The 72,089-nt window shown below is 47.8% G+C and overlaps 1 protein-coding gene across 1 annotated transcript; it reads left to right on the top strand.

Annotated features, from left to right (window-relative positions):
* Positions 1–37,035: 37,035 nt before the first annotated feature.
* LOC123165906 (uncharacterized) lies at positions 37,036–38,472 on the top strand. The gene has a single exon (XM_044583656.1). It carries the CDS (start codon positions 37,206–37,208, stop codon positions 38,277–38,279), a length of 1,074 nt encoding a protein of 357 aa, XP_044439591.1. The 5' UTR covers positions 37,036–37,205; the 3' UTR covers positions 38,280–38,472.
* The last annotated feature ends 33,617 nt before the right edge of the window (positions 38,473–72,089 follow it).

The following is a 72,089-nucleotide window of genomic DNA, read 5'->3' as shown; positions in this document are numbered from 1 at the left end:
GTCGGCATAACTTACAAAAGGGGTCATGCATAGAGTTCAGTACACAGAGTTCAGTACATAGACTAAAACAACATAGGCGGCACACAGGCTCGCGGCGAATGCATCTAACACTACAAGCAAGCCTACATCAGTCCCAAGAGGTACTGTGGAGGTAATCGTAGCCCGACAGCTGGTAGTGAGGCAACGGATAGCCCTCCACGTCAGCAGACTGGGGGCCGCGGATACTCAGGTGTAGAGCCCGACGCTCAGGTGGCAGAAGAGGACCAAGTGCGGGAGAGTAGCCTCCCACCTCTGGCCAACCGACACCGTGGGGCATCACGGTCCTGGCTGGGTAGATCGCAGTACGCGGTAGCTGTCCAGATCGGACAAAGGGGTGCAGCAGCGTCAGAGCACGGTAAAGGTGCTGACGGGTGGTGTACATCTCGTGGCGAAGAGCTCGGTTAGCTCGATCCAGCCCATCAGCATGCAGAACCAGGTTCTGATGGTAGAAGGGCTCTCGGGTGACAGTGGAGTAGGCAGCAGTATAGTATCCCTCCGCACCAACATCAGATGCGATAGCAATGTGCCTGAAAGGGGAGGTGTCCAACTCCCGATACTCTCCACGAAGACGTGTCAGAGCAGCATAGGCAGCATCGTGGACAGCCATATCGATGGTCACACCAACACCATGTGAGGTGTGCAGCACAGTAGTGGAGTCATACTCCCGCGAGTAGAGGTGGACGATGGCACGGTACTGCTCCTGGTTAAATCCTGGTACTCCTCGTAGACGGTGTACTCAGGGTGCCAGCGATAACCCAGATAGGTCATCATCTCAGCTAGCACCGCAGGTGATCCCGAGGCACCAATGGCCGTCGTGTGGCGCACGACCTGCCTCGTGGGTTCCATCTGAAAGCAAAGACGTTTCAAAGGAGTCAAATGACAGTGTGTGAATTGTTCAAAATACTATTCTAAGAAACAACTATGGCTTATCCAACTTTGGGGTGAATGCGGTCACGGGATCCTAGTGTTAGAGTTAGTAAGTTCGTTTAACCCGAGTAGAAGAGAGTTCAGAGTCCCAGGGTAAAGGTCGAGGAGTAAAAGATCCTAGTACCACCCAATGGCGACGTGGGCCCATAACCCACAGGTCCCAGGATCGAAACCTGGCTCTGATACCAACTTGTGACGCCCCCGATTTGACCGTACACTAATCATGCACGCAAATGTGTACGATCAAGATCAGGGACTCACGGGAAGATATCACAACACAACTCTACAACATAAATAAGTCATACAAGCATCATAATACAAGCCAGGGGCCTCGAGGGCTCGAATACAAGTGCTCGATCATAGACGAGTCAGCGGAAGCAACAATATCTGAGTACAGACATAAGTTAAACAAGTTTGCCTTAAGAAGGCTAGCACAAACTGGGATACAGATCGAACGAGGCGCAGGCCTCCTGCCTGGGATCCTCCTAACTACTCCTCGAAGCCGAACTCCATGTAGAATCATCCTCGGGATCTCTAGCTCCTGTACTCCAGTATCTGGTTGCGACAATCAGGTATAGAAAAGGGAAAAGAGGGAGAAAAGCAACCGTGAGTACTCATCCAAAGTACTCGCAAGCAAGGAGCTACACTACATATGCATGGGTATATGTGTAAAGGGCCATATCAGTGGACTGAACTGCAGAATGCTAGAATAAGAGGGGGATAGCTAATCCTGTCGAAGACTACGCTTCTGGCAGCCTCCATCTTGCAGCATGTAGAAGAGAGTAGATTGAAGTCCTCCAAGTAGCATCGCATAGCATAATCCTACCCGGCGATCCCCTCCTCGTCGCCCTGTTAGAGAGCGATCACCGGGTTATATCTGGCACTTGGAAGGGTGTGTTTTATTAAGTATCCGGTTCTAGTTGTCATATGGTCAAGGTACAACTCCGGGTCGTCCTTTTACCGAGGGACACGGCTATTCGAATAGATAAACTTCCCTGCAGGGGTGCACCACATAACCCAACACGCTCGATCCCATTTGGCCGGACACACTTTTCTGGGTCATGCCCGGCCTCGTAAGATCAACACGTCGCAGCCCCACCTAGGCTCAACAGAGAGGTCAGCACACCGGTCTAAACCTATGCGCGCAGGGGTCTGGGCCCATCGCCCTATGCACACCTGCACGTTGCGTACGCGGCCGGAAGCAGACCTAGCCACCCACACGATCACGACGGTTACGTCAAAGCGGTCCAACACGGCGCGCGCCACTCAGTCGCTGACGTCACGAAGGCTTCGGCTGATACCACGACGCCGGGATACCCATAACTACTCCCGCGTAGATGGTTAGTGCGTATAGACCAAATGGCCAGACTCAGATCAAATACCAAGATCTCGTTAAGCGTGTTAAGTATCCGCGAACGCCGACCAGGGCCAGGCCCACCTCTCACCTAGGCGGTCTCAACCTGCCCTGCCGCTCCGCCACAAAGATCCACTTGCGGGTACTCCTACGAGCCGACCCGACTTTAGTCATCACATGTGTCATGTGTATAGTATATAAGTATATACCCGTGATCACCGCCCAGGTGATCACGGCCCGATAGTATAGCACAGCAGACGGACAAGAATGTAGGGCCACTGATGGAAAACTAGCATCCTATACTAAGCATGTAGGATTGCAGGTAAAGGTACAACAGTAGTAGCAAGGATAGGCTATGCATCAGGATAGGATATCGGAAAGCAGTAACATGCTACACTACTCTAATGCAAGCAGTATAGAGAAGAATAGGCGATATCTGGTGATCAAGGGGGGGGGCTTGCCTGGTTGCTCTGGCAAGTAGGAGGGGTCGTCAACTCCGTAGTCGAACTGGGCAGCAGCAGTGTCGGTCTCGTAGTCTACCGGAGAGAAGAGGGGGAAGAAACAGTAAATACAATGCAAACATAAACATGACGATGCGTGACATGACAATGAGCAGTGCGAGGTGTGTCCTAACGCGACAGTAGATGGTACCGGCGAAGGGGGGGAACATCCGGGAAAGTATTCCCGCTGTTTCGCGTTTTCGGACAGACGGACCGGAGGGGGAAAGTTGCGAGTTCGATAGGTTAGGGAGGTGTGGTGGACGAACGGACTGCGTATCCGGATTTGTCTCGTCGTTCTGAGCAACTTTCATGTTGAAAATATTTTAATCCGAGTTACGGATTAAAAGATATGATTTTCTAAAGATTTTATTAATTTCTGGAATTTAACTAATTACTTAAATTAATTCAAAAATGGATTTATGACATCAGCATGATGTCATGCTGACGTCAGCAGTCAACAGGGGTTGACTAGGTCAAACTGCCGCGTGGGTCCAGTGGGACCCACGTGTCATGCTCTGTTAGGTTAATTAGGGTTTAATTAAACTAATTCTGTTTAATTAAACTAACAGGTTAATTAGATTAATTCATTAGGATTAATTAACTTTAATTAATTAATATTAACATGATTAAATAAGTTAATTAATTATCTTAATTAATCAATTGATTAATTAATTAATTTTATTATTTTTTATTTTTATTTTTATTTTTTTAAATCTTTTTTTTAATTCGTTCTGGGGCGTGGGCCCCGTTCGGCAGTGGCCCAGAGGGGTCCGGGCCCAGGGGTCTGTGGCACCTGGGGCCTAGGCGGGCACATGGGCGTGCGGGCGCCCGAATGGGCGCTGCGGGCGTGGCCGGCAGGGGCGCACCCGACTGGGCGCCGGCGGCCACAGCAGGGCGCCGGAGCAAGGGGAGGGGGGTGCCAGTGGCCAGGGGCGGCCGGAGTCAGGCGCGGCGAAGGCCAGCGGGCGCAGGACGCGGCCGGTGCGGCGCATCCGCGCTGGCGCGGGCGGCACCGGAGCGGGGCACGGGGGCGCGGCCATGGGCGCGTTCAGGGGCGCCGGGGCACGGGTGAGGACGGCGCCGGGGCACGGGTGAGGACGGCGTCGTGGCGTCCGCGAGCGGCAGGCGGTCGCCACGGCGGGCGGCAAGTGCGTGCGACTACGGCGCGGCGCGGGAGCAGAGAGGGAGGAGGGGAGGCGGCGGCTCACAGGGGGCGTAGGGGATGGACAGCGGGGGTTGAGGGGGTCGACGGGGACGACGCACGCAGGGGAGGAAGGGGAAGCAGGCCGGCGAGGAGGCGAAGGCAGGCCGGCGGGGCAGCGCTCCGGCGAGGGCGAGCTCCGGGCGGCGACGGGGTTCGGCGGTGGTCTCCTCCCGATCCAGATCGGGGGAGAGGGGGGATATTTCGGGGGGAGTGGGGGGCTGTCGGTGGGGAGTGGGGGGAGGAGTGGATAAGGGAGAGGAGTGGGGACCGACCTGGGCCGGCCTGGTTGGCCCGATGGCCAGCTGGGCCGCGGTCCAGCAGGGGGGCTTCTCCTCCTTTTGTTTTTTTGTTTGTTCTGTTTTCTTTTTTATTTTCTTTTCTGTTTTAATTCATTTAAACGTATTTAGGCATTTTATAAAAATGTGTTTACTTCACCATAATTACCGATGCAATAATTGACATAGCCCGAACATTTTTATTTTAATATTTGAAAACTTTTGTCGTTCGACTTATCTAGGGTTTAAATTTGAAACGGTTTTGATTTAACCCGAGATTAATTACAGTGACAGAGGTGACGTGCCATCATTAACGTGAGATTACTGTAGCATGATTATCCGGGCGTTACAGCGCACGCAAGGGAGAGTGGGGGCAAGCGAGCAACGGCGAGGCCTTGCGCGGGTGTGGGACTGCGCGAGCGCAGTGCGCCGGTGTGGCGCGAGGCCAGGGCGCCCAGCGAGTGAGGCGGGGCGCGCGTGACGCGGGCGCGGTGGCCGCGGTAGTGAACACGGCGGCGGCGAGCTTCAGCAACGATGGAGCTAGCAGCAACAACAACAATTCGAGGGGGAGGACGGAGGGGGAACAAGGTGCTGCTCACAGCATTGAAGGGGAGACTCGATGAGGGCGGGGACGAACGGAGTCGGGCGGATCGACGCGGAGGAGCTGCGTTGACGGAGAAGACGAGGTCGATGCGCTGCTCTCCGAGACGATGCAGGGCGCTAGCTCGGCGGAGGCGAGCGAGGTAGAGCTCGTGGACACAAGCTGTGGTCGAGGAAACGACGGTAGCCGCGAGATCTCGGACTGCACAGCGACGGCAGCGTCCGAGGAGGAGCGAGCGCGCGAGCGAGAGGGGAACGAGCGGCGGGGAGGGAAAAGATCTGGGGGTGCTAACGAGGCTGAGAGATGGGGGGGGGCTTAGTCTTATCCACACAACTGCGTGGGTTGGCTCGGGTGGGCCGAGGCCCACAGGAACAGGGAAAGGGGGGTCTTTCTTTTGTTTTTTTGTTTTGCTTTGTTCTTTTTTTTATTTAATATTTGTGTCTGTTTTCTTTTAGTTACACGTTAATTTTAGTTTAGTAAAATATGACAATAGCCCCTAAAATAATGTTCCAGAATAACCCACTGTCATAAAAAGTTTTACCCTCGAATTAAAATAGTTGAGCAATTTATAAAATAACAAAGGCATTTACATAATTATTTTTGCTACCGTTTAAATCATTTTAGAGTATTTAAACATTTTATAAAAGTGTGGTTTCTCTGCCGCAATTACCTATGCATTATTTGGCTCACTCTGAACATTTTAGTTTTAATATTTGGAAACTTTTATTGTTTGCCTTTAATTAAAATTTGAATTTGAATCGTTTTGAACTAACGCGAGTTTATTAACCGAAATCGAGGTGACGTGGCATCATTAGTAGAGGGTTACTGTAGCTTAATTATCCGGGCGTCACAAGCCTTTTGACATAAGTGTCGCATCCCCAAACTTTAAGAAACGACAGCTTACGTTTCTTGCCAAACCATAGTTCATACGATGTCGTCTCAACGGATTTAGACGGTGCCCTATTTAATATGAATGCAGCTATCTCTAATGCATAACCCCAAAACGATAGTGGTAAATCGGTAAGAGACATCATAGATCGCACCATATCTAGCAAAGTACGGTTACGACATTCGGACACACCATTACACTGTGGTGTTCCAGGTGGCGTGAGTTGTGAAATAAATCCACATTGTTTTAAATGAAGGCCAAACTCGTAACTCAAATGCGCCTCCGCGATCAGATTGTAGAAACTTTATTTTCTTGTTACGATGATTCTCCACTTGACTCTGAAATTCCTTGAACTTTTCAAATGTTTCAAACTTGTGTTTCATTAAGTAGATATACCCATATCTGCTCAAATCATTTGTGAAGGTCGGAAAATAACGATACCCGCCGTGTGCCTCAATACTCATTGGCCCGCGTGCATCGATATATATTATTTCCAATAAGTCATTGGCTCGCTCCATTGTTCCGGAGAACGGAGTTTTAGTCATCTTGCCCATGAGGCATGGTTCGCAAGTATCAAATGATTTCATAATCAAGTGATTCCAAAAGCCCATCTGCATGGAGTTTCTTCATGCGCTTTACACCAATATGACCTAAACGGCAGTGCCACAAGTATGTTGCACTATCATTATCAAATTTGCATCTTTTGGCATCAATAATATGAATATGTGTATTACTACGATCGAGATTCAATAAACCATTTACATTGGGTGTATGACCATAGAAGGTTTTATTCATGTAAACAGAAAAACAATTATTCTCTGACTTAAATGAATAACCATATTGCAATAAACATGATCCAATCATATTCATGCTCAATGCAAACACCAAATAACATTTATTTAGGTTCAACACTAATCCCGAAGGTAGAGGGAGCATGCGATGGTGATCTTATCAACCTTGGAATCACTTCTAACACACATCGTCGCCTCGCCCTCAACTAGTCTCTGTTCATTTTGTAACTCTTGTTTCGAGTTACTAATCTTAGCAACTGAACCAGTATCAAACACCTAGGGCTACTATGAACACTAGTAAAGTACACATCAATAACATGTATATCAATTATACCTTTGTTCACTTTGCCATCCTTCTTATCCCCTAAGTATTTGGGGCAGTTCCGCTTCCAGTGACCATTTCCTTTGCAGTAAAAGCACTCACTTTCAAGCTTGGGTCTAGCTTTGGGCTTCTTCATGGGAGCGGCAACTTGTTTGATGTTCTTCTTGAAGTTCCCTTTCTGTCCCTTGCCCTTTTTTGAAACTAGGGGTTTTGTTAACCATCAACATTTCATGCTCTTTCTCGATTTCTACCTTCGACGATGTCAGCATCTAGAAAAGCTTGGGAATTGTTTTCGTCATCCCTTGCATGTTATAGTTCATCACGAAGTTCTAGTAGCTTGGTAATAATGACTAGAGAACTCTGTCAATCACTATATTATTTGGAAGATTAACTCCCACTTGATTCAAGCGATTGTAGTACCTAGACATTCTGAGTACATGCTCACTGGCTGAGCTATTCTCCTCCATCTTGTAGGCAAAGTACTTGTCAGAGGTCTCATACCTCTCGACATGGGCATGAGTCTAAAATACTAATTTCAACTCTTGGAACATCTCATATTCTCCGTGGCGTTCAAAACGTCTTTGAAGTCCCAGTTCTAAGCCGTAAAGCATGGCGCACTAAACTATCAAGTAGTCATCATACCGAGCTTGTCAAATGTTCATAACATCTGCATTTGCTCCTGCAATAGGTCTGTCACCTAGCGGTGCGTCAAGGATATAATTCTTCTGTGCAGCAATGAGGATAATCCTCAAATCATGGACCCAGCCCGCATCATTGCTACTATCATCTTTCAACTTTTCTCTAGGAACATATCAAAAATATATAGGAGCTATATCGCGAGCTATTGATCTACAACATAGATATGCAAATACTATCAGGACTAAGTTCATGATAAATTAAGTTCAATTAATCATATTACTTAAGAACTCCCACTTAGATAGACATCCCTCGAGTCATCTAAATGATCACGTGATCCACATCAACTAAACCATGTCTGATCATCACGTGAGATGGAGTAGTATTCAATGGTGAACATTTCTATGTTGATCATATCTACCATATGACTCACGTTCGACCTTTCGGTCTCCAGCATTCCGAGGCCATGTCTGTACATGCTAGGCTCGTCAAGTTTAACCCGAGTATTCTGCACGTGCAAAACTGTCTTGCACCTATTGTATGTGAACATAGAGATTATCACAGCCGATCATCATGTGGTGTCTCAGCACGACGAACTGTCGCAACGGTGCATACTCAGGGAAAACACTTATACCTTGAAATTTTAGTGAGGGGTCATCTTATAATGCTACCGCCGTACTAAGCAAAATAAGATGCATAAAATATAAACATCACATGCAATCAAAATATGTGACAGGATATGACCATCATCATCTTGTGCCTTTGATCTCCATCTCCAAAGCACCGTCATGATTTCCATCATCACTGGCTTGATACCTTGATCTCCATCATAGCGTCATTGTCGTCTCGCCAACTATTGCTTCTACAACTATCGCTAACGCATAGTGATAAAGTAAAGCTATTACATGGCGATTGCATTTCATACAGTAAAGCGACAACCATAAGGCTCCTGCCAGTTGCCGATAACTTTTACAAAACATGATCATCTCATACAACAACGTATATCTCATCATGTCTTGACCATATCACATCACAACATGCCCTGCAAAAACAAGTTAGACGTCCTCTACTTTGTTGTTGCAAGTTTTACGTGGCTGCTACTGGCTTCTAGCAAGAACCGTTCTTACCTACGCATCAAACCACAATGGTGTTTCTTCAAGTTTGTTGTTTTAACCTTCTTCAAGGACTGGCCGCAGTCAAATTCGATTCAAGTAAAGTAGGAGAAACATACACCCGCCAGCCACCTTTATGCAAAACTAGTTGCATGTCAGTCGGTGGAACCGGTCTCATGTGCGTGGACATGTAAGGTTGGTCCGGGCCGCTTCATCCCACAATACCGCCGAATCAAAATAAGACAATGGTGGTAAGCAGTATGACTATCACCACCCACAACTCTTTGTGTTCTACTCATGCATATCATCTACGCATAGACCTGGCTGATGATGCCACTGTTGGGAACCGTTGCATGGAAAACAAAAAAATTTCCAAACACACGCTGTGATCTATCCATGGAGATGCATAGCAACAAGGGGAGAGTGTGTCTATGTACCCTCGTAGACTGTAAGCAAAGAGTTTCACAACGCGGTTGATGTAGTCGAACATTCTTCGCGCTCCAACCGATCTAGTACCGAATGCACGGCACCTCCGCGTTCTGCACACGTTCAGCTCGGTGACGTCTTCTGCCTTCTTGATCCAGCAAGACGATGAGGTAGTAGATGATTTCCGGAAGCACGACGGTCACGGTGATGGTGAAGTGATCTCCGCAGGGCTTCGCCTAAGCACTACGAAAATATGACCGAGGGAGTAAACTGTGGACGGGGGCGCCGCACACGGCTAAGACAATGTTGGGGCGCCACCTACCATTGTATATATAGGTGGGAGGGGAGGAGGCAGCCCCTAGGGCGCCCCAAGAGACCTGGCGGCAGCCCTAGGGCTGCTGCCTTGCCCTGCGCTCCCTTTCCTTGTAAGAAGAAGTGGGAAGGAAAGAGGGGGGGGCAGGGAAGGAAAGGGGAGTCCTACTCCACACTTTCCTTTCCCTCCCCTCTTTCCTTCTCCTCCTCATAGGGACGGCCTGTATAGGGGCGCACCAGCCCCTTGTGGGCTGGTGTGTTCCCTCTCTTGGCCCATAAGGCCCATATCTTTGCCGGGGGTGCCCGAAACTCCTTTCCAGTGACCCGATAAGTACCCGGTACCTTCCGAAACACTTCCGGTGTCCGAATACCATCGTCCTACATATCAATATTTACCTCTCGACCATTTCGAGACTCCTCGTCATGTATGTGATCTCATCTGGAACTCCGAAGAACATTCGGTCACCAAATCACATAACTCATTTAATACTATATCGTCAACTAACGTTAAGCGTGCGGACCCTATGGGTTCGAGAACTATGTAGACATGACCGAGACACCTCTCCGGTCAATAACGAATAGTGGAACCTAGATTCCCATATTGGATCCTACATATTCTACGAAGATCTTTATTGGTCGAACCGTTATGACAACATACATAATTCCTTTTGTCTATCGGTATGTTACTTGCCCGAGATTCGATCGTCGGTATCTTCATACCTAGTTCAATCTCGTTACCAGCAAGTCTCTTTACTCGTTCCGTAATACATCACCTCGTGACCAACTCCTTAGTTGTTTGCTTGCAAGCTTATGATGTGTATTACCGAGAGGGCCCGGAGATACATCTCCGATACTCGGAGTGACAAATCCTAATCTCGATCTATGCCAACTCAACAAACACCTTCGGAGATACCTGTAGAGCATCTTTATAATCACCCAGTTACGTTGTGACGTTTGATATCACACAAGGCATTCCTCCGGTATCCGGGAGTTGCATAATCTCATAGTCGAAGGAATATGTATTTGACATGAAGAAAGCCATAGCAATAAAACTGAACGACCATTATGCTAAGCTACTAGATGGGTCTTGTCCATCACATCATTCTCCTAATTATTTGATCCCATTATCAAATGACAACTCATGTCGATGGTTAAGAAACCTTAATCGTCTTTGATCAACGAGCTAGTCTAGTAGAGGCTCACTAGGGACATGGTGTTTGTTTATGTATTCACACATGTATTAAGGTTTTCGATCAATACAATTCTAGCATGAATAATAAACCTTTATCATGAATAAGGAAATATAAAATAACAACTTTATTATTGCCTCTAGGGCATATTTCCTTCAAGATGCTCTAAACTTGGGAGTTAAAACAGTGCGGAGTTAACTCTCCAAACATACTAAACTTAACATGAAAGTCTCTATCCCTTGTCTTCTTTCTTCTTTCTTCTTTCTTCTTCCTTCTTCCTTCCACGCGGCCACCCATGATTTCTAGACGGTAGATGATGTCCAGAAGTAGTTTGATAGAGGATCACTGAGCGCAACGCATGCATGCAAGAAATGAGTCAAGAAAACCGGTGAAATTCGTTCACAGGCCATGGTTTGGATAATTATTCATCTCACTGGGTTTCTCTACTCTTCATTCTCCGTGTGGTTTGATGGCATGGTCCAAATGCAACAATTCAACGGAATAGGCGATGTCGGCCCACAATCATATAGGAGCTCATATGTGCGTACGTTCATTGGTCTGTACTATGTTGTGATGCTCCGCCCGGTGGCGAAGGATTGATGGGGCATGGGTTGGCAGCTGTCCCACCTTGATTCGTCCCGTGTAGGCAGGGTGGAAGGCAGCGCATCAACGCGCGCGGAGTTGCTGGTGGCGAGTAACCAAAGCCTGCACTACCTCAATTTTTGTCTGTCCTCTGCCACTGGCTCCGCCCATGGTCGGGGATGGAGGGGAGGAGTGCGGCCCTGGTCGGGACGACGGGGAGTAGCGCAACAGTGGGAGGGGATAACATGGAGTAGCGTGGGAGTTGCTTGGGACAATGATAATTCGAAGGAAAGTTCATCGGAATATCGTTAGATTCTCACCGGAATTTGGTGGACGGAGATCAGCCCAGCTATAGGGTGGCCATCGGAGGCAAGGAACGCAACAACAGGCAGCGCAATCATGGACGACCGAGCAGGAGAGAGGCAGACGAGCGAATCTTTTGCTAAGACTTGCATTCGCTCTCTCAAATTTGAGAGGCGTTTAACACATCTCATCAAATATTTGAGGGGTTAAAGATTTTGAGAGATCGATTATGTGTGGCGTAACTCCTAGAAAGGGAATCTTTCAATGAGTTAATATCTTTTAGGACTTGGCTAGAGATGCTCTAAGAGCACTCTCGGCCGCAGCATAATTGCTGATGATATAACGATTTTAGCCGAAAAAGGGTCTAGCATAATCATCATTCTGCATTCCATCTCCATACATTTTGAAGGCTTCTCCAAATCGAGCCTATGAACCTTGATATTTGGAGGTTGGGCGAGGTGATATAGCTCTCCCTTCATCCACCCAAATCTTGGCATCACAGATATTCAGGAAATGCACCCCCTTCCACATCCAACCACATCGTCGCACCGCCGCCGCTAGGTGACATGCCCGATGTCCTCTCCCTCTAGGTCTCATTTTATCTCTTATATGCAAGATCTTGTATCATGAATGAAACACCATGCAGATTTCTCACTTCATTGGTGTATGTACATGCGCAATAAAATGATCTTGGAAGAATTTCTACTCCTATGTGATTTGCTTGATTTGTGTATGGGTGAGCATCATTCCTATTTTAACCCATAATCTGTAATTCCTTTTTGGTCCATGATGGCAGTACTTATGTGAAGGTTTCTTAAGAGACATTAGTTTAGCAAATTCATATTTTCTTTCTCACGTTTTGTACTTTGCATGTAAAACATAGTGTTTCTTCTTTTCGTCAAGATACTTTAGATTAGTTCCCATGTGGAAGGACTTGGTTGGTCATTGCGCTTCAGTTTTTCCCTTCAGCCCTTTTGAATCCGTACAAAATAAATATCTCCCATTGGTTAATCTAGTTATCATGACTATACCAACCTTTTCATGTGCATCAAGGGTGTAACTGGGAGTAGATAAATTGACACGGTAACTAGACGTAAATAAATGAAAATGGTACTCCCTCCGATCCATATTAATTCTTGCTGATTTAGAATGTCTTCAATAGGTGCCCATTAATAGGGCTAGGGCACCAAAAGGTCATTGGAGCAAATTTTGCGACACCCAAAACTGGTTTTAGAACACCAAAGACCTCCAGCTCCAATAGTTTCTCTAAAAACAATTTTTTTTCTTAAATCATATTGCATTGATCAATTCGATCAAACATCCAAGCATTGCATAGATGTAAACCCTAAACATAAAAGTTCATCATACTACTTGATCAAACATAAAGATCATTACTACTCTACCCCGTCCAACACTTGTTGGTGTCGACGGAGTTTCAATACGCCAGGGTCTCCTCCTCATAGGACTTCATGTTCTCCTCCTCCGGCTCAAGGTTGATCACCGTTGATGGGTGACGGTGTCCTGGACTAAGGGGTGCCAACCGAGTCGTCTCGTAGTCCTCGGGATGGGCCTGTGGGCCTCACTCTCCATCGGATGGACTCCGGAAGCTGCACGCCTGGATGTGATCAAGACTGCCTCCGCCAAAGACTTGGCGTATACTCCAAGACATCTCCTACTGCCTCCATGCGATCCCCCTGGATACCGACCATGTAACCCTAGATGCCCTACCTGGCATGTATATAATCCAAAGGGTTCAGCCCATAGAGGGGACCGAATCATAATTACATTCACCTAGCCATAGGGTTAGAACACAACTTACGATCTCGAGGTAGGTCAAGTTTGTGCTCCATACATCTCCATCATATAAACAAGAGAAGGACGTAGGGATTTACCTCCATCAAGAGGGCCTGGACCTGGGTAAACGCCGTCTCCCTTGTTCCTGTTACCACCGATCCGAGATCCACAACTCGGGACCCCCACCCCGAGGTTTGCCGGTTTTGACACCGAGAATGGGCCAACCTCTTCCTCCTCCTTCTTCTTCTTGTGGTCCCTCTACCAAAAAAAATCCGCCTCGTACTAGACGTATTGGGGGTTCTACCTCGCGAATTTCGCCAACGCCTCTGCATTGCTCTCACCGGGAACAATGTAGATGTTATTCTCCTCCTCCTCCTCCTCCTCATTGACCGACACAATGGTCACTGGCAGACCGATGAACTCCGCATCCTCCCAGGTTGCGATGGAAGTTGAGCTCCTCTCCCAGCCAACCGCACCGCCAAGTTGCGATGTCGTCGCATCGCGAGGTCTGTCATCTTGAACTTGTCGAGCCAGCAGCGATAGTTGTCACACTGGAACTCACCGCCGAAGTGGCCAGAGCCACGCCCCCCCTTTAAGCTCATCTTGCTCTTGGACTTGAGCTTCAGCGGCATGGCGACAACGCGGGTATGACAATGGGACGAGACAACGAGCACGAGCACGATACGGTGATGAGGACGAGGCAGCGGCAGCGCGAAGGTGGTGTGGTGTCTGGTTGGGACAGGCGGCGGATGAAACGGCGTGTGGCTATGGCGGCGGCGCTGAGGTGGTGCGGCCAAATGTGAGTCATGCGGTGTCGGATTCTGTTGGCGATAACGAGAGGGGGTGATCCGGTAGCGTGGTGTGGATTCGACCGATTTGGTGGTGGCGGCGTTGACTCGGTGAGGCTATCACGTGGGGGTGCAGCGCGGCTACAAATTTGTTTTACTCTAGCCGCCCAAGTGTTGAATATTTGCAGCACTTGGTGCCCCATTTCGGCGGTGATGACAATTTGGAGTTAATTTTTTGCATGTAGGGCACCTATTGGAGCACTATTTTTGCCCAGAAAGTGGCCCTGTCTTATTATTAGGCACCTATTGGAGATGCTCATAATACAACTTTGTACTAAATCAACGATAATAAATATGGATGGGAGGGAGTATTAGTTTTTAGTGTAATTGTTATCTTTGGGGGCATTCAGTGTAAGCACTATTTACTTACAGTTTCCTGTTCTACCGATCTCCGCGACATCATTCCACATTCCTTATAATGAAGACTTGCCTCTTAAATTTTTCATATTTCTCATGTGTTGGAAGAAAACATGATTGTCCTATTCATAATTTTTGATGAATGTAGGATTGATAAAATTCAGTATGCACGAACCTTTTCGAATGCAGTTTCTATGTTCCATGTTATTTTCTAGGGAAGAAATTATGTGAGATAAACGACAAACCAGATCAAACAGGGGTGTTGCCCGCAAACTCCTATGACCCACTCGTCCTAGATCATCGGCTTGAACCTACTAATGCACATGAAGGTAAGGGACAAAGATTGGGTGCAAAGGGCGCGGGTGGTCCTGCCACCGCCATATGCCCTTACGCCCGCACCACCGCGTGCCTTTGCTGTAGGCTGACATACGTGAGAGTACAAAGGGGAGAAGTCGTCGTCGGAAGGATCTTGCTTGTAGCTGCTGTCAGCGACGACAATGGGCCCACCCTGTCATCCTTCTTCCACTTCTCCGACGCGGCTTCATGGGGCGGCAGCATGTCAAGCCCGGATAATTAAGCTACAGTAATCCTCTGCTAATGATGCCACGTCACCGTAGTTACTATTCTTAAACTCGCGTTGGTTCGAATCCGGTCCAAATTCAAATTTAAATAAAGTCAAAAATAAAAGTTTTCTTATGTCAAACTAAAATGTTCAAACTGTGGCAAATTTTTCCATAACTGATTATGGTGGTGAACCAACTTTTTTGTAAAGTGTTTTAGTGCACAAAAATAAAATAAAATTGTTTAAAGAAAATAATAAAAGGAAAAACCTCCCCCCTCACACTGGGCCGCTTGGCCACCAGACCCACTATGTCGGCCCAGCCGGCCCACCAAGCCCCCAGGTCGCTACCCCCTTCCTTCATGTTCCTTGGACTCGGCCGCTACAGGGCGCTCCCGCCTGCGGTCGGCACCACACCACCTCGCCGACGACGTGGGAGGCGATAAGGCCTCCCCTCGAGATATTTCTCCCACACCCCACGTCGCTCTCCCCCCCCCCCCCGATCCCGATCTGGATCGGGGCTTGACACCGCGCGCCGCCGCCCGGTGCCCGCGCCTCGCCCTGCGCCCCACCGCCGCCCTGGCTCCGCAGGGCGCCGTGCTCGAGCCCCGCGCCGCCCGGCGACCCTGCTGCGATGGACGAGCCGCCCGCCGGCGACGACCCCCCTCCCTCGCGCCCATGCCATGGCCTCCTCCTCACCGGACCCCGCCACCGCCTGTCGCCTCGTCCTCCTCGTCTCCTCCTCGCCGTCGACGCGTCCCCGTCCTCTACCCCAAAGACTCCACCGAGCCTTGCCGCCCCCTGCTCACCAATGCTGGTGAGGACCCTGGTCCTCCTCCTCCTCCCCGTGCCCTCACGCCGGCGCTCGCCCGCGCCACCACACCATCCGCTCCGCATGCCCCAGCACGCGCCCGTCTCTGCGCGTCGCTATGCCCGGCCACGATCGCGCCCCACCACAGCTCTCCGCACGCCCGCGTGCTCCGGCCGCCCCTGCTTCCTCCCGCTCTGCTCCACCTCCGGCCGTGGCCAAGGCCGCGCCCGACGCCCAACCGCGTGCGCCCACTTGCATCTTGATACGTCTCCAATGTATCGATAATTTTTTATTGTTGCATGCTACATTATATTCTGTTCTGGACATTAATGGGCTTTATTATACACTTTTATATTATTTTTGGGACTAACCTATTAACCGGAGGCCCAGCCCAGAATTGTTGTTTTTTCCTATTTTAGAGTTTCATAGAAAAAGAATATTAAACGGAGTCCAAACGGAATGAAACCTTTGGGAACGTGATTTTCGGAACGAACGTGATCCATAGGACTTGGACCCTACATCAAGACATCAACCAGGAGGGCACAAGGTAGGGGGGGCGCCTACCCCCTAGGTGCTCCCTCCACCCTCGTGGGCCACACCTTGCTCCACCGACGTACTTCTTCCTCCTATATATACCTACGCACCCCCAAACTACCAGATACGGAGCCAAAAACCTAATTCCACCGCCGCAACCTTCTGTACCCGTGAGATCCCATCTTGGGGCCTTTTCCGGAGCTCCGCCGGAGGGGGCATCGATCACGGAGGGCTTCTACATCAACACCATAGCCTCTCCGATGATGTGTGAGTAGTTTACCTCAAACCTTCGGGTCCATAGTTATTAGCTAGATGGCTTCTTCTCTCTTTTTGGATCTCAATACAATGTTCTCCCCCTCTCTTGTGGAGATCTATTCTATGTAATCTTCTTTTGCGGTGTGTTTGTTGAGACCGATGAATTGTGGGTTTATGATCAAGTTTATCTATGAACAATATTTGAATCTTCTCTGAATTCTTTTATGTATGATTGGTTATCTTTGCAAGTCTCTTCGAATTATCAGTTTGGTTTGGCCTACTAGATTGATCTTTCTTGCAATGGGAGAAGTGCTTAGCTTTGGGTTCAATCTTGCGGTGTCCTTTCCCAGTGACAGTAGGGGCAGCAAGGCACGTATTGTATTGTTGCCATCGAGGATAACAAGATGGGGTTTATATCATATTGCATGAGTTTATCCCTCTACATCATGTCATCTTACTTAAAGCGTTACTCTGTTCTTATGAACTTAATACTCTAGATGCATGCTGGATAGCGGTCGATGTGTGGAGTAATAGTAGTAGATGCAGGCAGGAGTCGGTCTACTTGTCTCGGACGTGATGCCTATATCCATGATCATACCTAGATATTCTCATAACTATGCTCAATTCTGTCAATTGCTCAACAGTAATTTGTTCACCCACCGTAATACTTATGCTCTCGAGAGAAGCCACTAGTGAAACCTATGGCCCCGGGGTCTATCTTCCATTATATTAATCTTCCAACACTTAGCTATTTTTATTGCCTTTTATTTTACTTTGCATCTTTATCATAAAAATAACAAAAATATTATCTTATCATATCTATCAGATCTCACTCTCGTAAGTGACCGTGAAGGGATTGACAACCCCTTTATTGGGTTGGTTGCGAGGATTTATTTGTTTGTGTAGGTACGAGGGACTCGTGCGTGGTCTCCTACTGGATTGATACCTTGGTTCTCAAAAACTGAGGGAAATACTTACGCTGCTTTACTGCATCACCCTTTCCTCTTCAAGGGAAAACCAACGCAGTGCTCAAGAGGTAGCAAGAAGGATTTCTGGCGCCGTTGCCGGGGAGGCTTACGCAAAGTCAAGTCAAGGTTTGATTTCCCGTCAACGAGCCATTTCTGGCGCCGTTGCCGGGGAGTCTACGCAAAAGTCAACATACCAAGTACCCATCACAAACCCTTATCTCCCGCATTACATTATTTGCCATTTGCCTCTCGTTTTCCTCTCCCCCACTTCACCCTTGCCGTTTTATTCGCCCTCTCTTTTCCGTTTGCCTCTTTTTCGCTCGCTTCTTGTTTGCTCGTGTGTTGGATTGCTTGCTTGTCACGATGGCTCAAGATAATACTAAATTATGTGACTTTACCAATACCAACAACAATGATTTTCTTAGCACTCCGATTGCTCCTCTTACCGATACTGAATCTTGTGAAATTAATGCTGCTTTGTTGAATCTTGTCATGAAAGATCAATTCGCCGGCCTTCCTAGTGAACATGCCGCTACCCATCTAAATAGCTTCGTTGATATGTGTGATATGCAAAAGAAGAAAGATGTGGACAATGATATTGTTAAATTGAAGCTATTTCCTTTTTCGCTTAGAGATCGTGCTAAGGCTTGGTTCTCATCTTTGCCTAAAAATAGTATTGATTCTTGGAATAAGTGCAAAGATGCTTTTATCTCTAAGTATTTTCCTCCCGCTAAGATCATCTCTCTTAGAAATGATATTATGAATTTTAAGCAACTTGATCATGAACATGTTGCACAAGCTTGGGAGAGGATGAAATTAATGATACGTAATTGTCCTACACATGGTTTGAATTTGTGGATGATCATACAATTTTTTTATGCCAGATTGAATTTTGCTTTTAGAAATCTTTTAGATTCGGCCGCAGGAGGCACTTTTATGGAAATAACTTTAGGAGAAGCTACTAAACTCCTAGATAATATTATGGTTAATTATTCTCAATGGCACACTGAAAGATCTACTAATAAAAAAGTGCATGCGACAGAAGAAATTAATGTTTTGAGTGGAAAGATGGATGAACTTATGAAATTATTTGCTAGTAAAAATGTTTCTTCTGATCCTAATGATATGCCTTTGTCTACTTTGATTGAGAATAATAATGAATCTATGGATGTGAATTTTGTTGGTAGGAATAATTTTGGTAACAACGCGTATAGAGGAAACTTTAATCCTAGGCCATACCCTAGTAACTCCTCCAATAATTATGGTAATTCCTACAACAATTCTTATGGAATTTTTAATAAGATGCCTTCTGAATTTTACACTAGTGTTAAATAATTTATGAATTCACAAAAGAATTTCAATGCTTTGCTTGAAGAAAAATTGCTTAAAGTTGATGAATTGGCTAGGAACGTTGATAGAATTTCTCTTGATGTTGATTATTTGAAACTTAGATCTATTCCACCTAAGCATGATATCAATGAGTCTCTCAAAGCCATGAGAATTTCCATTGATGAGTGCAAAGAAAGAACCGCTAGGATGCGTGCTAAGAAAGATTGCTTTGTGAAAGCGTGTTCTTCTAATTTCTATGAAAATAAAGATGAAGATCTAAAAGTTATTGATGTGTCCCCTATTAAATCTTTGTTTTGCAATATGAATCTTGATAATGATGGGACTAAATATGGTCCACCTTTACCTAGAAGGCGTTCCAAAAATTCAGAGTTTATAGATCTTGATGCAAAAATTGGTAAAAGTGGGATTGAAGAGATCAAAACTCTAGATATTAATGAACCCACTATTTTGGATTTCAAGGAATTTAATTATGATAATTGCTCTTTGATAGATTGTATTTCCTTGTTGCAATCCGTGCTAAATTCTCCGCATGCTTATAGTCAACATAAAGCTTTCACTAAACATATCGTTGATGCTTTGATGCAATCTTATAAAGAAAAACTTGAGTTGGAAGTTTCTATCCCTAGGAAAATTTATGATGAGTGGGAACCTACTATTAAAATTAAAATTAAAGATCATGAATGCTATGCTTTGTGTGATTTGGGTGCTAGTGTTCCACGATTCCAAAAACTTTGTGTGATTTGCTAGGTTTCCGTGATTTAGATGATTGCTCTCTAAATTTGCACCTTGCGGATTCCACCATTAAGAAACCTATGGGAAGAATTAATGATGTTCTTGTTATTGCAAATAGGAATCATGTGCCCATAGATTTTATTGTTCTTGATATAGATTGCAATCCTTCATGTCCTATTATTCTTGGTAGACCTTTCCTTAGAACGATTGGTGCAATTGTTGATATGAAGGAAGGGAATATTAGATTCCAATTTCCGTTAAGGAAAGACATGGAACACTTCCCTAGAAAGAAAATAAAATTACCTTATGAATCTATTATGAGAGCCACTTATGGATTGCCTACCAAAGATGGCAATACCTAGATCTATCCTTGCTTTTATGCCTAGCTAGGGGCGTTAAACGATAGCGCTTGTTGGGAGGCAACCCAATTTTATTTTTATTTTTTTGCTTTTTGCTTATGTTTATGAATAAATATTTGATCTAGCCTCTGGTTATATGTATTTTTATGTTTTAATTAGTGTTTGTGCCAAGTTAAACCTATAGGATCTTCTTGGATGATAGTTATTTAATCTTGCTGAAAATTCCAGAAACTTTCTGTTCACGAAAATAATTGTTAAAAATCACCAGAACGTGGTAAAATATTGATTCCAATTGCTGCTGATCAATAAACAAATTGTCTAGGTCTTCCTATTTTTTCTGAATTTTCGGAGTTCCAGAAGTTTGCGTTAGTTACAGATTACTACAGACTGTTCTGTTTTTGACAGATTCTGTTTTTCGTGTGTTGTTTACTTATTTTCATGAATCTATGGCTAGTAAAATAGTTTATGAACCATATAGGAGTTGGAATAAAGTAGTTTTAACACCAATATAAATAAATAATGAGTTCATTATAGTACCTTGAAGTGGTGTTTTGTTTTCTTTCGCTAACGGAGCTCACGAGATTTTCTGTTAAGTTTTGTGTTGTTAAGTTTTCAAGTTTTGGGTAAAAGATTTGATGGATTATGGAACAAGGAGTGGCAATAGCCTAATATTGGGGATGCCCATGGCATCCCAAGATAATCTAAGGACACCAAAAAGCCAAAGCTTGGGGATGCCCCGGAAGGCATCCCCTCTTTCGTCTACTTCCATCGGTAACTTTACTTGGAGCTATATTTTTATTCACCACATGATATGTGTTTTGCTTGGAGCATCTTGTATGATTTGAGTCTTTGCTTGTTAGTTTGCCACAATAATCTTTTCTGTACACACCTTTTGAGAGAGACACACATGATTCGGAATTTATTAGAATATGCGCTTCACTTATATCTTTTGAGCTATATAGTTTTTGCTCTAGTGCTTCACTTATATCTTTTAGAGCATGGCGGTGGTTTTGTTTTATAGAAACTATTATTCTCTCATGATTCACTCATATTATTTTGAGAGTCTTAAACAGCATGGTAATTTGCTTAAATTGGGAAATTAATCCTAATATGTTAGGTATTCAAGACTAGTAAAAAACTTTCTTATGAGTGTGCTGAATACTAAGAGAAGTTTGATGCTTGATGATTGTTTTGAGATATGGAGGTAGTAATATTAAAGTTATGCTAGTTGAGTAGTTGTGAATTTGATAAATACTTGTGTTGAAGTTTGCAAGTCCCGTAGCATGCACGTATGGTAAACGTTATGTAACAAATTTGAAACATGAGGTGTTCTTTGATTGTCCTCCTTATGAGTGGTGGTCGGGGACGAGCGATGGTCTTTACCTACCAATCTATCCCCCTAGGAGCATGCGCGTAGTGCTTGGTTTTTGATGACTTGTAGATTTTTGCAATAAGTATGTGAGTTCTTTATGACTAATGTTGAGTCCATGGATTTTACGCACTCTTACCCTTCCATCATTGCTAGCCTCTTCGGTACCGTGCATTGCCCTTTCTCACATTGAGAGTTGGTGCAAAATTCGCCGGTGCATCCAAACCCCGTGATATGATACGCTCTTTCACACATAAACCTCCTTATATCTTCCTCAAAACAGCCAACATACCTACCTATTATGGCATTTCCATAGCCATTCCGAGATATATTGCCATGCACCTTTCCACCGTTCCGCTTATCATGACACGTTTATCATTGTCATATTGCTTTGCATGATCATGTAGTTCACATCGTATTTGTGGCAAATCCACCGTTCAAATTTTTTTCATACATGTCACTCTTGATTCATTGCTATCCCGGTATACCGCCGGAGGCATTCATATAGAGTCATACTTTGTTCTAGTATCGAGTTGTAATCATTGAGTTGTAAATAAATAGAAGTGTGATGATCATCATTCATAGAGCATTGTCCCAAAAAAATAAAAAATGAGAAAGGCCAAATAAAATAAAGAAGGCCCAAAATAATAATAATAATAATAATAAGGGACAATGCTACTATCCTTTTTTTCCACACTTGTGCTTCAAAGTAGCACCATGATCTTCATGATAGAGAGTCTCTTGTTTTGTCACTTTCATATACTAGTGGGAATTTTTCATTATAGAACTTGGGTTGTATATTCCAACAATGGGCTTCCTCAAATGCCCTAGGTCTTCGTGAGCAAGCAAGTTGGATGCACACCCACTTAGTTTCTTTTGTTGAGCTTTCATGCATTTATAGCTCTAGTGCATCCGTTGCATGGCATCAATCGATGGGCATCTCCATAGCTCATTGATTAGCCGCGTTGATGTGATACTTTCTCCTTTTTTGTCTTCTTCACATAACCCCCATCATTATATTCTATTCCATCCATAGTGCTATATCCATGGCTCATGCTCATGTATTGCGTGAAGGTTGAAAAAGTTTGAGATTACTAAAGTATGAAACAATTGCTTGGCTTGTCATCGGGGTTGTGCATGATGAGAGCATTCTTGTGTGATGAAAATGTAGCATGACTAAACTATATGATTTTGTAGGGATGAACTTTGTTTGGCCATGCTATTTTGAGAGGACATAATTGCTTAGTTAGTATGCTTGAAGTATTATTATTTTTATGTCAATATTAAACCTTTATCTTGAATCTTTCGGATCTGAATATTCATACCACAATTAAGAGAATTACATTGAAATTATGCCAAGTAGCATTCCACATCAAAAATTCTGTTTTTATCATTTACCTACTCGAGGACGAGCAGGAATTAAGCTTGGGGATGCTTGATACGTCTCCAACGTATCTATAATTTTTTATTGTTCCATGCTATATTATATTCTGTTCTGGACATTAATGGGCTTTATTATACACTTTTATATTATTTTTGGGACTAACCTATTAACCGGAGGCCCAGCCCAGAATTGTTGTTTTTTGCATATATCAGAGTTCCGCAGAAAAACAATATCAAACGGAGTCCAAACGGAATGAAACCTTCGGGAACATGATTTTCGGAACGAACGTGATCCAGAGGACTTGCACCATACGTCAAGACATCAACCAGGAGGGCACGAGGTAGGGGGGCGCGCCTACCCCCTGGGCGTGCCCTCCACCCTAGTGGGCCCCATGTTGCTCCACCAACGTACTTCTTCCTCCTATATATACCTACATACCCCCAAACTACCAGATACGGAGCCAAAAACCTAATTCCACCGCCGCAACCTTCTGTACCCGTGAGATCCCATCTTGGGGCCTTTTCCGGAGCTCCGCCGGAGGGGGCATCGATCACGGAGGGCTTCTACATCAACACCATAGCCTCTCCGATGATGTGTGAGTAGTTTACCTCAGACCTTCGGGTCCATAGTTATTAGCTAGATGGCTTCTTCTCTCTTTTTGGATCTCAATACAATGTTCTCCCCCTCTCTTGTGGAGATATATTCGATGTAATCTTCTTTTGCGGTGTGTTTGTTGAGACCGATGAATTGTGGGTTTATGATCAAGTTTATCTATGAACAATATTTGAATCTTCTCTGAATTCCTTTATGTATGATTGGTTATCTTTGCAAGTCTCTTCGAATTATCAGTTTGGTTTGGCCTACTAGATTGATCTTTCTTGCAATGGGAGAAGTGCTTAGCTTTGGGTTCAATCTTGCGGTGTCCTTTCCCAGTGACAGTAGGGGCAGCAAGGCACGTATTGTATTGTTGCCATCGAGGATAACAAGATGGGGTTTATATCATATTGCATGAGTTTATCCCTCTACATCATGTCATCTTACTTAAAGCGTTACTCTGTTCTTATGAACTTAATACTCTAGATGCATGCTGGATAGCGGTCGATGTGTGGAGTAATAGTAGTAGATGCAGGCAGGAGTCGGTCTACTTGTCTCGGACGTGATGCCTATATACATGATCATACCTAGATATTCTCATAACTATGCTCAATTCTGTCAATAGCTCAACAGTAATTTGTTCACCCACCGTAATACTTATGCTCTCGAGAGAAGCCACTAGTGAAACCTATGGCCCCCGGGTCTATCTTCCATCATATTAATCTTCCAACACTTGGCTATTTTTATTGCCTTTTATTTTACTTTGCATCTTTATCATAAAAATACCAAAAATATTATCTTATCATATCTATTAGATCTCACTCTCGTAAGTGACCGTGAAGGGATTGACAACCCCTTTATTGCGTTGGTTGCGAGGATTTATTTGTTTGTGTACGTACGAGGGACTCGTGCGTGGTCTCCTATTGGATTGATACCCTGGTTCTCAAAAACTGAGGGAAATACTTACGCTGCTTTACTGCATCACCCTTTCCTCTTCAAGGGAAAACCAACGCAGTGCTCATGAGGTAGCACGTCTACGCGAGCCCCACTGCCCCGATGTGTGATCGCCGCCCCGCCACGGTCGTCCGCGGCCACCTCCACCCCGCACCGGACCTTGGCAACCACCGTGCCGCCCGCTGCCGTTTCCGTCCCGCGGCGGCCCTGCTGCGCCGCGTCGACGCGCAGACCTGGCCCCCCTGCGCCGTTGCTAGCCCTCGTCGCGGTGGCCGCCGGCGCCCAGCGCCGGTCACTCCCCTGTCGGCCTGGGCGGGTGCCCAGGTTCCGCTCCTGGCGCCCGCGTACCCGTGCCCGTTAAGGCCCCCAGGGGCTATGACAAGGGGGCCCCGCCCCAGAACGTTTTTATTAAAAGATTAAATAAATAAAAGTAATATTAATTAATTCTATTTAGACTAACCTAATCATTAGGTAAACTAATTAACTCTGTTTAATTAACCTGCTAACTAGGCAGCCTATGACATGCGGACCCCACACATTAGTTGACCCAGTCAAACACACTGTTGGCTGCTGACATTATGCTGACGTCATATTCCTTTTCTGTCGATATAAATAATTTCAGAATATGTTTTAAACTTGCAAAAATCATAGAAAATAAACCGTAGCTCGGATCGAAAAACTTTATACATGAAAGTTACTCAGAAAAATCAGGCGAATCCGAATACGCAGTCCGTTTACCTGTCAGATGCCTCTAACTATCTGAACATGGAACTTTCCAGCCTCCGGTCATCTGTCTGACACAGGTCCGGAACCGGGAAATCAATCCCGGTTGAATTCCCCTTCACCTATTCGTGTAGACATACGTTAGGTCACACCCGGCACGTCGTATTACCATTTTATGCTTTAGGATTCTTTGTATTTATTGTTTCTTCCCCCTCTTCTCTCCGGTAGACCATGAGACCGATGCTGCCCCTGTGATCGACTACGTCACCGACGAATCTTCTTCCTTTGCAACAGAGATTCCAGGCAAGCCCCCCTTTTGATCATCCCGATATTGCCCATTCCATTCTCTCATGCTTGCATTAGATTTTGCTACTATAATTGATTGATCCTATTCTGATGCATAGCCTGCTTTTGTAACCTGCCTATTGTTACCTACCTGCTTATCCTAAAATGCTTAGTATAGGTTGGGTAGAGACCCATTAGAGACCCCCACTTTGTCCCGACTGCCCCGCTGGATTATCAGAAGACCCGATCAACGGGATCAAAGACCAGGCCCCGGCACCGCACATCACTATGGTTACTATGACTTTACCCTGAACCATGTTACTAAAGACGGGTCGGCCATGAGGGGTACCCGCGCAAGCATATTTGCGAGTGATGAGGAGTCGGGTTGACCTGGAGGGTGCCCGCGAGATAATTATGCGGCATGGCCGGGCATTCTTAGCCCTTGCCGCAAGTCCTCGAGACGGGGCGACAGGGTCGCATCTTTCGTGAGTCTCTGCTTGTTACCGCGCGTTCCTAATCCACTATGATTTGGATATTTGATCTAAGGGGCCTCTGGCCTGATAGCACTAACCATCACGTGGGCATAGTATGGGCGTTCTGCGTCGTATACATCAGCCGAAGCTTAATAGACGTTAGCGACTGAACGGCGATCGCCGGGTTGGACTGCGTAAGCACCTGCCTTTTTGAAGGAGGTAGCTAGGTCTGCTCACCGGGCGCGTACGCAACGTGCAGGAGTTCCCGGGGCGACGGCCCATGACCCCTGGGGGCATAGGTTTAGTTCGGCGTGTTGACCTCTCTATTAAGCCTAGGTCGGATTGCGGCATATTGTTTGGCCGAGGCCGGGCATGACCCAGGAAAGTGTGTCCGGCCGGAGTTAATCGAGCGTGGTGGGTAAGTTGGTGCACCCCTCAAGGGAAGAAAACATCTATCGATAGCCTGTCCTACGGTAACGGACACTCGGAGTTGTATCCCGATCGATACAACTAGAACTGGATGCTGAGGCATGATTTGGATATGTTGCTTCGGGAGTGGAGAAAGGATCTCGGAGCGTTGATACAACAACATAAATATGACTTATGTTATACTACTCTACTCCCTCCTGTTGCTGCAAGATGGTGGTTTCCAGAAGATGCTAGTCTTCGATAGGACTAGCTATCCCCCTCTTATTCTGGCTTTCTGCAGTTCAGTCCACACATACTACCCCTTTTCATTGACACCGATGCATATGTAGTGTAGATCCTTGATTGCGAGTACTTTGGATGAGTACTGATGGTTGCTTTGCTCCCCCCTTTCCCCCTTCTCCATTCTTCTCGGATGTCGCAACCAGATGGTGGAGCCTAGGATACAGACGCCACCTTCGACGACGACTGCTACTACACTGAGGGTGCCTACTACTACGCGGAGGCCGCCAACGACCAGGAGTAGTTAGGGGGCTCCCAGGCAGGAGGCCTTGCCTTTTCGATCGATGTTGCTTTTGTGCTAGCCTTCTTAAGGCAGACTTGTCTAACCTATGTCTGTACTCAGATATTGTTGCTTCCGCTGACTCTTGTGTATTCGAGTTTATGTATTCGAGCCCTCGAGGCCCCTGGCTTGTAATATAAAGCTTGTATTATTTTAATTTGTGTCTAGAGTTGTGTTGTGATTGTTGGGGAACGTAGTAATTTCAAAAAAATTCCTACGCACACGCAAGATCATGGTGATGCATAGCAACGAGAGGGGAGTGTGTTGTCCACGTACCCTCGTAGACCGAAAGCGGAAGCGTTAGCACAACGCGATTGATGTAGTCGTACGTCTTCACGATCCGACCGATCAAGTACCGAACGCACGGCACCTCCGAGTTCAGCACACGTTCAGCCCAATGACGTCCCTCGAACTCCGATCCAGCCGAGTGTTGACGGAGAGTTTCGTCAGCATGACAGCGTGGTGACGATGATGATGTTCTACCGATGTAGGGCTTTGCCTAAGCACCGCTACTGTATTATCGAGGTGGACTATGGTGGAGGGGGGCACCGCACACGGCTAAAAGATCAAATCAATTGTTGTGTCTTTGGGGTGCCCCCTGCCCCCGTATATAAAGGAGCAAGGGGGGAGGTGTGGCCGGCCAGGAGGAGGCGCGCCAGGAGGAGTCCTACTCCCACCGGGAGTAGGACTCCCTCCCTTCCTTGTTGGATTAGGAGAAGGGGGGAAAGAGGAGGGAGAGAGGAAGGAAAGGGGGTGCCGCCCCCTCTCCTTGTCCTATTCGGACTAGAGGGGGAGGAGCGCGCAACCCTGCCATAGCCGCCTCTCCTGTTCTCCACTAAGGCCCACTATGGCCCATTAAACCCCCGGGGGGAGGGGTTCCGGTAACCCCCGGTACTCCAGTAAAATCCCGATTTCACCCGGAACACTTCCGATGTCCAAATATAGGCTTCCAATATATAAATCTTCATGTCTCGGCCATTTCGAGACTCCTCGTCATGTCCGTGATCACATCCGGGACTCCGAACAACCTTGGATACATCAAAACATATAAACTCATAATATAACCGTCATCGAAACTTTAAGCGTGCGGACCCTACGGGTTCGAGAACTATGTAGACATGACCGAGACACGTCTCTGGTCAATAACCAATAGCGGAACCTGGATGCTCATATTGGCTCCCATATATTCTACGAAGATCTTTATTGGTCAGACCGCATAACAACATACGTTGTTCCCTTTGTCATCGGTATGTTACTTGCCCGAGATTCGATCGTCGGTATCTCAATACCTAGTTCAATCTCGTTACCGGCAAGTCTCTTTACTCGTTCCGTAATACATCATCCCGCAACTAACTCATTAGTTGCAATGCTTGCAAGGCTTAAGTGATGTGCATTACCGAGTGGGCCCAGAGATACCTCTCCGACAATCGGAGTGACAAATCCTCATCTCGAAATACGCCAACCCAACAAGTACCTTCGGAGACACCTGTAGAGCACCTTTATAATCACCCAGTTACGTTGTGACGTTTGGTAGCACACAAAGTGTTCCTCCGGTAAACGGGAGTTGCATAATCTCATAGTCATAGGAGCATGTATAAGTCATGAAGAAAGCAATAACAACATACCAAACGATCGAGTGCTAAGCTAACGGAATGGGTCAAGTCAATCACATGATTCTCCTAATGATGTGATCCCGTTAATCAAATGACAACTCATGTCAATGGCTAGGAAACATAACCATCTTCGATCAACGAGCTAGTCAAGTTGAGGCATACTAGTGACACTCTGTTTGTCTATGTATTCACACAAGTATTATGTTTCCGGTTAATACAATTCTAGCATGAATAATAAATATTTATCATGATATAAGGAAATAAATAATAACTTTATTATTGCCTCTAGGGCATATTTCCTTCAGTGATATCTTCCCGTGAGTCCTTGATCTTGATCGTACACATTTGCGTGTATGATTGAATCGAGGTCGTCACAAGTTGGTATCAGAGCCAACTGCCTGTAGGTAGCCCCTTTCCAACTCCATGGTCGAAGTTGAGTCTAATCACTGAAAAACTTTTACTAACATGGCTGTGTGTCTTACGGGCCCACGTCGCCATTGGGTGGTATTAGGATCTTTTACTCCTCGTCTATACTCTGGGATTCCGATCTCTCTTCTATTCGGGTTAAATGATTTTGCTAACAACTCTAGGTTCTCGTAAATACTCTCTCCCGGAGGGCCCCTCACTCCAGATGATTGCTTGGTGCACCAGAAGATTCTGAAGATACTCTCTGATGTTTTCTCAAGACCCTTGTGCCCTTCGCCGTTGCGACCCCTACCACCGATAAATCCTTGTGGGTAACATCCTACATTTGTTGTTCATATTTTCGATCCCAGTTGCTCTTGTTATCACAAGATACCCCTGAAATTCTCTCTTTTGTTCTGAGAATCCTTTATGCTTACTGCCCTGCAGTTCCTTGCCGCATGAATACCCCTATAGATAATTACTCGCGCTTGCCGAGTATCCGTTCGTCCACAGTTGTTCTTGTGTTTCACAACATTCTTTGGAATGCTATTCGATCTTCTGAAAATCCTCAGTAGCCTATTACTCTTGTTCCTCCTTACCTGCTTACATTATGGTTACTTCCATTTGTCTAGCAATATTCATTAAAATCCTTTGTGATTGACATCCTTACCCTATTGTTTCAACATGTGTGTGAATGCACGTAATCGTCAGTTGAATCCTAGAATTCATCCTTCTAACTCAGACATCATTTTAAGCAAGAGCTGGTTCTCGACCAATCCATTTGCCGTCGATTGTACCCCTAAGTCTATTCAACTTATCCATCCTTAATCAGAGTGTTCGCTTCCGATCCATTGATTTGGAAATCATAATTCCTTTGCATTTGAGCTTTGAATTAGTCAGTTGTTTCTATTATCTGATCTCCTTGCATTCTTTCTTCTTCTGGTTGGGTACCGATGCTCACATCAGATCCCTTGTGAACCACCAGATCCTTTGTTGAGTTTTATCCGACAACATCCTTCATATTCAGTAACCTTGTGAACCTTTCCTCGGATACATAATGCCTTTGGTAAATTGTATCCCCCACTCTTGTCAACCATACTCTGCTTCCGGGCTTGAGTTTTTTACTCGTGAAGTTTGTGGAATATGTTCCTAAGATGCCCCTATGGGTTGAATCTATGTCTTCCCTAAATCCGCGTGAACTCGAAAGTTATGCGGGTTATACTCTACTGGCTTTCCGTCAGGTGAAATTTCAACACTACAACTTCTTCGAATGCGAGAAGTGAATGGAAGGTTGTGCATTAGAGAAGTGGGAGTTGACCTTGAGCCTTTGTGTTCATGCCCATGGACCCGATGTGGAACTTATCATGGAAGCTTCTAGTAATAATAATAATCCCCTTGTGATAAGTTCATCTTATATCTATGTTTGGTCCTTAGCAACCGTGGTTCCGACCATATTGTTCTTCTCTGATCCTCTTTCTCGGACAAGTTAAAGTACTTGTGTTCTTCAGATCATTTCACCTGTCCAACCTCTACTTTGATCTACTTCGAGTATTGCCCTCTGGTATCTCGAGAATATCAAGGAACTACATAACTTCTTATGAGTTCTTCATCAATTATTATTTCTCGCCGATTCAAATTTTCCACGGGTTCTAAGTTGTTAGACACTCGAGAACACCGATAACTGATTCGAGTCTACACTTTCCCTTTCATTGTTTTGTTTAACCTTTCTTGTAACCTATCATATCTGAGCAGAGATAATTCCTTGCTTATGTAAACACCTCTGTGTACAAACCCTGTCAGTAAGACCTTGTTACTATTGTTGATGACATTCCGGTAGCCACCGATGGACGAGAACTTTGCCTATTGGTCCGCCTTGTCTTAACGAGCAGGAAAATGGTTCTCTTCGTCCCTCACCCTTGGTACCAACGTTGTTGCCAACATAATTGACAGGTTATCCTCTGACCTGCCTTGCTATCATGACCGTACAAAATGTTAGCACCCTTCCTGCTTTTAACCCACATGGTGGGCCCATAACCCACAGTTCCACAGGATCGAAACCTGACTCTCCTGTACATCTTTGTTTTCCAAAATTCTCCCCCGCACTTGGCTTCGTATGTAAATCATGAGCCACCTTCCTAGTAATCTATTCCGGTATCAGACGCAATACTTATTCCCATTGCTCTGAACCCCTTTCACCCTCTGTTTCAGGCAACGAACGACTGCCTACACGGTTGAAGCTTCTTATTGCACCTTCTTACCTTTCTCTCGATGACTTTCTTGAATTTCAACTCGAGAGATGCCTCTATTCCACGTTGAGGTACCTATCTTGTGTTGAGATTCGTCCTTCCCGAGTCTTTCCCCTTACTCCAACCCTTAAATATCGGGACGAGATTTCTTATAGTGGAGGAGATTTGTGACACCCGGATAATTAAGCTACAGTAATCCTCTGCTAATGATGCCACGTCACAGCGGTTACTGTTGTTAAACTCACGTTGGTTCGTATCCGGTCCAAATTCAAATTTAAATAAAGTCAAAAATAAAAGCTTTCTTATGTTAAACTAAAATGTTCAAACTGTGGCAAATTTTTCCATAAGTGATTATGGTGGTGAACCAACTTTTTTGTAAAGAGTTTTAGTGCACAAAAATTAAATAAAACTGTTTGAAGAAAATAATAAAAGGAAAAACCTCCCCCTCACCCTGGGCCGCTTGGCCACCTGACCCACTAGGTCGGCCCAGCCGGCCCACCAAGCCCCCCGTTCGCTTCCCCCCTTCCTTCCTGTTCCTTGGACTCGGCCGCTACAGGGCGCTCCCGCCCGCGGTCGGCACCACACCACCTCGCCGACGACGCGTGAGGCGATAAGGCCTCCACCGAGGCCTCCCCTCAAGATATTTCTCCCACACCCCATGTTGCTCTCCCCCCACGATCCCGATCTGGATCGGGGCTTGACACCGCGACGCCGCCGCCCAGTGCCCGCGCCTCGCCCTGCGCCCCGCCGCCGCCCTGGCTCCGCAGGGCGCCGTGCTCGAGCCCCGCGCCGCCCGACGACTCTGCTGCGGTGGACGAGCCGCCCGCCGGCGACGACCCCCCTCCCTCGCGCCCGTGCCACGGCCTCCTCCTCATCGGACCCCGCCACCGCCCGTCGCCTCGTCCTCCTCGTCTCCTCCTCCCGTCGACGCGTCCCCGTCCTCCTCCCCAAAGGCTCCACCGAGCCTCGCCGCCCCCTGCTCACCAACGCTGGTAAGGACCCCGGTCCTACTCCTCCTCCCCGTGCCCTCATGCCAGCGCTCGCCCGCGCCACCACACCATCCGCTCCGCATGCCCCACCACGCGCCCGTCTCTATGCGTCGCTATGCCCGGCCACGACCGCGCCCCACCACAGCTCTCCCCACGCCCGCGCGCTCCGGCCGCCCCTGCTTCCTCCCGCTCTGCTCCACCTCCGGCCGCGGCCAAGGCCGCGCCCGACGCCCAACCGCGTGCGCCCACTTGCGTCTACGCGAGCCCCACCGCCCGATGTGTGATCGCCGCCCCGCCACGTTCGTCCGCGGCCACCTCCACCCCGCACCGGACCTCGGCAACCACCGCGCCGCCCGCTGCCGTTTCCGTCCCGCGGCGGCCCTGCTGCGCCGCGTCGACGCGCAGAGCTGCCCCCCTGCACCGTTGCTGCCCCTCGTCGCGGTGGCCGTCGGCGCCCAACGCCCGTCACTCCCCTGTCGGCCTGGACGGGTGCCTAGTGCGCGCTCCTGGCGCCCGCGTACCCGTGCCCGTTAAGGCCCCCAGGGGCCTATGACAAGGGGGCCCCACCCAGAATGTTTTTATTAAAAAATTAAATAAATAAATAAATAAAAGTAATATTAATTAATTAATTAACTTAATTAATTCTGTTTAGACTAACCTAATCATTAGGTAAACTAATTAACTCTGTTTAATTAACCTGCTAACTAGGCAGCCTATGACATGCGGACCCCACACATTAGTTGACCCAGTCAAACGCACTGTTGGCTCCTGACATCATGCTGACGTGATATTCCTTTTCTGTCAATATAAATAATTTCATAATATGTTTTAAACTTGCAAAAACCGTAGAAAATAAACCGTAGCTCGGATCGAAAAATTTTATACATGAAAGTTGCTCAGAAAAACGAGGCAAATCCGAATACGCGGTCCGTTTACCTGTCAGATGCCTCTAACTATCTGAACATGGAACTTTCCCCCCTCCGGTCGTCTGTCTGACACAGGTCCGGAACCGGGATAACAATCCCGGTTGAATTCCCCCTTCACCTATTCGTGTAGACATACGTTAGGTCACACCCGGCACGTCGTATTACCATGTTATGCTTTATGATGCTTTGTTTGCTTTATATTTATTGTTTCTTCCCCCTCTTCTCTTCGGTAGACCCCGAGACCAATGATGCCCCTGTGATCGACTACGTCACCGACGAATATTCTTCCTTTGCAACAGAGCTTCCAGGAAAGCCCCCCCTTTTGATCATCCCGATATTGCCCATTCCATTCTCTGATGCTTGCATTAGATTTTGCTACTGTAATTGATTGCTCCTATTCTGATGCATAGCCTGCTGTTGTAACCTGCTTATTGTTACCTACCTGCGTATCCTAAACTGCTTAGTATAGGTTGGGTAGAGACCCATCAGAGACCCCCACTTTGTCCCGACTGCCCCGCTGGATTATCAGAGGACCCGATCAACGGAATCAAAGACCAGGCCCCGGCACCGCACATCACTATGGTTACTCTGACTTTACACTGAACCATGTTACTAAAGATGGGTCGGACCTGAGGGGTACCCGCGTGAGCATATTTGCGAGTGATGAGGAGTCGGGTTGACCTGGAGGGTGCCCGCGAGATAATTACGAGGCGTGGCCGGGCATTCTTAGCCCTTGCCGCAAGTCCTCGAGATGGGGCGATGGGGTCACATCTTTCGTGAGTCTCTGCTTGTTACCGCGCGTTCCTAATCCACTACGATTTGGATATTTGATCTGAGGGGCCTCTGGCCTGATAGCACTAACCATCACGTGGGCATAGTATGGGCGATCTGTGTCGTATACATCAGCCGAAGCTTAATAGACGTCAGCGACTGAGCGGCGCGCGCCGGGTTGGACTGCGTAAGCACCTGCCTTTTTGAAGGACATAGCTAGGTCTGCTCACCGGCCACGTACGCAACATGCAGGAGTTCTCGGGGCGATGGCCCATGACCCCTGGGGCCATAGGTTTAGTCCGGCGTGTTGACCTCTCTATTAAGCCTAGGTCGGGTTGCGGCGTATTGTTTGGCCGAGGCCGGGTATGACCTTGGAAAGTGTGTCCGGCCGGAGTTAATCGAGCGTGGTGGGTAAGTTAGTGCACCCCTGCAGAGAAGAAAACATCTATCGATAGCCTGTCCTACGGTAACGGACACTCGGAGTTGTATCCCGATCGATACAACTAGAACTGGATGCTGAGGCATGATTTGGATTTGTTGCTTCGGGAGTGGAGAAAGGATCCCGGAGTGTTGATACAACAACAAAAATATGACTTATGTTATACTACTCTACTCCCTCCTGTTGCTGCAAGATGGTGGTTTCCCGAAGATGCTAGTCTTCGATAGGACTAGCTATCCCCCTCTTATTCTGGCTTTCTGCAGTTCAGTCCACATATACTACCCCTTTTCATTGACACCGATGCATATGTAGTGTAGATCCTTGATTGCGAGTACTTTGGATGAGTACTCACGATTGCTTTGCTCCCCCCTCCCCCCTTCTCCATTCTTTTCGGATGTCGCAACCAGATGGTGGAGCCCAGGATCCAGACGCCACCTTCGACGACGACTGCTACTACACTGAGGGTGCCTACTACTACGTGGAGGCCGTCGACGACCAGGAGTAGTTAGGAGGCTCCCAGGCAGGAGGCCTTGCCTTTTCGATCGATGTTGCTTTTGTGCTAGCCTTCTTAAGGCAGACTTGTCTAACCTGTGTCTGTACTCAGATATTGTTGCTTCCGCTGACTCTTGTGTATTCGAGTTTATGTATTCGAGCCCTCGAGGCCCCTGGCTTGTAATATAAAGCTTGTATTATTTTAATTTGTGTCTAGAGTTGTGTTGTGATATCTTCCCGTGAGTCCTTGATCTTGATCGTACACATTTGCGTGTATGATTAGTGTACGATTGAATCGAGGTCGTCACACAGCATCAAGAATTCAGTGGGGCGCATGTGATAGCGGCGGGGAGACGATTGACGCTGGGCATATGAGAAGTTTTGTGGCGGCCAGGTAAGGAGCTGCTTGTAAGGATCGGGGTCAATTGCTCCCATTGAAATTAGCAAATTATTCACAAACTAAGTACTAATCACTATTCAGTTATAGAAGATGACCCCATTGTTATAGAGACGACTCCATTGAACTTATTTTTAGCTTCGTCCCCGGTCGCGGCTGGAGGAGAGAGAGGGATGCTAGGGTTGGGGCATCATGTTGGTTCAAGGGGATGAGCGATAGGCAAGAAAATATATGGATGACCAGCGTGAGTGGAGGTCATGGGAGGATGAGTGGACGTGTCGTGGAGATAGTAAGTGGTGGCTAATCTTGTCCATTCGATTCGATGACAGACCACTAAAGTAATACTAAGGGCCTGTTCTGATCTCCTCCCGCTCCACGCTTCACAAAATCCTGAAGCAGATACGAGCCGAACGAAAAAGCAGCTAGAAGCTAGCTTCAGGAAGCAGGGATCGATCACAGTGTAAAATCGTGAAGCAGCCTCGGCCCAGCTCCACCGATTTGTGAAGCTGGAGCTGGCCGATATTACAAGCGAACTGCCACCGCCAAGTCATACGAGCCGAACCGGTACGCTCGATAAACTGATCGTTCCACGTTCCCTCGACTGTGCTCCCTTGCTACTCCTCTACAAGGCCGATTTTGGGCTGCCTCCAGTCGGCCCAACTAGCCAAAACATGCCACAGCCCTCCTAGCTGGGCTGTAGTGACACGAGAAGCTGCAAATCGAGCCGAACGGATTTTCCATCGCTGCTTGGAGTGAGAAGCTACTCTGAGAAGCTGAATTTGTGAAGTTTTGGGAAGCTAGAGGACATCAGAATAGGCCCTAACTCTTAGATTCGTGAGATGGATCAGATCAAAGGATCTTGGTTATCTCGCTTTGTGGTGTGGTTTAAAAAAATTATAGTTTGCTCTTTCATAAGTATTATTCTGTGTTACTCCCTCCGTCCCACTGAGATGAAAAGATGTTATGTTTAGGACGCTGATAACTGCCACACGTGTGGCACAATGGACACCCGACTACACGACTCGTCCGGTCGTATCTAGGAGTCAGCCTACACGATCCTGTGTGGGCGAATATTAAAACTGCCCACACGTTCGGGCGCAGCTATGACGGTTCACACGCCCCTGTGTGGCAACTGCTCACCCCCACCCCGTGAGCGTGAAGCGTGGGTAATTAACTATAGTTGCCATGTGTAGTTAACTATAGTTGCCATGTGTGATTAACTTTAGTTGCCATGTGTAACTAATTGGAATGCCACCGTGTGGTCAACCATTGTTGCCATGTGTGATTAATTAATTACCACATATGCACGATTGTAGTTGCCATCTATCACCATGTGAGCGTTGTGAGGGCGAAGAGTAGTTTCACCCACACGTTTCGGACGAGCGTCGTGTTCGTTCGGGCGAGGAGCGCCGACACATGTGGTACTAAACGGTAACGCCCACACGACGCTGGGTGCTTACGTGGCTCTCGACCCAGATGACAACTGCTGCAATATTCATGCAAATGAATCGAATCGACTGCATTTGGGCTATGTAAATGCCACACGGGTGGGCGTTATGATTTAGGTATGTTTAACATGAATTTTTTAAATTAGATTAATTATTTGACTAGTGTTTTTGTTAGTCCGTAGCGAGCATTGACCCAGTCAGAAAAACAATGACAGAAATTGCCCCCGCTCCCTATCCCCCTCTTCACCCACACACTCCCTATCCATCCGCTCACAGCTTCCCCACTCCCCAGTCCCCACCCATCTCGTTGTAATCAATCTCGTTGGTTAAATTTATAGTCAAACTTAGATCTGGGAAACGCGAATACACGTGGAATGAAGGGAGTATCATTTAGATGTGTTCAACATGAATATTTTGAATTAGATTAATTATTTGATTAGTTTTTTTTACTCCGTAGCAAGCATTGACCTAGTCAGAAGAAACAATGACAGAAATCGCCCCCGTCCCCTATCCCCGTCTTCACCCACACACTCCCTATCCATCCGCTCAGAGCTCCCCCACTCCCCACCCATCTCGCCGGCGCGCAGGCGGCGCCGTCCCAACATGGGATGACGTCGGTCGCAAAATAGGCGCCCCCGCGACCAATCAAAGCCCCGATTAGCCACCCACATCGAACACCATGAAGGCGTCTATCAAGTTCCGCGACGACGACCGGCCGTTGATGCGGGCCAAGGTGCCGATCGGCGTGCTCGGGCTTCCGTTCCAGTCCGGCCTCTCCGCCGGCGGCGATCCCCGGGAGCTCCGCTTCGATCTCTCCACCGCTTTCGCCTCCGGGCCAGCTCTCCGCTTATCGTATCGCCCCAACGACCCTGGTCTCCGCTTCACCATCTCCATCCGCGCCGGTGTAGGAGCCCTCGGCTCCCCTGTCCGCGCCCCCTTCTCCCTCGCCGCCGAGTTCAACCTCCTCCCTGCCAACTCCGGATCTCCTGCCTTCTTCCTCCTCCTCAAGCCCCGCCTCGGCGATTTCTCACTTTCCCACACGCTCCGGTCGTCCACTTCTCCTCCGCCCCGTACGGTCGGGGAGGTCTCCGACGGCGAAGGCCGGGACCGCGAGGACGAGCTGAGCTACAAGGCGTTCTCGTTGAGCGGGAGTGGGTTCGCGGCGGACGTTGCCGCGGCGGGGAGGAGCGGCAGCGTCGGCGCGCTGCTGTCCGGGATGCGGTTGACCACGAGGAGCGTGCTCCCGCTCTGGGGCAGGGCGAGCATGCGGTTCAACTGGGGGATCCGCGCGCCACCGGAGCTGCAGGCGGCGTTCGCCGACGACCGCAAGGACGCGCGCGTGCCCGTCTGCAAGATGCCGCTGCTGGTCATCAACAAGATCTCCATCGAGCAGGCGCCACGCTCCGACAAGAAAAAGGACAGCAAAGCAGATGTCTCGCCGCCTGCCATCGCCGCCACCGACGCGTCGGATGGCGAGGGGTTCTCGCTGATGAGGCGGCAACTGGAGGCGATGAACACGGAGAGCTGGATGCTCCGCCGCGCTGTGGAGGAGCTGCGCACCGAGATCGGGCGCGGCAGGGCCACGTCCGTGGCAGCGGTAGGGAGGCCGCCGCCAGAGCTGCATCACGGGTTCTCGGTGAAGCCGGATCGTCGGGGCGGTGGGAAGGAGCCAGCGGCGGAGAACGCAGCGATGCCAGCGCCGGACGAGGTGGGCGAGGAGTTGAAGAGGGCACTGGAGGCGCGCCGGAGATGAAAGCTGCCAAAGCTACGCAGCAGAGCTCACTCTTGGTTGCTGCAGTGCTGATTTTTGGATTTTGGATTGGAATAAGAACAGAGCAAATTCAGTAGCATTAGCGAGCTAGAAATCTGGAGCTATGTACAGTAGTAGTCTGCCTTCTTTTATATACTTAAAACTAAAATATTGCCAGCACGGTGATTACGCAGGAGATCAGGGCAAATGATTTATCATCTGTGCATGATACTAGTTAGTATGCACGTGCGTTGCACGTCTTTCTTAAAAAAGTTTTCCACAAATTTTTCAAATCTACATGATCACACATTTTTTCTGTTTTTTGTCTCGCTCAAGATTGCTCCAAATTCAAAATTGTATTTTCATTGTGAAATTTTACTGAATTTGAAAGATAGTACAAGACAAAATCAATCGTATCCTCTTATATGAATAGCAACAGCCTAGAACAATTATTACCACACCATACCCTAACAAAAAATAATCAACAAAATAATCAGGAATGACATGTACTTCTCTTCTCAACTTGGAGTAACATGGAAAACTAACTGTATGATTACTTATCATCTCCTTAGTATTTTTACTAAAATAATAATAATACAAACTCTGTCTCTGATGGAACAAAATAATAAGCATCACATGCAAATACGGAGTCAAAGTGACAAGGTCTAAAGATTTAGACACAAAGTCAGCCTTGCGGACATGTTGTAATAAGGGTTTTCAATGGTCTATCATAGGCACATGGTTGCAAATGAGCAAAGAGATCAGATATCAATAAGCTATCTAACATTGAAGCAAAAGAGATTTGAGTTGCATACGCCCGCAGTTTCGGACTTCGGACACTCACATGCATCCTAGCCTAACCTCGGCTAATTTTAAGAACATGGGAATTTTGCAAAACTTTCATAGTTTTCTCTATTTTCACACACGAATAAAGAAAACATGTTTTGTTCAAAATAATAATAAATATTGGACTAATACACCATCGATTTTCGCTTACAAGCAATTCAGAGTATTAAAATAATAAAACCAATACAATGGCCTAATATAAAAATATCCAATGACTTGTACCCAAAATCCAAATGAACATATTTATTACCATGAGTCAAACGACGCTCTTGACTAAATCCCTCACAAAGTGAGGGATGGTCTTCACCTTCAGATTTAATACGTCAACATGTATACCAATTGTTTCGAAGGTTGTAATAGTCATGCACATACATTAATATACTCTATCCGTTCCTAAATATTTAAAGTATAGATTCACTTATTTTGCTCTGTATTTAATCATTTGTTGAAATCTCTAGAAAGACAAATATTTAGAAACGGAGGGAGTAACTATCATGAAAATCACATGCCTACAATACATATGAATATAGAATGTAGACTATTCACCATGACAACCGGGTAATGTCAGCTTTTTCCTGGTCTAAGCCATTGGTGTTGAGTATATGTGTTATGTCATATTGTGTATTGGGTCTGCCTCCTAGTTCCTGTATAGTTAAGGTCCGTGGCCCACCTTTGTACATTATATATACGTGCCTATGCACGAAGAGCAATACATCGTGCAATCATACATGGTATGAGTTTTTAGGTTTTACCCCTAGTCTTCCGCCGCCGCCGCCTCCCCTTAGCCGCCGCTCGCGCACCCCCGCGCCGGCCGCCGCTACTTGCTCTCCCCGCCAGCCCCGTGCGTGCTCCTCCAGCCAGCTGCAGCGTTGCCCGATCCGCTGCAGCCGCGCGCGCCCACGCCCGCTACGCCAGCCGCCGCTACGCGCGCCCACGTCCGCTGCTCCACGCCAGCCCGCTATTCGCCGCCGCCGCTTTCTCGTGTGTGTGTGTCTTGCATAGCCAGCTCGTGTGCGTGTCTTGCATAGCCAGATCGATCAAGTCAAGGCTAGCTAGCTTTGCTAGTCAACTACGTCTCGCCGGATTGTTTCTGGTGTGCCTGGTTAGCTCCGGCTGCTGCGTACGTGCGCGTCTTCACGAAAAGCACTCGCCCCGCTCGCGCCCGATTCGAGATGCGCCGCCAGCCGCTTGCGCGCCTCCCGCCTCCCGCCGCTGCCCAGCTGCCGCCGTCGGACCAGTGATGGCGTCAACCGGCCCGTATGCTGCCGCCTCTGCCGTCCCGCCGCCTGCGCCTACGGCGCGGTCCCACCAGCGCGTTCCGACTTGCCGCACGGCTCGGCTCCGCTGCCTCCGTAGGCGTACGTCGCCGCCCCACCGCCGGCGCTCTCCGGCCAGTCCGTCGTCGCCCCACCGACGGCGCCGACTCTGCCCGTCGACCCCTTACCGTTGCGCGGCGCGTTTGACCCGCCCGTGTACGGGGCTCTCGGGTACTGGTGGGGGTCATCAGCAGGCCAGCACTCGCCCGCTGGGCAGCAGCCAGACGGCGCCCAGCACCTGCAGCATCTGTCGGCGGGCCAGCAGATTTTTCCGGCGGGCCATCCGGCCTACCCGGCACCGCAGTCGCAGCCAGGGCTGCTTCCCATACCATTTGGAGAGTACCCACCGCCGTTGCCGAGCGGTGGCTACGGCCTCCCCATGACGTCTCCCTCCCCCTTGCCGGCCCTGCCGCCGGCACCGTGGGATCCGGTGCTCCTTCCCGCGCTGCATGCCGCTCCTACGCCGAACAACTACACCGGAGGTGATGATTGGTATATGGACACCGGGGCTACGGCTCACACGTTTGCTCATCCTGATAATCTTGCCTCCTTCACTCCCGTCACCACCGGCCGCCGCATCATTGTCGGCGACGGTTCCACACTCCCTATCACACATGTCGGGGACACTTATTTTCCTTCTAATTCCATGCCTATTACTTTGTCTAACATACTTTTGTCACCTCATCTTATTAAGAACCTTATTTCCGTTCGTCGTTTAACTCGTGAAAATCCTGTTATTGTTGAATTTGACGAGCTTGGATTTTGTGTCAAGGACGCTCGAACCAGGATGGTACTTCACCGCTGTGACAGCCTCGACGAGCTCTATCCCGTGCATTCGCCGTCCACCTCCACCACGGCACCGGTTGCTCTCTCCGCCGGCGTCGATCTCTGGCGCGCCCGTTTGGGTCAACCCCACCCACACTTCGTCATATTCTTAGGAGTTTCAGTTTCAGTTGCCATAAGATAGAGGATCACACCTGTCATGCATGTCGTGTCGGCAAACATGTTCGCCTCCCATTTAATAACTCCACCACCATAGCTTCTTTTCCTTTTCAGTTGATTCATAGCGATGTGTGGACCTCTCCGGTTCCTAGTAATTCGGACTATTTATATTATTTGTTTATCCTTGATGATTATTCTTATTATGTGTGGACTTTTCCTTTGCGCGGAAAGTCGGATACACTCTCCACTTTGACGGCTTTTTACTCCTATGTCAGCACACAGTTTGGGCGTCCCATCCTTGCTCTTCAGACTGACAATGGAAACGAGTTCGACAACCTTGCTTTCCGCACTATTCTGTCGCATCACGGCACAATTTTTCGTCTCACATGCCCGTACACTTCCCAGTAGAACGGTCGAGCCGAACGCGTCCTTCGCACTCTGAACGACTGCGTTCACACGCTCCTGTTCCATTCTAACTTGTCGCCTCATTTCTGGCCGGACGCACTCGCTACTGCTTCTCTTCTCCTGAACCTTTGCCCTTGCCGCCCACGGTGGAACTATACACCTCACCATCTTCTCTTCGGTACACCCCCATCTTATGATGGCTTGCGTATTTTCGGGTGCCTTTGCTATCCTAGCACTGCCGACTTCGCTCCTCACAAACTCGCACCTCGTTCGGTCGCTTGCATCTTCATCGTCTACCCCTCCAACTCCAAGGGATATCGGTGCTACGAACCCGTCTCCCACCGTGTGTTCACTTCCCGACACGTTTACTTTGATGAGCATGTGTTTCCGTTTCACCAGGTACCCCCGGCTGTTCCTCCCGCCACCGGTGACGCGGGCTCCTCGACGCCTTTCCCAGGGCACTCGCGCGCCTCTCTTGGCCCACCGCTGGCTTTGAGGTGCCCCTCCCGCATGCGGCGCTGGCGCCCCCGGCGCTCTCGACGTTGGCGTCCGCGGCCCCCCCGGCGCCCGCGGCCCCCCAGGGCCTGCAGTCCCCCCGGCGCCTGTGGCCGGTCCAGTCACCCGCGCCCGTACGGGCGTTTTTCGCCCGAGCTCGCGCTACGCCTCGGATGACTACGTCCATGCGGCGTCCACCTCTGAGCCGTCGCCGTTGCCGTCCTCCGTTCGAGCCGCTCTTCGTGATCCGCTCTGGCTGGCTGCGATGCAAGAGGAGTTTGACGCCCTGTTGCGCAACCGGACGTGGCAACTTGTTCCCCGTCCCCGGCACGCCAACGTGATTACCGGGAAGTGGGTCTTTAAACACAAGCTCCGTCCTGATGGTACCTTTGATCGCTATAAAGCGCGCTGGGTCGTTTGTGGCTTCCGACAGCATGCTGACATCGACTTCACCGACACCTTCGCTTCGGTCGTCAAGCCCGACACGATACGCATGGTTCTCCACCTTGCAGTCTCCCGTGCTTGGCCGGTGCACCAGATGGACGTCTCCAACGCCTTTCTCCATGGTCACCTCGAGGAGCAGGTCTTCTGCCAGCAGCCCACCGAGTTTGTTGACCCGGCGCTTCCCGACCACGTGTGCCTGCTTTCGCGGTCCTTGTACGGACTCAAGCAGGCTCCGCGCGCTTGGTACCAGCACATCGCGGCGTTTCTCCACAAGCTTGGGTTCCGCTCTACCCGCTCGGACGCCTCGCTCTTCGTCTATCATCAGGGCTCTGACACGGCCTACTTGCTGCTCTATGTCGACGACATCATCCTGACGGCATGTACGGCTGGTCTTCTCAGTCAGCTCACGGCTCGTCTTCGCGCTGAGTTCGCCATCAAGGACTTGGGTCCTTTGCACTACTTTCTCGGTGTCGAGGTGGTGCGCCGTCCGGATGGCTTCTTCCTTCATCAGCGGAAGTACGCTCACGAGCTCCTAGAGCGCGCCGACATGCTTAACTGCAAGCCCTCCGCTACGCCCGTTGATACGAAGGCCAAGCTTTCTGCAACAGATGGTTCTCCTGCTTCGGATGCTGCTTTCTATCGGTCTATCGTCGGTGCTCTCCAGTACCTCACTCTGACTCGCCCGGAGATTCAGTATGCCATGCAGCAGGTGTGTCTTCATATGGATGCTCCTCGAGACGTTCACTGGGCTACCGTCAAGCGGATTCTATGCTATATCTGTGGCACAATGGATCTTGGCGTCACACTTCACGCCTCCGCCGACACAGCCCTCACCGCCTACTCCGATGCAGACTGGACAGGCTGCCCCAACACTCGTCGCTCCACTTCGGGCTATTGTGTTTACCTTGGACCCTCACTTATCTCATGGTCGTCCAAGCGGCAGCCTACGGTCTCTCGTTCCAGTGCTGAGGCTGAGTATCGTGCGGTGGCCAACGCCGTCGCCGAGTGTTCGTGGCTCCGCCAGCTACTTCAGGAGCTCTCTTACCCTGTTGACCGTGCCACGGTGGTCTACTGCGACAACGTCTCGGCAGTCTACCTCTCCGCTAACCCGGTGCATCATCGACGGACCAAGCATATTGAGTTGGATATTCATTTTGTTCGGGAACAGGTGGCCCTTGGTCATATTCGTGTTTTACACGTCCCTACTTCCCAACAATTTGCCGATATCATGACCAAGGGCTTTCCTACGGCGTCATTTCAGGAGTTCCGGTCCAGTCTTTGCGCCAGCTGCGGTGCCACTTCGACTGCGGGGGGGGGGGGTGTTGAGTATATGTGTTATGTGCATGTTGTGTATTGGGCCCGCCTCCTAGTTCCTGTATAGTTGAGGTCCGTGGCCCACCTTTGTACATCATATTGTTGGGGAACGTAGTAATTTCAAAAAAATCCTACGCACACGCAAGATCATGGTGGTGCATAGCAACGAGAGGGGAGAGTGTCGTCCACGTACCCTCGTAGACCGTAAGCGGAAGCGTTATGAGAACGAGGTTGATGTAGTCGTACGTCTTCACGATCCGACCGATCCAAGTACCGAACGCACGGCACCTCCGAGTTCAGCACACGTTCAGCTCGGTGACGTCCCACGAACTTCGATCTAGCAGAGCTTCGAGGGAGAGTTCTGTCAGCACGATGGCGTGATGATGGTGATGATGATGCTACCGACACAGGGCTTCGCCTAAGCACCGCTACGATATGACCGAGGTGGATTATGATGGAGGGGGGCACCGCACACGGCTAAAAGATCAACTGATCAACTTGTGTGTCTATGGGGTGCCCCCTGCCCCTGTATATATAGGAGCAAGGGGGGAGGCTGGCCGGCCCTAGCAGGGCGCGCCAAGAGGAGGAGTCCTCCTCCTAGTTGGAGTAGGACTCCCCGTTCCTAGTCCCACTAGGAGGGGGAAGGAAGGAGTGGACTCAAGGGGAGGGGGCGTGCGGCCTGCCCTGCCTGGCCCTCTCTCTCCACTAGGGCCCAACAAGGCCCATTAACCCCTGGGGGGTTCCGGTAACCCCCCCCCCCCCCCCCCCCCCCGTCCGGCACTTCGGTAAAATCCCGATTTCATCCGGAACTATTCCGATGTCCAAATATAGGCTTCCAATATATCGATCTTTATGTCTCGACCATTTCTAGACTCCTCGTCATGTGCGTAATCATGTCCGGTACTCCGAACTACCTTCGGTACATCAAAACACATAAACTCATATTACCGATCGTCATCGAACGTTAAGCGTGCGGACCCTACGGGTTCGAGAACTATGTAGACATGATCGAGACACGTCTCCGGTCAATAACCAATAACGGAACCTGGATGCTCATATTGGCTCCTACATATTCTACGAAGATCTTTATCGGTCAAACCGCATAACAACATACGTTGTTCCCTTTGTCATCGGTATGTTACTTGCCCGAGATACGATCGTCGGTATCTCCATACCTAGTTCAATCTCGTTACCGGCAAGTCTCTTTACTCGTTCCGTAATACATCATCCCGCAACTAACTCATTAGTTGCATTGCTTGCAAGGCTTATAGTGATGTGCATTATCGAGAGGGCCCAGAGATACCTCTCCGGTACTTGGAGTGACAAATCCTAATCTCGATCTATGCCAACCCAAGAAACACCTTCGGAGACGCCTGTAGAGCATCTTTATAATCACCCAGTTACGTTGTGACGTTTGATAGCACACAAGGTGTTCCTCCGGTATTCGGGAGTTGCATAATCTCATAGTCATAGGAACATGTATAAGTCATGAAGAAAGCAATAGCAACATACTAAACGATCAAGTGCTAAGCTAACGGAATGGGTCAAGTCAATCACATCATTCTCTAATGATGTGATCCCGTTAATCAAATGACAACTCATGTCTATGGCTAGGAAACTTAACCATTTTTGATTCAACGAGCTAGTCTAGTAGAGGCATACTAGTGACACTTAGTTTGTCTATATATTCACACATGTACTAAGTTTCCGATTAATACAATTCTAGTATGAATAATAAACATTTATCATGATATAAGAGAATATAAATAACAACTTTATTATTGCCTCTAGGGCATATTTCCTTCAGTCTCCCACTTGCACTAGAGTGAATAATCTAGTTCACATCGCCATGTGATTTAACACCAATAGTTCACATCACCATGTGATTAACACCCATAGTCCACATCGCCATGTGACCAACACTCAAAGGGTTTACTAGAGTCAGTAATCTTAGTTCACATCGCCATGTGATTAACACCCAAAGAGTACTAAGGTGTGATCATGTTTTGCTTGTGAGAGAAGTTTAGTCAACGGGTCTGCCATATTCAGATCCGTATGTATTTTGCAAATTTCTATGTCAACAATGCTCTGCACGGAGCTACTCTAGCTAATTGCTCCCACTTCCAATATGTATCCAGATTGAGACTTAGAGTCATTTGGATTAGTGTCAAAACTTGCATCGACGTAACCCTTTACGACGAACCTTTTGTCACCTCCATAATCGAGAAACATATCCTTATTCCACTAAGGATATTTTGACCGCTGTCCAATGATCTACTCCTAGATCACTATTGTACTCCCTTGCCAAACTCAGTGTAGGGTATACAATAGATCTGGTACACAACATGGCATACTTTATAGAACCTATGGCTGAGGCATAGGGAATGACTTTCATTCTCTTTCTATCTTCTGCCGTGGTCGGGCTTTGAGTCTTACTCAATTTCACACCTTGTAACACAGGCAAGAACTCTTTCTTTGACTGTTCCATTTTGAACTACTTCAAAATCTTATCAAGGTATGTACTCATTGAAAAAAACTTATCAAGCGTCTTGATCTATCTCTATAGATCTTGATGCTCAATATGTAAGCAGCTTCACCGAGGTCTTTCTTTGAAAAACTCCTTTCAAATACTCCTTTATGCTTTCCAGAAAATTCTACATTATTTCCGATCAACAATATGTCATTCACATATACTTATCAGAAATGTTGTAGTGCTCCCACTCACTTTCTTGTAAATACAGGCTTCACTGCAAGTATGTACAAAACTATCTGCTTTGATCAACTCATCAAAGCGTATATTCCAACTCTGAGATGCTTTGCACCAGTCCATGGATGGATCGCTGGAGCTTGCACATTTTGTTAGCACCTTTAGGATCGACAAAACCTTCTGGTTGCATCATATACAAATCTTCTTTAAGAAATCCATTAAGGAATGTAGTTTTAACATCCATTTGCCAGATTTCATAAAATGTGGCAATTTGCTAACATGATTCGGACAGACTTAAGCATCGCTTACGAGTGAGAAAATCTCATCGTAGTCAACACCTTGAACTTTGTCAAAAACCTTTTTCGACAAGTCTAGCTTTGTAGATAGTAACACTACTATCAGCGTCCGTCTTCCTCTTGAAGATCCATTTATTTTCTATGGCTTGCCGATCATCGGGCAAGTCAACCAAAGTCCACACTTTGTTCTCATACATGGATCCCATCTCAGATTTCATGGCCTCAAGCCATTTCTCAGAATCTGGGCTCATCATCGCTTCCTCATAGTTCGTACGTTCGTAATGGTCAAGTAACATGACCTCCAGAACAGGATTACCGTACCACTCTAGTGCGGATCTCACTCTGGTTAACCTACGAGGTTCGATAGTAACTTGATCTGAAGTTTCATGATCATCATCATTAGCTTCCTCACTAATTGGTGTAGGAGTCACAGGAACAGATTTCTGTGATGAACTACTTTCCAATAAGGGAGCAGGTACGGTTACCTCATAAAATTCTACTTTGCTCCCACTCACTTCTTTCGAGAGAAACTCCTTCTCTTGAAAGGATCCATTCTTAGCAACGAATGTCTTGCCTTCGGATCTGTGATAGAAGGTGTACCCAACTGTCTCCTTTGGGTATCCTATGAAGACACATTTATCTGATTTGGGTTTGAGCTTATCAGGATGAAACTTTTTCACATAAGCATCGCAACCCCAAACTTAAGAAACGACAACTTTGGTTTCTTTCCAAACCACAGTTCATATGGTGTCGTCTCAACGGATTTAGATGGTGCCCTATTTAACATCAATGCAACTATATCTAATGCATAACCCGAAAACGATAGTGGTAAATGTTGGGGATCGTAGCAGAATTTTAAATTTTCCTACGCTCACCAAGATCCATCTATGGAGTATACTAGCAACGAGGGGAAAGGAGTGCATCTACATACCCTTGTAGATCGCGAGCGGAAGCGTTCCAATGAACGTGGATGACGGAGTCGTACTCGCCGTGATTCAAATCACCGATGACCGAGTGCCGAACGGACGGCACCTCCGCGTTCAACACACGTACGGTGCAGCGACGTCTCCTCCTTCTTGATCCAGCAAGGGGGAAGGAGAGGTTGATGGAGATCCAGCAGCACGACGGCGTGGTGATGGACGTAGCGGGTCTCGGCAGGGCTTCGCCGAGCTTCTGCGAGAGGGAGAGGTGTAGCAGGGGAGGAGGGAGGCGCCCAAGGCTGTTATATTACTGCCCTCCCTCCCCCCTTTATATAGGCCCCCTGGGAGGGGGGGCGCCGGCCAGGAACCCATCTGGATGGGGGGGCGGCGGCCAGGGGGGTGACTTGCCCCCCAAGGCAAGTGGGGCGCCCCCCCACCCTAGGGTTTCCAACCCTAGGCGCAGGGGGAAGGCCCATGGGGGGCGCCCCAGCCCACTAGGGGCTGGTTCCCTTCCCACTTCAGCCCATGGGGCCCTCCGGGATAGGTGGCCCCACCCGGTGGACCCCCGGGACCCTTCCGGTGGTCCCGGTACAATACCGGTGACCCCCGAAACTTTCCCGGTGGCCGAAACTTGACTTCCTATATATAATTCTTCACCTCCGGACCATTCCGGAACTCCTCGTGACGTCCGGGATCTCATCCGGGACTCCGAACAACTTTCGGGTTTCCGCATACTCATATCTCTACAACCCTAGCGTCACCGAACCTTAAGTGTGTAGACCCTACGGGTTCGGGAGACATGCAGACATGACCGAGACGCCTCTCCGGTCAATAACCAACAGCGGGATCTGGATACCCATGTTGGCTCCCACATGTTCCACGATGATCTCATCGGATGAACCACGATGTCGAGGATTCAATCAATCCCGTATACAATTCCCTTTGTCAATCGGTATGTTACTTGCCCGAGATTCGATCGTCGGTATCCCAATACCTTGTTCAATCTCGTTACCGGCAAGTCTCTTTACTCGTACCGCAATGCATGATCCCGTGACTAACGCCTTAGTCACATTGAGCTCATTATGATGATGCATTACCGAGTGGGCCCAGAGATACCTCTCCGTCACACGGAGTGACAAATCCCAGTCTCGATCCGTGCCAACCCAACAGACACTTTCGGAGATACCCGCAGTGTACCTTTATAGTCACCCAGTTACGTTGTGACGTTTGGCACACCCAAAGCACTCCTACGGTATCCGGGAGTTGCACGATCTCATGGTCTAAGGAATAGATACCTGACATTGGAAAAGCTCTAGCAAACGAAACTACACGATCTTTTATGCTATGCTTAGGATTGGGTCTTGTCCATCACATCATTCTCCTAATGATGTGATCCCGTTATCAATGACATCCAATGTCCATAGTCAGGAAACCGTGACTATCTGTTGATCAACGAGCTAGTCAACTAGAGGCTTACTAGGGACACGTTGTGGTCTATGTATTCACACATGTATTACGATTTCCGGATAATACAATTATAGCATGAACAATAGACAATTATCATGAACAAAGAAATATAATAATAACCATTTATTATTGCCTCTAGGGCATATTTCCAACAGTCTCCCACTTGCACTAGAGTCAATAATCTAGTTACATTGTGATGAATCGAACACCCATTGCGTCCTGGTGTTGATCATGTTTTGCTCTAGGGAGAGGTTTAGTCAACGGATCTGCTACATTCAGGTCCGTATGTACTTTACAAATATCTATGTCTCCATTTTGAACACTTTCACGAATGGAGTTGAAGCGACGCTTGATATGCCTGGTCTTCCTGTGAAACCTGGGCTCCTTCGCAAGGGCAATAGCTCCAGTGTTGTCACAGAAGAGAGTCATCGGGCCCGACACATTGGGAATCACCCCTAGGTCGGTAATGAACTCCTTCATCCAGACTGCTTCCTGTGCTGCCTCCGAGGCTGCCATGTACTCCGCTTCACATGTAGATCCCGCCACGACGCTTTGCTTGCAACTGCACCAGCTTACTGCTCCTCCATTCAAAATATACACGTATCCGGTTTGTGACTTCGAGTCATCCAGATCTGTGTCGAAGCTAGCGTCGACGTAACCCTTTACGACGAGCTCTTCGTCACCTCCATAAACGAGAAACATATCCTTAGTCCTCTTCAGGTACTTCAGGATATTCTTGACCGCTGTCCAGTGTTCCATGCCGGGATTACTTTGGTACCTTCCTACCAAACTTACGGCAAGGTTTACATCTGGTGTGGTACACAGCATGGCATACATAATAGACCCTATGGCCGAGGCATAGGGGATGACACTCATCTTTTCTATATCTTCTGCCGTGCTCAACTGCACACCTTGCAATACAGGCAAGAACCCCTTCTTGGACTGATCCATATTGAACTTCTTCAATATCTTGTCAAGGTATGTACTCTGTGAAAGACCAATGAGGCGTCTTGATCTATCTCTATAGATCTTGATGCCTAATATATAAGCAGCTTCTCCAAGGTCCTTCATTGAAAAACACTTATTCAAATAGGCCTTTATACTTTCCAAGAATTCTATATCATTTCCCATCAATAGTATGTCATCCACATATAATATGAGAAATGCTACAGAGCTCCCACTCACTTTCTTGTAAACACAGGCTTCTCCATAAGTCTGTGTAAACCCAAACGCTTTGATCATCTCATCAAAGCGAATGTTCCAACTCCGAGATGCTTGCACCAGCCCATAGATTGAGCGCTGGAGCTTGCATACTTTGTTAGCATTCTTAGGATCGACAAAACCTTCCGGCTGCATCATATACAACTCTTCCTTAAGGAAGCCGTTAAGGAATGCCGTTTTGACGTCCATCTGCCATATCTCATAATCATAGTATGCGGCAATTGCTAACATGATTCGGACGGACTTCAGCTTCGCTACGGGTGAGAAAGTCTCATCGTAGTCAACCCCTTGAACTTGTCGATAACCCTTAGCGACAAGTCGAGCTTTGTAGATGGTCACATTACCATCCGCGTCCGTCTTCTTCTTAAAGATCCATTTGTTTTCTATGGCTCGCCGATCATCGGGCAAGTCAGTCAAAGTCCATACTTCGTTTTCATACATGGATCCTATCTCGGATTTCATGGCTTCTAGCCATTTGTTGGAATCCGGGCCCGCCATCGCTTCTTCATAGTTCGAAGGTTCACCGTTGTCTAACAACATGATTTCCAGGACAGGGTTGCCGTACCACTCTGGTGCGGAACGTGTCCTTGTGGACCTACGAAGTTCAGTAGTAACTTGATCCGAAGCTTCATGATCATCATCATTAACTTCCTCCCCAGTCGGTGTAGGCACCACAGGAACATCTTCCCGCGCTGCGCTACTTTCCGGTTCGGAAGGGGTGACTATCACCTCATCAAGTTCCACTTTCCTCCCACTCAATTCTTTCGAGAGAAACTCCTTCTCCAGAAAGGACCCGTTCTTGGCAACGAAGATCTTGCCTTCGGATCTGAGGTAGAAGGTATACCCAATAGTTTCCTTAGGGTATCCTATGAAGACGCATTTTTCCGACTTGGGTTCGAGCTTTTCAGGTTGAAGTTTCTTGACATAAGCATCGCATCCCCAAACTTTTAGAAACGACAGCTTAGGTTTCTTCCCAAACCATAATTCATACGGTGTCGTCTCAACGGATTTCGACGGAGCCCTATTTAAAGTGAATGCGGCAGTCTCTAAAGCATAGCCCCAAAATGAGAGCGGTAAATCGGTAAGAGACATCATAGATCGCACCATATCCAATAGAGTGCGATTACGACGTTCGGACACACCGTTTCGCTGAGGTGTTCCAGGCGGCGTGAGTTGTGAAACGATTCCACATTTCCTTAAGTGCGCACCAAATTCGTGACTTAAATATTCTCCACCACGATTTGATCGTAAGAATTTTATTCTCCTGTCACGTTGATTCTCAATCTCACTCTGAAATTCCTTGAACTTTTCAAAGGTTTCAGACTTGTGTTTCATTAGGTAGACATACCCATATCTACTTAAGTCATCAGTGAGAGTGAGAACATAACGATATCCTCCGCGAGCCTCAACACTCATTGGACCGAACACATCGGTATGTATGATTTCCAATAAGTTGGTTGCTCGCTCCATTGTTCCGGAGAACGGAGTCTTGGTCATCTTACCCATGAGGCATGGTTCGCACGTGTCAAATGATTCGTAATCAAGAGACTCCAAAAGTCCATCTGCATGGAGCTTCTTCATGCGCTTGACACCAATGTGACCAAGGCGGCAGTGCCACAAGTATGTGGGACTATCGTTATCAACTTTACATCTTTTGGTATTCACACTATGAATATGTGTAACATCACGTTCGAGATTCATCAAGAATAAACCATTAACCAGCGGGGCATGACCATAAAACATATCTCTCATATAAATAGAACAACCATTATTCTCGGATTTAAATGAGTAGCCATCTCGAATTAAACGAGATCCAGATACAATGTTCATGCTCAAAGCTGGCACTAAATAACAATTATTGAGGTTTAAAACTAATCCCGTAGGTAGATGCAGAGGTAGCGTGCCGACGGCGATCACATCGACCTTGGAACCATTCCCGACGCGCATCGTCACCTCGTCCTTTGCCAGTCTCCGCTTATTCCGCAGTTCCTGTTTTGAGTTACAAATATGAGCAACCGCACCGGTATCAAATACCCAGGAGCTACTACGAGTACTGGTAAGGTACACATCAATTACATGTATATCACATATACCTTTGGTGTTGCCGGCCTTCTTGTCCGCTAAGTATTTGGGGCAGTTCCGCTTCCAGTGACCACTTCCCTTGCAATAAAAGCACTCAGTCTCAGGCTTGGGTCCATTCCTTGACTTCTTCCCGGCAACTGGCTTACCGGGCGCGGCAACACCCTTGCCGTCCTTCTTGAAGTTCTTCTTACCCTTGCCCTTCTTGAACTTAGTGGTTTTATTCACCATCAACACTTGATGTTCTTTTCTGATCTCCACCTCCGCTGATTTCAGCATTGAATATACCTCGGGAATGGTCTTTTCCATCCCCTGCATATTGAAGTTCATCACAAAGCTCTTGTAGCTTGGTGGAAGCGACTGAAGGATTCTGTCAATGACCGCGTCATCCGGGAGATTAACTCCCAGCTGGGATAAGCGGTTGTGCAACCCAGACATTCTGAGTATGTGCTCACTTACAGAACTATTCTCCTCCATTTTACAGCTGAAGAACTTGTCGGAGACTTCATATCTCTCGACCCGGGCATGAGCTTGGAAAACCATTTTCAGCTCTTCGAACATCTCATATGCTCCATGCTTCTCAAAACGCTTTTGGAGCCCCGGTTCTAAGCTGTAAAGCATGCCGCACTGAACGAGGGAGTAATCATCAGCACGTGATTGCCAAGCGTTCATAACGTCTTGGTTCTCTGGGATTGGTGCTTCACCTAGCGGTGCTTCTAAGACATAATCTTTCTTGGCTGCTATGAGGATGATCCTCAGGTTCCGGACCCAGTCCGTATAGTTGCTGCCATCATCTTTCAGCTTGGTTTTCTCTAGGAACGCGTTGAAATTGAGGACAACGTGGGCCATTTGATCTACAAGACATAGTGTAAAGATTTTAGACTAAGTTCATGATAATTAAGTTCATCTAATCAAATTACTCAATGAACTCCCACTCAGATAGACATCCCTCTAGTCATCTAAGTGAAACATGATCCGAGTTAACTAGGCCGTGTCCGATCATCACGTGAGACGGACTAGTCAAGATCGGTGAACATCTCCATGTTGATCGTATCTTCTATACGACTCATGCTCGACCTTTCGGTCCTCCGTGTTCCGAGGCCATGTCTGTACATGCTAGGCTCGTCAAGTCAACCTAAGTGTATTGCGTGTGTTCCGAGGCCATGTCTGTACATGCTAGGCTCGTCAACACCCGTTGTATGCGAACGTTAGAATCTATCACACCCGATCATCACGTGGTGCTTCGAAACAACGAACCTTCGCAACGGTGCACAGTTAGGGGGAACACTTTCTTGAAATTATCATAAGGGATCATCTTACTTACTACCGTCGTTCTAAGCAAATAAGATGCAAAAACATGATAAACATCACATGCAATCAAATAGTGACATGATATGGCCAATATCATTATGCTCCTTTGATCTCCATCTTCGGGGCACCATGATCATCTTCGTCACCGGCATGACACCATGATCTCCATCATCATGATCTCCATCATTGTGTCTTCATGAAGTCGTCACGCCAACGATTACTTCTACTTCTATGGCTAACGCGTTTAGCAACAAAGTAAAGTAATTTACATGGCGTTATTCAATGACACGCAGGTCATACAAAATAATAAAGACAACTCCTATGGCTCCTGCCGGTTGTCAAACTCATCGACATGCAAGTCGTGATTCCTATTACAAGAATATGATCAATCTCATACATCACATATATCATTCATCACATCTTCTGGCCATATCACATCACAAAGCACTTGCTGCAAAAATAAGTTAGACGTCCTCTAATTGTTGTTGCAAGTTTTTACGTGGCTTGTATAGGTTTCTAGCAAGAACTTTTCTTACCTACGTAAAACCACAACGTGATTTGCCAATTTCTATTTACCCTTCATAAGGACCCTTTTCATCGAATCCGTTCCGACTAAAGTAGGAGAGACAGACACCCGCTAGCCACCTTATGCAACTAGTGCATGTCAGTCGGTGGAACCTCTCTCACGTAAGTGTACGTGTAAGGTCGGTCCGGGCCGCTTCATCCCACAATACCGCCGAAACAAGATAAGACTAGTAGCGGCAAGAAGAATTGGCAACATCAACGCCCACAACTGCTTTGTGTTCTAGTCATGCATAGTAACTACGCATAGGCCTGGCTCATGATGCCATTGTTGGGGATCGTAGCAGAATTTTAAAATTTTCCTACGCTCACCAAGATCCATCTATGGAGTATACTAGCAACAAGGGGAAAGGAGTGCATCTACATACCCTTGTAGATCGCGAGCGGAAGCGTTCCAATGAACGTGGATGACGGAGTCGTACTCGCCGTGATTCAAATCACCGATGACCGAGTGCCGAACGGACGGCACCTCCGTGTTCAACACACGTACGGTGCAGCGACGTCTCCTCCTTCTTGATCCAGCAAGGGGGAAGGAGAGGTTGATGGAGATCCAGCAGCACGACGGCGTGGTGATGGACGTAGCGGGTCTCGGCAGGGCTTCGCCGAGCTTCTGCGAGAGGGAGAGGTGTAGCAGGGGAGGAGGGAGGCGCCCAGGGCTGTTATATTACTGCCCTCCCTCCCCCCCTTTATATAGGCCCCCTGGGAGGGGGGGCGCTGGCCAGGAACCCATCTGGATGGGGGGCGGCGACCAGGGGGGTGACTTGCCCCCCAAGGCAAGTGGGGCGCCCCCCCACCCTAGGGTTTCCAACCCTAGGCGCAGGGGGAAGGCCCATGGGGGGCTCCCCAGCCCACTAGGGGCTGGTTCCCTTCCCACTTCAGCCCATGGGGCCATCCGGGATAGGTGGCCCCACCCGGTGGACCCCCGGGACCCTTCCGGTGGTCCCGGTACAATACCGGTGACCCCCGAAACTTTCCCGGTGGCCGAAACTTGACTTCCTATATATAATTCTTCACCTCCGGACCATTCCGGAACTCCTCGTGACGTCCGGGATCTCATCCGGGACTCCGAACAACTTTTGGGTTTCCGCATACTCATATCTCTACAACCCTAGCGTCACCGAACCTTAAGTGTGTAGACCCTACGGGTTCGGGAGACATGCAGACATGACCGAGACGCCTCTCCGGTCAATAACCAACAGCGGGTTCTGGATACCCATGTTGGCTCCCACATGTTCCACGATGATCTCATCGGATGAACCACGATGTCGAGGATTCAATCAATCCCGTATACAATTCCCTTTGTCAATCGGTATGTTACTTGCCCGAGATTCGATCGTCGGTATCCCAATACCTTGTTCAATCTCGTTACCGGCAAGTCTCTTTACTCGTACCGCAATGCATGATCCCGTGACTAACGCCTTAGTCACATTGAGCTCATTATGATGATGCATTACCGAGTGGGCCCAGAGATACCTCTCCGTCACACGGAGTGACAAATCCCAGTCTCGATCCGTGCCAACCCAACAGACACTTTCGGAGATACCCGCAGTGTACCTTTATAGTCACCCAGTTACGTTGTGACGTTTGGCACACCCAAAGCACTCCTACGGTATCCGGGAGTTGCACGATCTCATGGTCTAAGGAATAGATACCTGACATTGGAAAAGCTCTAGCAAACAAAACTACACGATCTTTTATGCTATGCTTAGAATTGGGTCTTGTCCATCACATCATTCTCCTAATGATGTGATCCCGTTATCAATGACATCCAATGTCCATAGTCAGGAAACGGTGACTATCTGTTGATCAACGAGCTAGTCAACTAGAGGCTTACTAGGGACACGTTGTGGTCTATGTATTCACACATGTATTACGATTTCCGGATAATACAATTATAGCATGAACAATAGACAATTATCATGAACAAAGAAATATAATAATAACCATTTATTATTGCCTCTAGGGCATATTTCCAATAGTAAATCGGTAAGAGACATCATAGATTGCACCATATCTAATAAAGTACGGTTACGATGTTCGGACACACCATTACGTTGTGGTGTTCCAGGTGGCGTGCGAAACTATTCCGCATTGTTTCAAATGAAGACCAAACTCGTAACTCAAATATTCTCCTCCATGATCAGATCGTAGAAACTTTATTTTCTTGTTATGATGATTTTCCACTTCACTCTGAAATTATTTGAACTTTTCAAATGTTTCAGATTTATGTTTCATCAAGTAGATATACCCATATCTGTTCAAATCATCTGTGAAGGTCAGAAAATAACGATACCTGCCGCGAGCCTCAACACTCATCGGACTTCATACATCTGCATGTATTATTTCCAACAAGTCTGTTGCTTGCTCCATTGTTACGGAGAACGGAGTCTTAGTCATCTTGCCCATGAAGCATGGTTCGCAAGCATCAACTCATTCATAATCAAGTGATTCCAAAAGCCCATCAGCAGGAATTTCCTTCATGCGCTTTACACCAATATGACCTAAACGGCAGTGCCACAAATAAGTTGCACTATCATTATTAACTTTGCATCTTTTGGCTTCAATATTATGTGTATCACTACGATCGAGATTCAATAAACCATTCACCTTGGGTGTAGGACCATTGAAGGTTTTATTCATGTAAACAGAACAATAATTATTCTCTGACTTTAAATGAATAACCGTATTGCAATAAACATGATCAAATCATATTCATGCTTAACGCAAACACCAAATAACATTTATTTAGGTTCAACACTAATCCCGAAAGTATAGAGAGTGTGCGATGATGATCATATCAATCTTGGAACCACTTCCAACACACATCGTCACTTCACCCTTAACTAGTCTTTGTTCATTCTGCAACTCCCGTTTCGAGTTACTAATCTTAGCAACTGAATCAGTATCAAATGCCGAGGGGTTGCTATAAACACTAGTAAAGTACACATGTATATCCAATATACCTTTGTTCACTTTGCCATCCTTCTTATCTGCCAAGTATCTAGGGCAGTTCCACTTCCATTGACCATTTCCTTTGCAGTAGAAGCACTCAGTTTCAGGCTTGGGTCTAGCTTTGGGCTTCTTCACTGGAGCAGCAACTTGCTTGCCGTTCTTTTTGAAGTCCCCCTTCTTCCCTTTGCCCTTTTCTTGAAACTAGTGGTCTTGTCAACCATCAACACTTGATGCTTTTCTTGATTTCTACCTTCGCCGATTTCAGCACCACAAAGAGCTTGGGAATCGTTTCCGTTATCCCTTGCATATTATAGTTCATCACGAAGTTCTAGTAACTTGGTGATAGTGACTAGAGAACTCTGTCAATCACTATCTTATCTGGAAGATTAACTCCCACTTGATTCAAGTGATTGTAGTACTCAGACATTCTGAGCACATGCTCACTAGCTGAGCTATTCTCCTCCATCTTGTAGGCAAAGTACTTGTCAAAGGTCTCATACCTTTCGACATGGGCATGAGTCTGAAATACTAATTTCAACTCTTGGAACATCTCATATGCTCCGTGGCGTTTAAAAAAAACGTCTTTGAAGCCCCGATTCTAAGCCGTAAAGCATGGAGCACTAAACTATCAAGTAGTCATCATATCGAGCTTGCCAAACGTTCATAACATCTGCATTTGTTCTTGCAATCGGTCTGTCACCTAGCGGTGCATCAAGGACATAATTCTTTTGTGCAGCAATGAGGATAATTCTCAGATCGCGGATCCAATCCGCATCATTGCTACTAATATCTTTCAACTTAGTTTTCTCTAGGAACATATCAAAAATAAAACAGGGGAGCTAAACGCGAGCTATTGATCTACAACATAGATATGCTAATACTAGCAGGACTAAGTTCATGATAAATTAAAGTTCAATTAATCATATTACTTAAGAACTCCCACTTAGATAGACATCTCTCTAATCATCTAAGTGATCACGTGATCCATATCAACTAAACCATGTCCGATCATCACGTGAGATGGAGTAGTTTTCAATGGTGAACATCACTATGTTGATCATATCTACTATATGATTCACGCTCGACCTTTCGGTCTCAGTGTTTCGAGGCCATATCTGCATATGCTAGGCTCGTCAAGTATAACCCGAGTATTCTGCGTGTGCAAAACTGGCTTGCACCTGTTGTATGTGAACGTAGAGCTTATCACACCCGATCATCACGTGATGTCTCGGCACGACGAACTTTCGCAATAGTGCATACTCAGGGAGAACACTTATACCTTGAAATTTAGTGAGAGATCATCTTATAATGCTACCGTCGATCTAAGCAAAATAAGATGCATAAAAGATAAACATCACATGCAATCAATATAAGTGATATGATATGGCCATCATCATCTTGTGCCTTTGATCTCCATCTCCAAAGCACCATCATGATCACCATCGTCACCGGCGCGACACCTTGATCTCCATCGTAGCATCGTTGTCGTCTCTCCAACTATTGGTTCTACGACTATCGCTACCGCTTAGTGATAAAGTAAAGCAATTACATGGCGATTGCATTTCATACAATAAAGCGACAACCATATGGCTCCTGCCAGTTGCCGATAACTCGGTTACAAAACATGATCATCTCATACAATAAAATTTAGCATTATGTCTTGACCATATCACATCACAACATGCCCTGCAAAAACAAGTTAGACGTCCTCTACTTTGTTGTTGCAAGTTTTACGTGGCTGCTACGGGCTGAGCAAGAACCGTTCTTACCTACGCATCAAAACCACAACTATATTTCGTCAAGTATGTGTTGTTTTACCCTTCACAAGGACCGGGCGTAGCCACACTCGATTCAACTAAAGTTGGAGAAACTGACACCCGCCAGCCACCTGTGTGCAAAGCACGTCGGTAGAACCAGTCTCGCGTAAGCGTACGCGTAATGTCGGTCCGGGCCGCTTCATCCAACACTACCGCCGAATCAAAGTATGACATGCTGGTAAGCAGTATGACTTGTATCGCCCACAACTCACGTGTGTTCTACTCGTGCATATAACATCTACGCATAAACCTGGCTCGGATGCCACTGTTGGGGAACTTAGTAATTTCAAAAAAAAATCCTACTCACACGCAAGATCATAGTGATGCATAGCAACGAGATGGGAGAGTGTCGTCCACGTACCCTCATAGACCGTAAGCGGAAGCGTTATGAGAACGCGGTTGATGTAGTCGTACGTCTTCATGATCCGACCGATCCAAGTACCGAATGTACGACACCTCCGAGTTCAGCACACGTTCAGCTCGGTGACGTCCCACGAACTCCGATCCAGCAGAGCTTCGAGTTAGAGTTCCGTCAACATGACGGCGTGATGACGGTGATGATGATGCTACCGACGCAAGGCTTTGCCTAAGCACCGCTACGATATGACCGAGGTGGATTATGGTGGAGGGGGGCACCGCACACGGCTAAAAGATCAACTGATCAACTTGTGTGTCTATGGGGTGCCCCCTGCCCCCGTATATAAAGGAGCAAGGAGGGAGGCCGGCCGGACCTAGCAGGGCGCGCCAAGAGGAGGAGTCCTCCTCCTAGTAGGAGTAGGACTCCCCTTTCCTAGTCCCACTAGGAGGGAGAAGGAAGGAGTGGGAGAGGGGAAAGGCAAGGGGGGCGCCGCCCCCCCTTCCTTGTCCTATTCGGACTCAAGGGGAGGGGGCGCGCGGCCTGCCCTGGCCGGCCCCTCTCTCTCTCCACTAGGGCCCAACAAGGTCCATTAACCCCCGGGGGGTTCCGGTAACCCCCCTCCCCGGCACTCCGGTAAAATCCCGATTTCACCCGGAACTATTCCGATGTCCAAATATAGTCTTCCAATATATCAATCTTTATGTCTCGACCATTTCGAGACTCCTCGTCATGTCCGTGATCATATCCGGTACTCCTAACTACCTTCGGTACATCAAAACACATAAACTCATATTACCGATCGTCACCGAACGTTAAGCGTGCAGACCCTACGGGTTCGAGAACTATGTAGACATGACCGAGACACGTCTCCGGTCAATAACCAATAGCGGAACCTGGATGCTCATATTGGCTCCTACATATTCTACGAAGATCTTTATCGGTCAAACCGCATAACAACATACGTTGTTCCCTTTGTCATCGGTATGTTACTTGCCCGAGATTCGATCGTCGGTATCTCAATACCTAGTTCAATCTCGTTACCGGCAAGTCTTTTTACTCGTTCTGTAATACATCATCCCGCTACTAACTCATTAGTTGCATTGTTTGCAAGGCTTATAGTGATGTGCATTACCGAGAGGGCCCATGGATACCTCTCCGGTACTCGGAGTGACAAATCCTAATCTCGATCTATGCCAACCCAAGAAACACCTTCGGAGACACCTGTAGAGCATCTTTATAATCACCCAGTTACGTTGTGACGTTTGATAGCACACAAGGTGTTCCTTCGGTATTCGGGAGTTGCATAATCTCATAGTCATAGGAACATGTATAAGTCATGAAGAAAGCAATAGCAACATACTAAACGATCAAGTGCTAAGCTAACGGAATGGGTCAATCACATCATTCTCTAATGATGATCCCGTTAATCAAATGACAACTCATGCCTATGACTAGGAAACTTAACCATCTTTGATTCAACGAGCTAGTCTAGTAGAGGCATACTAGTGACACTTAGTTTGTCTATATATTCACACATGTACTAAGTTTCCGGTTAATACAATTCTAAATAATAAACATTTATTATGATGTAAGAAAATATAAATAACAACTTTATTATTGCCTCTAGGGCATATTTCCTTCACATATATACGTGTCTATGCACGAAGAGCAATAGATCGTGCAATCATACAATTGGTCCTCAAAATGAAATCTTATGAATGTGTATATAACACATGAGGCTGTGGATATAACTTGACCAACTGGTCAAATATAACTTCCACCTCAATGTAAAGTGCATTGTTCCCCATCAGACAATAGCATTCATCTCGCCATACAACTGCACGTGAATATCCAAGTCATGTGCTTACCATGTACAATTCCAGTTTCTACATATTGCACCGAAGGAACCATGCTTGACTGTTTAAAATTTTAGGGCCCTCTAGGACGCGCATCTTGCGTATAAAGCTGTTGCCACTATTCTTATAGCAGCAATTAAAGAGTTGATGTTCTTCTCATAGGCCCAAGAGTATGTCCTCGATCAGAATACAATGGAAAAGGAGAGAAATAAGTAACCAATTAAGCATCAGGGGGAATTTCTACATAGTTCTTTCATTTTGTAAAACATCAACACTGAGACTCCATTCTAAAACTGCATATCGCAAAGACCAAAAGGTCAATCTCGTGCTTCCTTCTCTCAAACCACTACATATGAAAGAAATGACTTGACAAAAACTCAACATTAGTGCTGACAACTCCATGCGAGAAGGAATTAGATGATGCCATCGTGCACGCGTGAGACACCCATGAAGGAAACAGAAATAGCTGAAGGAATCAGGAATTGGACACATATGCCGTCATGCGCCGTTGAGGGCGCCTCTGTTGTAGATGGCCTAAGTGCCATGGGCAATAAAAATCAGACAAATTAGGAACGACGAGCCATTTTGCATTAACAACAGAACATTTTTTTTTCTCACGACACAAGTAATCGATCAAAAAAAAGTTTTTGACAGAAAAATGAAGAAATACAACTGCCATCCAATTTGGGCCTCTTTGTGGTACTATGCCATCCAATCCAATCGCCAGCGTGATCAAGAACTCAAAACCAAACCCAGACAACACGATGCAATCTTGGCTATTAGAATCAACACCGAATCCACACAAAGGTCTTGGTACATGGAAGCGAGAGGGGCACACGGACGGACTCAAGAACCTGGTACATGGACTTGGGGAAGTTGTTGAGTCGTAGATGGTGTCGTTGTTGCTGCGGATGACGTCGACGGCCAGGGTTTCGGTCTCCTAGGGGGCCAGCACCACGAGGATGGCGCGCGGCACCTCGGTGCCTGCAACGGCCGCTGGCTGCCACGACTTGAAGAAGATCCGCGCCGGGATCGTCTCGTCGATGAAGAGCATGGGCGAGCCGTGCCATGGGAGAGCATGTCGCGGAGAACGCCGTTGAGGGCGCCGACGTTGTTGTCGTAGGTGCCGCACACGCCATAGATGGCGCCAAGTGTGTGGTAAAACCGCGCCTAACGCGCTGGAGGTCGGCAGCCGCGAGCGCCGGGAAGAAGTCCGAGACGTTGGGCCTGAGGGAGTGCGCCACGGCCTCCCCGCGAAGCCGTGCAACTCGCGGGACGTCGGCTCGTCCAGGCCGGCAGAGAACATGACGCGCCACTGTAGGTCCATCATGGACGCGAACGCCGCGTGGCCGACCTCCACGGGCGCGCCCGACGCCGCCAGGTCCGACACGCGGCGGAGCATGCCGAGGACGGCGTCCCATAGCAGCGGCCGCAGCGCATCCCCGTCGAGCCCCTGGGTGACTGCAGGTGCTCGGCGCCGATCCTCTGCAGCGCACGCCACTTGTGGGTTGCAGCGCGGCGTCAGGAGGAAAACGGAGTTGGAGGTGTGCTGCGGCAGGACAGGACGGCGTTGTGCCTCTGGAGGACCTCCCGGGCCGTGGCCACGGAGGAGGCGATGATCACGACCACCGTGCCCAGCCGGAGTGTCATCAGCGGGACGTACCATCCGGCGAGGCACGCTAGGGATTGGTGCGGCAGCTTGCCTGCGACGTCGAGGAGGTTGCCAACGGCCTCTGCCCAGGTGGAAGGCGGCGTCGGGCCCTGAAATTAATCTGCCGGAAATTTGGACGGGAGGGCTGCATGCATAGCTCCCTTAACGTCTCAAGCTTTTAATGATTTCCTTGCATGCAGCGTCAACAGTTAATCTCCATCACGCGTGGGAAGGAAAAACTAAACCTCTTGAAATTTGCGCCATGAATTTCGGAGCAGATCGTGGGGTGCGGCATCTATAGGCCAACGAATACTCCTCTGCTGGTGGAGTATGGTCAGTCATTGAAAATTGCTAAGTCTACACCATCTCGCTATTAGATAAATGATGGCTGTTAGATTAAAATTTATAGGCCTAATCGTGCGGTATTGATTGATTCGTGCGGTGCTGTGGGACTAATTGCGGGGCGCAAGTAAGAAAGTTCTTATTTTATTGTTTAATAGTAGTGAAGATTAAATCTGTACGCAAAATAAAAGGTACACATGCACGCAGGTAGGAGTACACAACATACCCATATGAGAACATTGAGTTCTGAGATCATGTTTACTCCACGATTAACTTGTTTAGATCGCTGATTGATCAGCTCTTTTAACTTGTTTAGATCGCTGATAGATCAGTTCTTTCTAGTATCTGATCTGAACAGAAAACAAAACCATGGTGTATCTATTGTACAATGCTAGGTGCTTAAAAAAATAAACCGGATTTTTTTAAAGCATCGGTGCTTATTTCTACAGGAGAGACGCCTAATTAAGTGTCTACCCCGTACAAATAAGTACCCGTGTTTAAGAAAAGCTTGGTTTATTTCTCCTAGCACCTCTTCTAATGGCCTAATCTCTACTTCTAATGAAGCAGTTGGTAAGATTGTGTTTAGGTTTTTTTCGTCCGTTATTTTTCATCCGGTTTTTTCGTTCCACCTCCCACCACCCCTCGTACGTAAGAGCATCTCTAGCCGTTGCGCCCCTCATGAGACATTTTTTCAGACTCCTGGGGTTGCGCCGGCGATAAATTTGCACCTGGGGCGAAAAAAATTCCAGTCGTTCCCACGTCCCGCGACGCACCGCGCCCGTCCTGCCCGCGTCGCGCTGTCCAGGCCACGGTGTCCTCCACTGTCTCCTACTCCTTCCCGACGACGGCGTCGCCGAGGCACCACGCGAGGACGACTCCAGCGCGACGCACGCGCCCTGCGCCAGGTCCGGAAGCCATGGCGCGCCCCCGCGTGGCCCTGCGCCGTCCCGCCCACGGCCGCGCCGCGCCCGCCCACCCACGCAGTGGCGGCCTCCCGGTCGATGCACTCCTGGACATGGCGCACAGGCTCGTCCGCACCCTGGAGCACGTACTGGAGGCGCGCGCGGCCGCGGATGCGCGCCGGTGTGCCGCACCCGGCCAAGCCCTCACGCCGTGCCTCGCTGCGGCCGCCGGCGCCCAGTACGACGCGTCGACGAGGACCCAGTCCGTCTTCGCCTCCTCCTGGAGCAGCAGCGAGAGCTCGCGCTGGAAGGCGGCGTCGTAGGCGTGGCGCAGGTACGAGGAGACGGGCGGTGGAGCTGGCTGGCAGGGCGGCGTGGGAGGCAAGGCGCGGCGACCCGACGCGGGCGTGGAGGAGCTGGCTGATGGCTGGCGGGGCGGCGCGGGCGGCCGGGCGCGGCGACCCGACCTGCGGGCCGGAGCTGCGGGCGGCCGGGCGCGGAGGCGAGGCTGCGGGCCGGAAGCGAGGCAAGGCGTGAGGGCTTGGCCGGGGAAAGAGAAAAGCGGACGGGGAGAGGGAAGGTGGGGGCGGAGAAAGCGACGGGGGAGAGAGAGAGATGTGGCTGCAGGTGGGCCACACGAGGCGAAAAAGTAGCGCCAGCGTTCCCAGCTGCCCCCCGGGGGGGCTGGGTTTGGGGTGGGATCGCCGGTTGTGTTTTTTACCAAATCCGATGAAAAGTAGGCTTTTAGGGGTGTGGTTGGGACTTTTTTATGCGCCGGTGTCAAAAAAGTGGCCTAGGGGCGTTCCTGGGTCGGCTGGAGGCAAATTTGACAAATCTGACCTCATGACGAAAGTATTTCACAAACTAAACTGTTCGAAAAATAATTTCACTCAACTAACCCTTTTATATAGCGCCCGACATCCAAATGTCACACTATACTGTGGCGCTACACATCTGACCAGCGTGGAACTCATCTGTTATCTAAAAACTGCTAAGTTAGCGTGTAGCGTCTAAGAGCTAGGCTGGCGCTGCACAATTGAGCTGCCTCTGCCCGCCGATTGCATGGCTAATGTGAAGCCCCAATCACATGCACATGGTTTGTTCATCAACGTACGTATAGGTAGTAGCTTTTGTTAATTCGACAGGACACGCATGCAGAGTAGATTGGACTTGACGAGACGATCAGTCGCTAAGCCAGTGCAGGTCGACTGCAGTGCATGCATGCACGCGCGGGACTTAGCTCGGCTGAGCAGTGACCACGCCATGGGCCATGCAGGTTGACACGTCCTCCTCTCTTTGACCGTCAATAACGGAATTCGTCTACGCTTCTCTGCCTTGCAGAGTGCATCGAGGCGCAGTGCACGCAGCTCACTCGTGTAGCGCCCAGACCTCTCAGCTCACTCAGCTACACTGTATTTACAGTGTAGCGCCTAGCTCTTAGGCGTTACACACTGACTTAACAATTTTTAGACAGCAGATGTGTGATATGTTGGTCAGATATGTAGCGTCTGAGAGTTAAGCGTTGTATAGTGTAATGTGGCGCCTGAATGCCGGGCGCTACACAAAAGGTCAGCTGAGTGAAAAAATTTCTCGAACAGTTCAATTTGTGAAATACTTTCATCTCGAGGTCAGATTTGCCCATTCTGCCTCGGCTGGAGATGCTCTCGTGGCGTGGCGCTCTCGGGCGCGCGCGCGTGCTCGTCCTTCTGGCGCAAGGAGGAGGACGACTGGCGTGGCCAGTCGGCTGGGCCGTCTTGCTGGGCCAGAGCAGATGGGCTGCCAGGTAAGCTACAGGTAAACTCTCTTTCCTTTTTTATTTCTGTTTTCTATTTCTTTCTGTAACTTTGTGGCTTTTCTAAAATACTAAAACTAACTCAAAAATCATGAAACTGCTCATGCCCACTGTTTGGAATATTTCCAACAGTAAACATTTTAGTTTAATATTATTTGGACATTTAAAATATTTTATAGCATTTAAATGCCCAAATGCAAATAGAGTATGATTTAATCCAGTGACCCAATGATGTCCTAGAAAATTGTGCACCATTTTTGTCAGAGGTTCTAGACCAAGGCAAAGATGATGAACATTTTAGAAGGGCATTTCAGGATCATTGAAAAGGATTTTAGTAAACCCTAGTTGGTTTAAGTGGTGCTGGGGGTTTCTGTCATCCCCATTTCAAGTTTCTGAGAAATTTAAACATGATGCACACATGAAGGGCTAGCCTAGTGCATACCAGAGCTAGGGATGTGACAACTCACCCCTACTAAACAAGAATCTCGTCCCGAGATTCAAGTCGTGAGATAAGAAGATAGGGGAACACAAGCTAACACAATCTTCACGATCCAGATGTCCTTCTCGAGGATGTTGATTCATTGCTCCACCTTGATCTCGACGTCTTGCTTTGAGAACTACATCCAACATGACAACGAGAAGAAAGGGAGAATTTTAGAAGAATCGGTCTTCTTGAGGTTCGAGCAACTTAGGATCATCTTAATGATCACAAGATCAACTCACGGAATGAGGCGTAGAACCATCTCTGGAGCTGAGAGGCAAAACATGCATCAGGAGGGATGGAAGAAACAATTTGACGAGGGTTTCAAAGTAGTGAGGAGCCAATTACCATGATCCCATAACGGGGCACCTTGGGAGAGGACTCGTAAAATTATTCCCTTAAGTGGCAAAAGGAATCACTTTTGATATAGAGATCATTGAAACTCTCTATACCAGCCTAAGGAAATTCACGAACGATCGTCTGAAGGAGTTTGAAGAAATAGCATACTCAAATCGGAAAGGAACTATGGTTACAGAACAACTCGGCAAACGGAAGGCACATTTCAATTGGTACCGAGGATATAACCTGGTGCCTGAGCATGCTCTCAAGAACTTGAGCATTTCCATACTCATCAAGGTCTTACCAACATCCGTGTCGGGGATCCTGGCAACACATCATACTACCATGATGAATAGTGATGGACAATACAGATGCAAAGGAAGACAACACTTTCTCAGATTTCACCTTAGCGAGGCCAACGGAACGAAATCTGGATGATCGACCGAGAGACATTTAGCACTCCGCTTCTAATGTTCTCCTTGATGTGATAGCGTACCCCATTTATAGATATGGTTTGGTATCTAGAACATCAAGTAAAAGGTCGGACTTTGGGAGCACACGAATCCATAAGGAACAACTACTGGAGTAAATCTTACGAAGTCCTTATGGGGAGGTGGCCAACTTCCTCAATCAAGATACTATAATGATAGATCTTCCGGCTGGGTGTGTTGGCCATGACATCCACTTTACCGGGTTATAGAGAGACCAATATTATAGTTCTTGGGAAACGTTCCAACCATCATATCTGCCTGAGATTCAGATCTGGTTGGTGTCAGGATATTCCAGACTCATCATGTCTGAAAGGAAGGATTGCAACACAAATCGACGAGATGACGTTGCAAGATTCTCAGGAAATGAACTACGATAGCAAGCTCCAAAACATGAGTTGGTTCTGCTACATACCTGTGAACACGCTGTCCAAGACAAGCATGACCACATCGTAGTCTTACAACAAAATGCTACCGAGTTCTGGTTGGGAACCATCATCGAGGATATCAAAGTCTTGTGCACTTAAATTAGACTTATTTACCTTGAACAAATCAATCAGTGGCTTTGTGTGCTAGGGAATACATATGGAATGAAGATGATCAGTCTATCAAACCATAGAATACTTCGCACATGCATGATTGACTTGGGATGATTCCAAAGGAAGCAAAAACAAGCTTTATCGAATCCACGGCGGCAACTTGCATCGAGTGCACATGAATTAGAGGAAGTCACTTCTTGCATCCAAACATATCCTTCATGAATGGAACACGAAGGCATTGTTTACACAAGTTTCCAACACTAGCTTAATGTTCATCATGAATTATGGAGAAGATAGAAATGTTGCCGATGGGCTCAACAACAATTCATCTAAATTCCAATGGAGAGGGAATTCCACAATTATGTGAACAAAGTGATAGCATTAGTCGGACCAAAAGATGTAATGGTGTATGCTCGAGGGATCAGCCACGGGTAAGACAACATTACGAACATCGTTGGTTCTGATTTGATTTGAGGATAGCCCACACTCAAATCAAAGTTTTGACAAGATAATAGATCCATCAACTGATCACGAGGACCAATCGATGAAGATGTCATCTTTGTTCAACACACACATAAACACAAGGATATCCCTTCAAAATGAGCTAAGTTAGGCAAAGCTTGTATCTTCCAACTCTTCAGGTTGTTGTTTGGCTTAACCAACTAGCTCAGGGGTATCCAACACGGATTCTTGGAGAAGGGGTGGTTTACAAGAAAACCAACTTGATCACGAGCTCAACATAACAGTCAGGGGGAAACCTGGTAATACTTCCGAGAAGATATTCGGAAAATCACGAACCACCGGTATGTTATTAAGCTCGAGAACAATCTTGCTTTCGAGGGCAAGATGATATGACCAAATAAGAAAGGGATTGATACAAACCTAAGTCATGATTAAAGGGTGCACCAGAAAATATGGACTAGGTAACACGATCAATCTTAGGATGATGATTCAATAACCAGCACGCTAAGAATGAGATTATTGTCCATTAACTACCAACCAACGGGGTTGCTAGGAGTATTGATTCCACACATCACGGTTCACCTGTCGGCATTCCGGTTACAACCAACACGGAGACCAAGAAATGAATAATGATGGCGAAAGTATCACTGTATCAGGAATTCATAAGAGGTTGTGCAATTCTCACGTCATTCTTGATAAGAAAAAGGGTGACACTCCACGGTAGGACACAGCAAAAGCTGGATTCGCATTTTGGTATGCGGGGTACAACTGCTTTGACGCAATCCTAGATATGGATAAGGTGCTGGAGTTTGTTTCTCCTAGTCATTCCGGAATAGCATGGCTTGGCGGACCACAAGAGTAAAAAGCACCGATAAACACGAATGCACACATACTCTTGACTATCAACTGATAGGCTAAGGTCGGAACACAACTAAAGGGGGACAACTCAAGAAACATATAATTTTCTGAGTTGTGGACGCATGGATTAGTATGTCGAACAAGTTCCACATATTTCTTCCGGATAACCCATGCAGAAGAAGAAGGACTGGCAGATTCACAATTTTTAATGGAGAACTCATCAAGAGCACTCTTATTGTGATCATTGGTTCAAAGATCTTCTGCCATAATGGTTCATGGTATTGGAAGAATGATATACCACGGACCTCAAAGACTATCACAAAGGTTACTAATATCCTAAAGGAACGAGCAAACACTACCAACACGAGGTAAGTAAAGTGAATCTTGGGCTCAAGAACCCAGAAATAGAATGCCTACTAACTAAATGGCATCACGAGATGCTTCCGAGAATAATGGCCAGAATCATCACACTTGGGATACAAAGCATTGCTAGATTATTGGGTGGTTCTCTAGGACACCTAGGGTCATAATAATAGCTCCAACATGTATGTCGAGGCAATGGAGTACCTCAACTCAGCAATTAGTGTGGTTAATCTGGCCCAAAAGGATATCGGGATCGGAAAGAAGGGATTTGCAAACACATCAGACTATTTAGAAACCTGGGATGACTCGGACAGCATAACGGCTGTAAATGCTCAAAAGATTTGAGACATCCTGCAAAATGGTAGCATAACCACTTAACATCACAATATCAAGGTTCTGAGATCAACTATCAACACACAAAAGTAGTAGGAACTGAACTGGGGCTTGAAACCATCAATCTTATAAGTCTATAGATTAGTAACACGTGATCCTGATAGAAAGACGAGAAGCCTAGTTCTTAATCCCCGTAGAAAAGAAGAGGTTGACTCGGATCAGAGGGGCCTAAGGTAAAGGAGTAAAAAGAGCCTTACGTTCCCTTCCACAATCAATTCCCTTATATAACTAAAGCATTTCTAGACTCGACTTCGATCAGTTTGGTTTGGTAATCCTACAGGCAGTCAGGATCTGATACCAGAGCTGTCAGGACCCCGATCCTAAGCCACATCGATCTAGCATGTAACACATCATATCGCTTTGCGTCCTCACGCACAGTATTTCCACGGGTGCCACCTTACCTGGCCCGGGACCGTTTGCGCCTTTTGGCTCACGTATATGATAGTGTCGCTAGCATCCATATGAAAAAGAACTCAGGCCGACATGACTAGTCGTGAAGCCAAAGTGGCACTAACTTACAGAGATAGGCATACATGACCCAGCAACGAACGTGTCGGTCATCAATGAGTGAATTCGGGCTATAGCAACTGGGCTAGCAGGACTCCAGGATTCCGGGCTGTAGCAGGCTAACAGGACTCTGAAAGACACCGCATGACATTTCCCTGAAGGGGAAGACACAGGATCAAAGAAGGACACATGCCGGCCAGTCTAAGTGTTCCGGAGTAGTAGCAACTGGGCTAACAGGACTCTGGTAAACCGGGCTGTAGCAGACTACCATGGCTCAGTGGAAGCACTAGACTACATTTCCCCATAAGAGAGGCTACTAAGGATAAACAACTAGGTTGTCGGATCCCACACATACCAAGCATTTCAAATCATACACACAATATGCTCGATATGTGCAAATACAACCTGGCATCACAACAATGTTGGGAATCGTAGCATAATTTTAAAATTTTCCTACGCTCACCAAGATGCATCTATGGAGTATACTAGCAACGAGGGGAAAGGAGTGCATCTACATACCCTTGTAGATCGCGAGCGGAAGCGTTCCAATGAACGTGGATGACGGAGTCGTACTCGCCGTGATCCAAATCACCGATGACCGAGTGCCGAACGGACGGCACCTCCGCGTTCAACACACGTACAGTGCAGCGACGTCTCCTCCTTCTTGATACAGCAAGGGGAAGGAGCGTTTGATGGAGATCCAGCAGCACAACGGCGTGGTGGTGGATGTAGCGGGTCTCGGCAGGGCTTCGCCGAGCTTCTGCGAGAGGGAGAGGTGTAGCAGGGGAGGAGGGAGGCGCCCAAGGCTGTTATCTTGCTGCCCTCCCTCCCCCCTTTATATAGGCCCCCTGGGAGGGGGGGGCGCCGGCCAAGATCCATCTGATGGGGGGGCGGCGGCCGGGGGGGGGGGTAACTTACCCCCCAAGGCAAGTGGGGCGCCCCCCCACCCTAGGGTTTCTAACCCTAGGCGCAGGGGGGAGGTCCATGGGGGGCGCCCAGACCACTAGGGGCTGGTTCCCTTCCCACTTCAGCCCACGGGCCCCTCCGGGATAGGTGGCCCCACCCGGTGGACCCCCGGGACCCTTCCGGTGGTCCCGGTACAATACCGGTAACCCCCGAAACTTTCCCGGTGGCCGAAACTTGACTTCCTATATATAATTCTTTACCTCCGGACCATTCCGGAACTCCTCGTGACGTCCGGGATCTCATCCGGGACTCCGAACAACTTTTAGGTTTCCGCATACACATATCTCTACAACCCTAGCGTCACCGAACCTTAAGTGTGTAGACCCTACGGGTTCGGGAGACATGCAGACATGACCGAGATACCTCTCCGGTCAATAACCAACAACGGGATCTGGATACCCA

The sequence above is a fragment of the Triticum aestivum genome, chromosome 7D, assembly GCF_018294505.1.
Source record: "Triticum aestivum cultivar Chinese Spring chromosome 7D, IWGSC CS RefSeq v2.1, whole genome shotgun sequence".
NCBI lineage: Eukaryota > Viridiplantae > Streptophyta > Magnoliopsida > Poales > Poaceae > Triticum > Triticum aestivum.
Note: the sequence above shows the minus strand (reverse complement) of the source record. Positions and strands in the feature narration are given on the sequence as shown.

Bases quoted from the DNA above. Each gene is read 5' to 3' on its own strand.
- LOC123165906 (XM_044583656.1), top strand. From the start codon at position 37,206: ATGAAGGCGTCTATCAAGTTCCGCGACGACGACCGGCCGTTGATGCGG.